General features: G+C 44.9%; 1 protein-coding gene across 2 annotated transcripts; it reads right to left on the bottom strand.

Moving 5' to 3' along the window:
• Nucleotides 1-23,391: 23,391 nt before the first annotated feature.
• LOC110497825 (protein jagged-2) lies at nucleotides 23,392-49,506 on the bottom strand. 2 transcript variants are annotated; one of them, XM_021574244.3, is made up of 25 exons: nucleotides 49,078-49,506; nucleotides 48,179-48,499; nucleotides 41,981-42,041; nucleotides 37,089-37,343; nucleotides 36,890-36,950; nucleotides 34,929-35,059; nucleotides 34,183-34,302; nucleotides 33,897-34,010; nucleotides 33,687-33,800; nucleotides 32,302-32,415; nucleotides 31,879-31,925; nucleotides 31,575-31,748; nucleotides 31,302-31,452; nucleotides 30,915-31,079; nucleotides 30,649-30,762; nucleotides 30,305-30,532; nucleotides 30,064-30,180; nucleotides 29,947-29,974; nucleotides 29,101-29,186; nucleotides 28,624-28,737; nucleotides 28,111-28,226; nucleotides 27,776-28,033; nucleotides 27,235-27,366; nucleotides 25,898-26,057; nucleotides 23,392-25,780 (listed from the first exon to the last, which is right to left on the bottom strand). In XM_021574244.3, the coding sequence occupies exons 1-25, from the start codon at nucleotides 49,144-49,146 to the stop codon at nucleotides 25,275-25,277; spliced, it is 3,756 nt and encodes a 1,251-aa protein (XP_021429919.1). In that variant the 5' UTR covers nucleotides 49,147-49,506; the 3' UTR covers nucleotides 23,392-25,274. The 2 variants fall into 2 exon arrangements, with proteins under 2 accessions (XP_021429919.1, XP_021429920.1); XM_021574245.3 differs by lacking the exon at nucleotides 32,302-32,415 and having other exon boundaries at nucleotides 49,078-49,475.
• Between the last annotated feature and the right edge of the window lie 22,583 nt (nucleotides 49,507-72,089).

Genomic DNA, 72,089 nt, shown 5'->3' with positions numbered 1-72,089 from the left:
AGGATTTTTTTTTTTTTTTTTTTTTTTTTTTTTTTTTTTTTTTACACATATTTAGCCCCTTTTTGGGGTAGGCACAAAACTACCTCCATACTTCCATACATTTGTTAAAACCGATACTGGTTACCGTCAGACACCTGTGAGGGTTGAATAGACAAACGGAGAACACCATCGTGTTCGTGAGAATCTCCCTTTTCCACAGTGGGTGACATCAAACCAAGATGGCGGTGCAGTAGGATGTGTATATCTGTCTTTGTCTTATCCCGTGTATTATCTCTTGTAAATAGCCAGTCTTTTTTGTATATATCTTAATATCACTTCTATCTACGAACTAAATATACTTTCCTGCAACCTGCCTCACCCAATGTGGTGCCGATCTGTTATTTTATTCCTTATAACTGGAACTTTCATCAGGAGCTAGCCAGCTAACTAGCTAATAGTCTTTGTTAGCCACGGCTAGCTGGCCTCGCCTTTTTTCCCCCGGAATCAGCCAGCCTTAGCTCGGACAATCACCTGCCAGTCTGCACAGCGTGATATCAACCCAGGACATATCGGACTGTGTCTCTCTACCATATCACGTTATTCCTGACGCTCTCGATCATTACACTGGATCATTACTCCTAGCTAGCGAGTGGCTACTGTTAGCTAACGCCTCTGTCCTGAAGCAAGCACCAGCTAGCCTCGAGCGAGGCCCATATACAAACTAATTCTAGGGCTACAATTACCTCCTTTGCCAATTGGCCTGGACCCTTTATTGTCGACACTGAGCCCCGCCGATCCATCACGACTGGACTGCCGACGTGATCGCCCAATGTGGTCCCAACAGGCTATTCTGCTACGATATCGCCGCAGAACCATCTACTAGCCCTGGCCCATTAGCTTTTCTGAATGCTGTGTCCCCTGCTCGCTCAGTGTAGCAGTGAATACTGTACAGCACCCTGTCTCACCTATTGCCATACTTTTGACCCTATGATCACTCGGCTACACAGCTGATGGCCCCTGGACTGTTTCAATAACACAATGCCTCATTTTGTTTACCTGTCGGCCCCAGTCTCGAACTCAGGTCCTGTATGTATCTAACTGACCCGCTCTGCCCTTTCTTTGCCATTTACCCGTTGTTGTCTTAGCTCTCCTGATCAACACCTGTGATTGCTTTATGCCTCTCTCTAATGTCAATATGCCATGTCTACTGCTGTCTTGGCTAGTTTTTTTGCTTTATTTCACTGTAGAGCCCTCAGTCCCACTCAAATTGCCTTAGATAGCTCTTTTGTTCCACCCCACACACATGCGGAGACCTCACTTATGTTATTGATAACTCCAGAGATGAAACCTCTCTCCTCATCATGCAATGCATAGGTTTACCTCCACTGTACTCACATCTTACCATACCCTTGTCTGTACATTATGTCTTGAATCTATTCTATCACACCCAGAAATCTGCTCCTTTTATTCTCTGTCCCCAACGCACTAGACAACTAGTTCTTATAGCCTTTAGCCGTACCCTTATCCTACTCTTCCTCTGTTCCTCTGGTGATGTAGAGGTTAACCCAGGCCCTGTAGTCCCCAGTTCCACTCCTATTCCCCAGGTGCTATCATTTGTTGACTTCTGTAACTGTAAAAGCCTTGGTTTCATGCATGTTAACATCAGAAGCCTCCTCCCTAAGTTTGTTTTTTCACTGCTTTAGCACACTCCGCCAACCCTGATGTCCTAGCCGTGTCTGAATCCTGGCTTTTAGGAAGGCCACCAAAAATTCTGAAATTTCCATCCCCAACTATAACATTTTCCGCAAAGATAGAACTACCAAATGGGGTGGAGTTGAAATCTACTGCAGAGCTAGTCTGCAGAGTTCTGTCATGCTATCCCGGTCTGTGCCCAAACAGTCTCTCACTGTTGCCACTTGTTACAGACCACCCTCAGCCCACAGCTGTTCCCTGGACACCATATGTGAATTAATTGCCCCCCATTTATCTTCAGAGTTTGTACAGTTAGGTGACCTTAACTGGGATATGCTTAACACCCCGACCATCCGACAATCTAAACTAGATGCCCTCAATCTCTCCCAAATTATCATGGAACCTACCAGGTAAAACCTCAAATCCGTAAACTTGGGCACCCTCATATATATCATCCTGACCAACCTGACCTCTACATACACCTCTGCTGTCTTCAACCAGGATCTCAGCGATCACTGCCTCATTGCCTGCGTCCATAATGGGTCCGCGGTCAAATGACCACCTCTCATCATTGTCAAACGCTCCCTAAAACACTTCAGCGAGCAGGCCTTTCTAATTGACCTGGCCCGGGTATCCTGGAAGGATATTGACCTCATTCCATCAGTAGAGGATGCCTGGTTATTCTTTAAAAATGCTTTCCTCACCATCTTAAATAAGCATGCCCCGTTCAAAAAATGTAGAACCAGGAACAGATATAGCCCTTGATTCACTCCAGACCTGACTGCCCTTGACCAGCACAAAAACATCCGGTGGTGTACTGCATTCGCATCGAATAGCCTCCGTGATATGCAACTTTTCAGGGAAGTTAGGAACCAATATACACAGTTAGGAAAGCAAAGGCTAGCTTTTTCAATCAGAAATTTTCATCCTGTAGCACAAACTCCAAAACGTTCTGGGACAATGTAAAGTCCATTGAGAATAAGAGCACCTCCTCACAGGCAAGGAAACACTGTCACCACCGATAAATCTATGATTATCGAGAATTTCAATAAGCATTTTTCTACAGCTGGCCTTGCTTTCCACCTGGCTACCCCTACCCCGGTCAACAGTTCTGCACCCCCCCACAGAAACTTGCCCAAGCCTCCCCATTTCTGCTTCACCCAAATCCAGATAGCTGATGTTCTGAAAGAGCTGCAAAATCTGGACCCCTACAAATCAGCTGGACTAGACAATCTGGACCCTCTCTTTCTAAAATTATCAGGCGCAAGTGTTGCAACCCCTATTACTAGCCTGTTCAACCTCTCTTTCGTATCGTATGAGATCCCAAAGATTGGAAAGCTGCCGCAGTCATCCCCCTCTTCAAAGGGGGAGACACTCTTGACACAAACTTTTACAGACCTATATTTATCCTACCCTGCATTTCTAAGGTCTTTGCCAAGCCAAGTTAATAAACAGATCACCGACCATTTCGAGTCCCACTGTCTCCTCTATGCAATCTGGTTTCCGAGCTGGTCTTGGCTGCCCCTCAGCCACGCTCAAGGTCCTAAACGATATCATAATCGCCATCGACTAAAGACAATACTGTGCAGTCTTATTCATCAACCTAGGCTTTCGACTCTGTCAGTCACCGCATTCTTATCGGCAGACTCAACAGCCTTGGTTTCTCAAATGACTGCCTCGCCTGGTTCACCAACTACTTCTCAGATAGAGTTAAGTGTGTCAAATCGGAGGGCCTGTTGTCCAGACCTCTGGCAGTCTCTATGGGGGTGCCACAGGGTTCAATTCTCGGGAATGCTCTTTTCTCTGTATACTTCAATGATGTCGTTCTTGCAGCTGGTGATTCTCTGATCCACCTCTACGCAGACGACACCATTCTGTATACTTCTGGCCCTTCTTTGGACTCTGTGTTAACTAACCTCCAGATGATCTTCAATGCCATGCAACTCTCCTTCCGTGGCCTCCAACAAGTAAAACTACATGCATGCTCTTCCACCCGATCGCTGCCCGCACCGGCCCACACGCCTAGCATCACTACTCTGGACGGTTCTGACATTGAATATGTGGGCAACTTCAAATACCTAGGTGTCTGGTTAGACTGTATACTCTCCTTCCAGACTCATATTAAGCATCTCCAATCCAAAATTAAATCTAGAATCACCTTCCTATTTCGCAACAAAGCATCCTTCACTCATGCTGCCAAACATACCCTCATAAAACTGACTATCCTATCGATCCTTGACTTCGGGGATGTCATTTACAAAATAGCCTCCAACACTCAACTCAATGCTCTCGTTGGCTGGCCCTCACCTCATATTCGTCGCCAAACCCACTGGCTCCAGGTCATCTATAAGTCCTTGCTAGGTAAGGCCCCGACTTATCTCAGCTCACTGGTCACCATAGCAGCACCCACCCGTAGCACGCGGTATATTTCACTGGTCACCCCCAAAGGCAATTCCTCTTTGGCCGCCTTTCCTTCCAGTTCTCTGCTGCCAATGACTGGAAAGAATTACAAAAATCACTGAAGCTGGAGACTCATATCTCCCTCACTAACTTTAAGCATCAGCTATCAGAGCAGCTTACAGATCATTGCACCTGTACATATCCCATCTGTAAATAGTCCATCCAACTACCTCATCCCCATATTGTTATTTATTTATTTTCTCCTTTGCACCCCAGTATCTCTACCCGCACATTAATCTTCTGCACATCTATCATTCCAGTGTTTATTTGTGAAATTGTAATTAATTTGCCACTACGGCCTATTTATTGCCTTACCTCCCTAATCTTACCTCATTTGCACACACTGTATATAGACTTTTCTATTGTGTTATTGACTGTGCGTTTGTTTATTCCATGTGTAACTCTGTGTTGTTGTTTGTGTCACACTGCTTTTCTTTATCTTGGCCAGGTCGCGGTTGTAAATGAGAACTTGTTCTCAACTGGATTACCTGGTTAAATAAAGGTGAAATAAAAGTAAATAAAATAAAATTAGTTTGTAGCTCAAACGGTTTGGATGCTACAAACAGAAGTTGGCACATCGATGGTACCGACTTCAGACGAGTCCCCTGATGCTTGTCGGGGTTGTAGAGCAAAACGGAGACCATCATCGTGCTCATGAGATGTTTCTAGGTCATACCGCTCAGACGCTACAGACGTTTTCATGAGAAGACCAATTTTTGTGATGTCTCATGGTCAAATCAAATAAAACACTGCTCTACCACCTTTCTCCACAGATGTGAGACATTGGCGGATGTGATGGATTAAGACACATTCAATGCAAAAAGAACCTGATATCTTTAGCTTAAACTGACAGATTTTTTTATTTTATTATATTACTTAGATTGAGGCACCTGTGCGTCAATCGATTCTAGGGTTTTTAATCATGGGGTGGTGCTTATATTTGTCCTGTACAGACTTGCACAATAGTGTAATGGAAATGTGTTTCCCAACTCCCCCAGAGACACCCACAGGGAGTGGGGTCACGATTGTCCAGTGCCCCTGGAGTAATTAGGGTTAAGTGCCTTGCTCAAAGACACATCAACAGATTTTTCACCCTGTCGGCTCCAGGATTCAAACCATCAGCCTTTCGGTTACCCACCATCAAATCAAGGCTACCCACCATCTAGTGGATCTCAAGCTGTACAGTGCCTTGCGAAAGTATTCGGCCCCCTTGAACTTTGCAACCTTTTGCCACATTTCAGGCTTCAAACATAAAGATATAAAACTGTATTTTTTTGTGAAGAATCAACAACAAGTGGGACACAATCATGAAGTGGAACGACATTTATTGGATATTTCAAACTTTTTTAACAAATCAAAAACTGAAAAATTGGGCGGGCAAAATTATTCAGCCCCTTTACTTTCAGTGCAGCAAACTCTCTCCAGAAGTTCAGTGAGGATCTCTGAATGATCCAATGTTGACCTAAATGACTAATGATGATAAATACAATCCACCTGTGTGTAATCAAGTCTCCGTATAAATGCACCTGCACTGTGATAGTCTCAGAGGTCCGTCAAAAGCGCAGAGAGCATCATGAAGAACAAGGAACACACCAGGCAGGTCCGAGATACTGTTGTGAAGAAGTTTAAAGCCGGATTTGGATACAAAAAGATTTCCCAAGCTTTAAACATCCCAAGGAGCACTGTGCAAGCGATAATATTGAAATGGAAGGAGTATCAGACCACTGCAAATCTACCAAGACCTGGCCTACCCTCTAAACTTTCAGCTCATACAAGGAGAAGACTGATCAGAGATGCAACCAAGAGGCCCATGATCACTCTGGATGAACTGCAGAGATCTACAGCTGAGGTGGGAGACTCTGTCCATAGGACAACAATCAGTCGTATATTGCACAAATCTGGCCTTTATGGAAGAGTGGCAAGAAGAAAGCCATTTCTTAAAGATATCCATAAAAAGTGTTGTTTAAAGTTTGCCACAAGCCACCTGGGAGACACACCAAACATGTGGAAGAAGGTGCTCTGGTCAGATGAAACCAAAATTGAACTTTTTGGCAACAATGCAAAACGTTATGTTTGGCGTAAAAGCAACACAGCTCATCACCCTGAACACACCATCCCCACTGTCAAACATGGTGGTGGCAGCATCATGGTTTGGGCCTGCTTTTCTTCAGCAGGGATAGGGAAGATGGTTAAAATTGATGGGAAGATGGATGGAGCCAAATACAGGACCATTCTGGAAGAAAACCTGATGGAGTCTGCAAAAGACCTGAGACTGGGACGGAGATTTGTCTTCCAACAAGACAATGATCCAAAACATAAAGCAAAATCTACAATGGAATGGTTCAAAAATAAACATATCCAGGTGTTAGAATGGCCAAGTCAAAGTCCAGACCTGAATCCAATCGAGAATCTGTGGAAAGAACTGAAAACTGCTGTTCACAAATGCTCTCCATCCAACCTCACTGAGCTCGAGCTGTTTTGCAAGGAGGAATGGGAAAAAATGTCAGTCTCTCGATGTGCAAAACTGATAGAGACATACCCCAAGTGACTTACAGCTGTAATCGCAGCAAAAGGTGGCGCTACAAAGTATTAACTTAAGGGGGCTGAATAATTTTGCACGCCCAATTTTTCAGTTTTTGATTTGTTAAAAAAGTTTGAAATATCCAATAAATGTCGTTCCACTTCATGATTGTGTCCCACTTGTTGTTGATTCTTCACAAAAAAATACAGTTTTATATCTTTATGTTTGAAGCCTGAAATGTGGCAAAAGGTTGCAAAGTTCAAGGGGGCCGAATACTTTCGCAAGGCACTGCATGTGCAAACTCTAGTATAATTGATGCCCTGTGCCAGAAACATGCACACACACTCCTGAGGGCAGCAGCTGCTGTGGACCCCATGCCTGACCAGTTCCCTAACAACCTTAACGAACACTGACACACATACACTGACACATGACACACACACCAAAATACACCGACACAAGCAATGTCCCCGGCATCAACACCAACACACTCCTGTTACCATACCCAGGTCACAGTGTTTTTCATATGTATTCACTCAGCTGCTAGGGCCAACCACTGCAGGAACATGAAGGGGAATCTGTGAGCTGGGGTTGTCTGTGGTGTCTCAGATTCCCTTTCAGGTCAAAGGTATGTGCATCACAACAGACTGCAGATCTCAGCTGTGACTTTCTGAAGGTTTGTTTTTCTGATAATATCAGCACAGGCCAAGCCGATTTTGGAAGCATCCCTCTCTGTCTGAGTTTCTATTGGAGTGATGAGCGAGCCTGTTACCGATCACACCATCCATGTGTCAGGAGCCTGGGTCTGAATCCGAACCATGTGCTGGAAATTCCTGGAGTGAGTGGAGCATAGCCCCATCTAACCTGTCTGTCCAGGGCTGCTGCAGGATCTCAAGGAAGGGGAGGTGGTGGAGGAGGAGCTGGCCGGGAGACCTGGTGAGGCTCCACGGTCTTGGATGCTGTCAGCTAAAGCCCAGCATGGAACACTTTGACTGGGGCTGATCAACAACTGGAGGAATGGGGGATAGGGAAAGGACTGAGGACAGGGGTACCTGGCTAAACGCCCACAAGGTTTGAGATTAGGATCACCACAAACTCTACTGACCTGTAACATTGTACAAGATGTTTAACCCCTACACCAGAGGATAATATGTACCTTGTCCTGGTGTGTCTGGCTCCTCTTAAAGCTTTCATCCCTAATATTTGAATATGGGGGAAAAATTCTGAGGTAAACCTGTTTTCTCCTTGTGACTGTCACTTTATGATTTCTCTTAATGTTCTGGCCTGGATATGACGTTATGACTGAAATGACAAAAAAGTACAGCACATGCAGGGAAAACATGGTAAATGAATAATGCTGAAGCTAAACCTGTCTGCAGATGGTTAAGGGGGAGACAGAGAGTGAGGCTGTAGCTGGCCTGGAGCCCATGGCTGTATAAGGTTGTGCAGCCTGTCAAAGGGTAGTTTTGTCTATCATTCTGCTGCTGAACCTGTGGAACAGCTGGGATTCAAACTTTCCCCAAACAGACAGACACATCATCTTCATAGGTGAATATCTTTAGAGTGGGGCTACCTTTGAATAGTGTCCAACTCACTAGCCTGTTCTGTCTAGCCAGTAGGCCTAGGAGTTCGACTAGAGCACAGGGTGTGGAGCTATGGTCAGTGGCGTACCACACACACCCACAGCCCTCGCAATGCGGGGGTGCCCACAAGCTCAGGGGGCCCCCTGGAAATTAGCTTTATAAAAACAGCAACATATTCTCTCATCCTCAAGGAAAAATGTGTAGATTAGCTATAAAACTGATTTTAAGGCAGTTCAGCCTGCCGTCTTTCCTGACTGTGATCTGTGCCAATGATCTGGGCAAAAATAAAGTGTGTAGAGAGTGACTTCTACAAAAAAGTATCGTCAGGTAAAGTCATTAAGGCCTGGGTGGGTTCAGGCCTGTGTATCTGGGTCATTGTAGTTAAAAGCAGCAGCAGCAGGTCAGGGAATACCTTGGGTACTCCAGTGCTGTATGGGATGCCCTGGCACTGCGATGGCCCTCACTACGCTACCCTGGGTTAGTCTATTACTGACCCAGTCCCATATATTTTCCTGATGTGGGCACTACATTACCCTGGATCATTCTTTTCATAGAGACTCAACCCTGGTCCACTGACCCAACACCACCACCACCATCTCTACATCTACCACCACCACCATCACCACCTCTACCACCACCATCACCACCTCTACAACCACCACCACCATCACCACCTCTACCACCACCATCACCACCTCTACCACCACCACCACCATCATCACCTCTACCACCACCATCACAACCTCTACCACCACCACCATCAACCCCATCTACCACAACCATTACCACCACCACTACATCCACCACCAGCCCTACCACTACTACCACCACCTCCAACACCACCACCTCTACCACCACCACCATTACCACTACCACTACAGTACCAACACCACTACTGTGTTAACCTCATGTGGATATGCCTCACTCGTGGGATCCTAGGAGGTCCTGAAATGGGCTGTCCATTTTCTACCAGATGTATTTTCCTCTCCAGCAGATTATCTGGTAGAGTGACACAGGGATTTTTTTAGTTTTTAGTTTATTTGATTTCGTTCATTCGTGATTGCAGTCGACAAGACTGAATTATCCAGAATGCACAGATACATAGACAATCCTTAAAAAACACAAGATACTACATTCAATAAAAAATGTCCTAGCTAACAAGAAATTACAATTTAAAAGTCTAATTTGGTTATTAAACAGTCTGATGACAGTCTATTTATCTTTGCATTGATGCTGGACAGTTGTCTCTGGTTGCGGAGGACTCTACAAGTGCTGTTTCCCCTTCTGTGTAGTAGGATGTCATATAGAGAGAGGGTGGTCAGGTTGGTGCATCATGCCAGTGACCAATCTTACTGCTGCTTGTTCTCTCTGTGACCGTAGTGGTGGAAGGTTCAGTGGAATGCTAGCCTTAAAGCACTGGACAGCCCAATGTCGTTGATGAAGCCAGTTTCCAGTGTATCCTCAAAGATGACTCTCTGAGTGGACTTGTGCAGCAGGAAGAGACAAGATGACCCCACCCTGTGGGACCCCAGATGTTACCGCTGTCCATGAGCTGTACATTCCATTTGTAGTCACCCTCTGTGTTCCCCCTGTTGTGGAGTTGTGAAGCCAGGTTAATAGCCTTGGACACAGACACAGACTGGCCAGATGCTGGAGGAGTTAAACATGGTCAACACGTCTGCCAACAGAATCTGGATCGTTGTGGGTTTCTTTGAGTCTGTTTCTATAAGCCAGGTGTGTTAGGCTATGACCAGCGCATTTGTTGTGTTGTGTTTAGGCAAGTATGCATACTGTTTTTTGCATTCTTCAAGAGCAACTGGTATGTGCTTCTTGACAATGAGCCTTTCCTGACTTTGCCCAGACAGGATGTTATAGAGATTGGTAAATCACCAATCACTTTTCTCTCCAGGAATGGGGACCTTAGGAAAATGGCAGATGTTAGTGAGTGACCACTGGAGCTAGATCCTCTGCAAATTCCTTCAGTAACCTCTGTGAAGTTCTTCAGGTTAGATGGCTGGTTAAACGTTGAACAGACCAGATGATTCATCCCATTATGGCTACAGCTCTGTGTTAATCATTGAACTAACTGACACCAGAACATAATCACAGGCCAGTCATCTGATGGGCTGCGAAACTGTGGTATGCCACTGGCTATGATGACATGTCTCCTCCTTAAAGGCATGATGCTATCTGAGAGAGAGGTGACATGACGGGGAAGGGTGAAGAGGGCCGTGACCTGTCTCAAAGTGTTCCTCTGTAGCCTGCTCCACTCTACGCAGGGGTGAGTTCACAGGAGTCACTTAAACATGTTTCCTTTGTCTCAGCTTGCCATTCTGAAGAGAAGGTCCACCCTTTCAGAGGAAGTTAGCAATCCAGTGCCAAGCTGGGGAATATTGGAGAAAGGCCTATGGAGAGAGAAAGAGGTGTTTGGTTCAAAGACCTAAGAGTCAGACGTCAGCAGAAAGTTGACTCCCAAATTGGTTATTTGGTTTCACACGGTGGAATAACACAGGTCCTTTCTTGTTTCGGACATCAAAGGAAACCTCTTTTTAATGCTGGTCATGTTCATGTGTCAGGTTGATCCGTGTTTCTACATGAACCTGTCTAGAGCTAGACTGCTACTGTGATCAAACCAGTAATGTCATGTCCTGATACCGCAGTAGCCATATACTGTGTTTGATGTAATAATCATAATGCATTGTTCCTTCTAAAAAAGGCCCACTCCTTTATAAAATTATTGAAAATGCATGTAAATGTCATAGAATGGCCCTTTAATGGAAACCCCCCCAAATGCCTATCATCTAGATGGAACTACATGAGCATAAGTCTCCTTCTGAGCCATCTAAAACAGGTCATAATGGCTGTGAATATACTGTACTGTCATTTTTCAGTTAAGCTCTTCCTATATGCATCTTATGACTACGTCTACTCTTTGATTTAGTCCATTTTTGGGCTGTCATGTTGTGGGTTTTCCTCATGCAGGAAATCTCTGTAGAAATGTGCAGATGAGAACACGTTTGATAAAAACACCAACCCAGAAGCTCAACATGTGGGTGGATTCTAATGAATGACTGAATTTTTTTAATGATTTGTATCATCCTTTCTAATATCGTCTTCCTTTGAGGGTGTACATTTTCACATTTGAGCTGCTGCCTGTGGTTGTTGGTTTTGATTTCATTTAATTTCTTCTGTAACCACATGTACAAAAATGCACCTCAGTACACTGACAGCAGCCATATGGATTTCATACCTTTACTGCAGAGTGAAAGTAATGTTTTGAATCAGAGGGAGACAGACTAGTGAGACAAAGAGAGACACAGAGAGAGAAGCCCAGAGAGACAGACACAGAATGAGCAACAGAGCACAGTGCAGGTTTTTGACACTGACAGGATTTTGTGAAAGAGCCACACCACTCTCACGCTTGACATGCTGTCCCATTATGACAGGCGATTTGGGACTTAATCACGCATTAAGCCTTATTGTTGCACCTCCGGCCAACTGTTGACACAGAGCTCGGTCAATCCGGTGATCGCACCACGGTCACCATGTCCTGGGCCAACCCCTCAGGCACTGTCCACTGGGCCACCGTGAGTGGAAATGGCATGACGTAAGGCCGTTCAGTCTCTGTGTGTGTGAGAGAGAGAGAGAGAGAGATAGAGAGAGAGAGAGAGAGAGAGAGATAGAGAGAGAGAGAGAGAGAGAGAGAGAGAGAGAGAGAGAGAGAGAGAGAGAGAGAGAGAGAGAGAGAGAGAAAGGGGTCAGAGAGTCAACACTTTCGTGTGACCGGGTGTCTGTCTGTGCAGCATCCACTGAACTGGCGCTGACTAGAAGCTTGCTATGATGTCTGGACTAGAGCAGTTTAAGGGCCATCACACATTGCTGGGCCTTTTAGCGAATGGATACAATAGTGTTACCCGAATGTTTACTAAAATTCTAACGGATAAATGTATTCTACCATTGTACTGACAAAACACTGTAAAGCATCTACACGTATATAATTTACAAATGAATGTGCATACACTTGTATCACTTTGCATCTGTCACACCCTGATCTGTTTCACCTGTCTTGTGCTTGTCTCCACCCCCCACCAGGGGTCTCCCATTTTCCCCCATTATCCCCTGTGTACTCATATCTGTTGGTCTGTTGCCAGTTCGTCTTGTCTTGTCAAGTCTTACCAGCGTGTTTTCCCATTTTCCAGTATCTCTAGTTTCTGTTTTCTCGTCCTCCCGGGTTCTAACCATTCTGCCTTCCCTGACCCTGAGCCTGCCTGCCATTCTGTCCCTTATTGACGCTGTTTTGGATTACCGACCTCGGCCTGCCCTGACCCTGAACTTGCCTGCCATCCTTTACCTGTCAGATGCTGACCTGGTTACGAACCTCTGCCTGTCCTCGGCCTGCCCTTTGCCCTTTCCCCCATGTTATAATACATTATCTGAGAACTGAACCATCCGCCTCCTGTGTCTGCATCTGGGTCATATCCTGAGTCGTGATAGTACGAACTGGCACCGACTGGACCAGCAGACTCGGACCAGCTACGCATAGCTGTCGTCGTCCAAGGATTCGCCATTGGTAGACACGAGGAAGTACCTCAAGATCTTATGGAAAGACTCCAGTCCTTGGCGGAATGCCATGATCCTGCTTTCACTTCCGTTGCTGGAGCAGTTCCACGGGTTATCTACTAAGCAGCAAGCCACAACAGTAACCACCCAGACTGTCAGTTACCCCGCTACCAGCGGAGCTTCTCCCCAATCTACCCCGGCTTCCCAAGAACCCTGCTTACCTCCTCCGGAGCGCTACGCTGGAGATCCAGGATCCTTCTGGCCGTTTCTCTCCCAGTGTTCTTTCACATTTGAGCTGCAGCCCTCTGTTTTCCTTAGATCGCGCAAGGACAGCGTACTTGATAACTCTGATATCTGGAAGGGCTCTCGCCTGGGCTACGGCGGTGTGGGAGCAACAATCCACCGTATGTCTCAGTCTGCAGGAGTTTTTGGCGGAGGTTAGAAAAGTGTTAGATTCTCTGTTGTCCGGGTTGAGAGGCTGCTCGTAAGCTACTGCAACTGCATCATGGACGCTACCCTTGTGTTGGAGCTAACCTGGTGCCGGAGCTGGGAATCCCCACACAACCTGTCTCTATTCCCATGGACGTCAGAGCACTGGATGGGCGCTCTTTTGGCAGAGTCACCCACAATATGTTTCCCATTAACCTGAGAGTGTCAGGTAATCACAATGCGTATATGCAGTTCCTGCTCATTGAATCCCCTCATGCACCCGTGGTTTTGGGGTTTTCATGGCTCCAGAGGCACAATCCTCTGATTGACTGGGCTACTGGTTCTATCATGGGTTGGAGCCCGTTCTGCCAAGCTTATTGTCTGAAGTTGGCGCAGCCTGCCCCGGGATGTCTTCATGCGGGCTTGAGAGAAGCCTCGGATCTCTCCGCCATTCTCGGGGAGAACCAGGATCTCTGGGAGGTTTTCAACAAGGTGCTACATCTCTCCCTCCGCATCAACCCCACGACTGCGCTATCAAACTTCTCCCAGGAACTACACCGCATTTAGGTCCAGAGACCAAGACCATGGAAAGTACATTGAGGACTCTCTTGCTGCAGGGAGTATTTGTCTTTCTGCCTCCCACGCCGGCGCAGGGTTCTTCTTTGCGGAGAAGGACAAAACCCTGTGCCCGTGTATTGACTACCGGGGCCTTAATGACATCACGGTTAAGGAGTTTCCCTCTACCACTCATCTCCTGCTTTCGAGCCTCTCCAAGGTGCGACAATCTTCTCAAAGTTGGACCTTCAGAACTCCTACCATCTGGTTCGGAAACGGGAAGGAAACAAATGGAAAACAGCTTTTAACACGGCTAGAGGGCACTACGAGTACCTTGTTATGATATTTGGACTGACCAACGCTCCCGCAGTGTTCCAGGCCCTGGTCAACGATGTGCTCCATGACATGTTGAATCCGTTTGTGTTTGTCTACCTTGACGACATCCTTGTTTTTTCCCGGTCAGCTCAAGAACACATACTTCACATCCGACAGCTCCTTCGACATCTCCTGGAGAACCAGCTTTTTGTTAAAACAGAAAAGTGTGAATTCCATCACTTCACCATCTCCTTCCTAGGGTACGTCATTGCTGCTGGAAAAATTCAGATGGACTCTGACAAGGTGAGAGCGAGGGTGGACTGGCCTCAACCCACATCCAGAGTGCAGATGGAACGTTTCCTGGAGTTTGCTCATTTCTACCACCCCTTTATCCGGCAGCTAACCATTTCTTTGACTCTGACCATTCCCTGGTCCTGGATTGGGCTCATTCGTCCAGACTGGCCTGCCTTCCTGACTCCTGTCGAACCCTTTGAAGGACAACACTGTTGGTGGCCCACCATGGTTCCTGACGTCTCCACGTTTGTCAGCTGGCCTCCTTCAACCACTCCCTGTTTCTCACCGACCCAGGTCCCATATATCCCTGGACTTCGCCACTGGTCTCCTTCCATCATATGGCAATACCACTATCCTTATGGTGGTAGATAGGTTTTCCAAAGCCGCCCATTTCATTCCCCTTCCCAAGTTACCCTCAGTCAAGGAGATGGCCCAGCTCATGGTACATCACGTCTTCCGGATCCATGGACTTCCGGTGGACATGGTCTCCGATTGCGGTCCTCAGATTGCGGTTTCCTCTTCTCAAGACCACCTCTAGGCCAGGTATCGGCGAAAGGCGGACCGCCACCGGACCCCTGCTCCCTGCTATCGTCTCGGGCAGAGGACATGGCTGTCCACTCAGGATCCCGTAAACTTTACCCCCGTTTCATCGGCCCTCCGTATACATCCCACTTTTCATACCTCTATCTCACAGCCCTTTGTCTCCTGTTTCCAGGGGTTGGGGATTAAGGGATTGCAAAAAAACGGTAACTGTAATTCCTTACGTTACCAGCAAAAATATTGTAATCAGATTACAGATACGTTTGAAAAACTAGATTATTACTTAGAGGATTACTTTTAAATTCAGAACGAATGTTTGCGAAAAAAAACTTTTACACTTCTGTTTTATCAATGACATTCAAATCAGCATTGAAAAAAGGTGTCTGAGCAAGTCTGACCACAAGTCAGAGACTACTACGATGACACACCAAATGGGTTTGATGGATCGCGGGATAAGAGCAGGAATAGGCTTTTGTAGGCTACAGTCCAAGCTATGTCTTCCAATGGTGCGACAGCTGTCGGCATCCAAAGATTATAAACAAAAGCTTGGAGGTAAGGATGATAGCAGTGGTGTAGTCTACGGCTATACGGATATCACTTATTATTTATATCTACATAACGCAATGATGTGAATCACACTGCTGCTCTCTCATTGAGCTATTTGCGCCTTACAGATTGTGGTTGTTGTGGATGGCTGTTCACAAATCTAAATGTGTTCTTGCAACAGCTGCATATTGCAGATCCCAGCCTATGGAAAAAAAGTGGGGCTTTTATTGCTCAATCTAATTAATGCTGAATTACATTGTTAATGTTGTAAATGTTGTAATGTTGTAAATGACTATTGTAGCTGGAAATGGCTGGATTTTATGGAATATCTACATAGGCGTACAGAGGCCCATTATCAGCAACCATCACTCCTGTGTTCCAATGGCAAATGAAGGCTATTCCATGTGAAAACTTGCCAAGAAACTGAAGATCTCGTACAACACTGTGTACTAATCCCTTCACAGAACAGAGCAAACAGGCTCTAACCAGAATAGAAAGAGGAGTGGGAGGCCCCAGTGCACAACTGAGCAAGAGGACAAGTACATTAGAGTGTCTTGTTTGAGAAACAGACACCTCACAAGTCCTCAACTGGCAGCTTCATTAAATAGTACCTGCAAAACACCAGTCTCAACGTCAACAGTGAAGAGGCGACTCCGGGATGCTGGCCTTCTAGGTAGAGTTGCAAAGAAAAAGCCATTTCAGACTGGCCAATAAAAATAAAAGATTAAGATAGGTAAAAGAACACAGACACTGGACAGAGGAACTCTGCAAATGTTTCTCTCAACCCCATAGCAAAATTAGTAGAATTGCATGAAATTAGTTATACAATTGCTAAATATTCTCTCAACCCCATTGCAAAATGTGTAGAATTGCATCACACTTGCTTTAAAACTGTAAAATGTGTAGAATTGCAGGAGATTCACTCATAATGTTTTTTTCTCTTCACTGTCAAGATGGGGGCGCCTACAATATTTTGCTCTTAACGTAGGGGCCTCCAAAAGGCTAGGGCTGGCTGCATGTGTGGGTATGGATATGGGTATGCAGACCCAGGACCCACTGCAGCCATTCATAATGAGTTCAGAACGGCTGCTGTTGCACATCCCTCCCTCTATTGGTTTGGGCTTGTCTGTAATTATGTAGCCTTGGGGATAATGTGCATGTAAGAGAGGCAGGCTGTGTCATAAACAAATAGATTATGATTTTATAAGGTGCTGAGCTCTTGTTACTATCTGCTGAACCAAAACCAGGTGGATTTTTACCTGATAGGGCTTTGTAAAGGTTTTACAAAAAATTACTTTTTTGATTGAACTTTCAAACTGTTTATACCTACATAAGTAAACTTAAATAGTTGATGACTTACAGTAGTCAGTGAGAGGTGCCTGTTTTCCAATGCAGAGACTCTAAACCCTAGAACTGCTCTCAGACTGGGCTTTGTTAGACAGGAGCGACTGACTGCTCCATAAGGCAGATGTTGTGTTGTTAATACAGATGTTTTTGTAATAGGAGGGGGGACTGACTGACGGACATCCCCTGACATAGATAATGAAGTTATTAGGAAGGGGATCGCCTTACCGTAAAGAATGTCTTGGCTCACGTTACTTTTCCTTCTGCCTAAAAATGCATACTCACAGGAAATAGGAATCAACGTCAGCTATTCCTATGTACGACCCTACCCTCTTATTGTACTAAATCACATATACATTTTTTTTCTCAGCATGAACAGCCTGGAGCTGCAGGAGGACTGTAAATGCTCATTGTTTTAGTCCTCCTCCCCAGACTTTGATGTGAAGGGTCGGGCAGAAGCCCCCTCTGCATTTCACAGGAGAATATTCAGTGTCAGGAACATCTGGGATTGCACTAAGTAAGGCTTACTTGGCAGGCGGTTGTATTGGCATTGACACCATCCTAACAACGCCTTTCATCTCTGTTTGAACATGTGGATTCAGCTCTAACCCTCTCTGGGCCATCACGGGAGGAGTTGTGGGCCTGCCGCCAGCACAGACCAAGGTGTGGCAGCAGCTCCCTCGGAGACGAGGAGGAATCTCATTGAACCCAGCCTCTTTCCCTTTCCCACTATCCTCGGGACTTAAATATTTCTCTCTCTCCACACACGCTATCCAGGACACTCCCTCCCCTTTGAATTCATACCATTATTACTCTATGCTACTTGATGCTGAATCTGGTGACGCCATTGAGAAATCCCTTCAATAAAAACGTTCTTATCTGTTCATTAAGGGATTTCTATGAGGAGTATCAGCGGGTAAAGTCATTAAGGCCTGGGTGGGTTCAGGCCTGTGTATCTGGGTCATTGTGTTTAAAAACAGCAGCAGGTCAGGGAATACCTTGGGTACTCCAGTGCTGTATGGGATGCCCTGGCACTGTGATAGCCCTCACTACGCTACCCTGGGTCAGTCTATTACTGACCCAGTCCCATGTATTTACCTGATGTGGACACTACATTACCCTGGATCATTCTATTACTGACCGGGGTTTGTGTATGAAATGGTACCCTATTCATAGGGACAGGGATGCCATTTTGGACACAACCCTGGTCCACTGACCCACCACCACCACCACTACTGTGTTTACTTCATGTGGATACCCCTCACTTGTGGGATCATAGGAGATCCTGGAATGGGCTACCCATTTTCCACCAGATGCATCTTCCTCCCCAGCAGATTAAATGTTCATTTCTCTACCATTTTAGGTAAACACAACGTCCTTTTAGAGAATTTGGCAGTACGTCCATCCGGCCTCACAACCGCAGACCACTTGTCTGGATCAAGCCCAGGATCTCCACATCTGGCTTCTTCACCTGCGGGATCGTCTGAGACCAGACAACTGGACAGCTGGTAACACTGTGGGTTTGCACAACTGAAGAATTTCTGCTCAAACTTTCAGAACACGTCCCAGGGAAGCTCGTCTGCGTGCTCGTCATCCTCACCAGGGTATTGACCTGACAGAAGTTCGGCGTCGTAAATGACTTCAGTGGGCAAATGCTCACCTTCGATGGCCACTGGCACACTAAAGAAATGTACTCTTCACGGATGAATGCCTGTTTCAACTGTACCGGGCAGATGGCAGACAGCGTGTATGGCGTTGTGTGGGCGAGCAGTTTGCTGATGTCAACGTTGTGAACAGAGTGCCCCATGGTGGCGATGGGGTTATGGTCTTGGCAGGCATAAGCTACGGACAATGAACACAATTGTATTTTATCTATGGCAATTTGAATGCACAGAGATACCGTGATGAGATCCTGAGGCTCATTGTCGCGCCATTCATCCGCCATCACCTTATGTTTCAGCATGATAATGCACGGCCCCATGTCACACTTATCTGTACACAATTCCTGGAAGCTGAAAATGTCCCAGTTCATCCATGGCCTGCATACTCCAGACATGTCAACCATTGAGCTTGTTTGGGATGCTCTGGATCGACGTGTACAACAGCATATTCCAGTTCCCACCAATTCTTGAATAGAAGTGGAACAACATTCCACAGGTCACGAGCAACAGCCTGATCAACTCTATGTGAAGGAGACGTGTCGCACTGCATGAGGCAAATGGTGGTCACACCAGATACTGACTGGTTTTCTGATCACGCCCTTACCCTTTTTAAGGTGTCTGTGACCAACAGATGCATATCTGTATTCCCAGTCATGTGAAATCCATACATTAGGGCCAAATTCATGTATTACATTAGGGCATAAAAAAATGGTTGCATTTTTATTTTTGTTCAGTGTATGTAGTATCACACCCTGCTCCTAGTAACAGACAGCATTGTTGTAATCACAGCTAAAACAGTGTGATACTAGATATATGTGGAGTGGAGGTGGCTAACCTGTCTTTGACTGTAGCCAGTGACTCGTGGAATCTGGTGTTGGCTTACATAGCACATACTGAACGGTCGGAACACATACTGTACAGTGCGAGGTACTGGGTGCCATGAAGTCCTCCTCTCCTCTCCTCCCCCCTCTCCTCGCTCTCTCTTTTATTGTACAACCAAGTAGGTCAGTGATCCTGTACTGTACACACGTGACTTAACTGATATCTGATCCTGGATTCCAGACATTTCAAACCATGGAGCGTTACGGAGTCTATGCAGCTACATTACTGCCATCATAGTGAATGATTCTAACGCCAATCATTACATTTAAGATCCAATGCAGACGTTTTTATCTCAATATCAAACCATTTTTAGGTACTTTAATGTAAAGTAATTAAGTACTTTACTGGGATTTTTTTCAATCAAAAATTGTTAAAAATAAACTAAAATAGCTTAGGAAAATAGGAAAATTTCTCAAGCAAGAATTTGCTAGAACTGCCTGGGAGTTGTCCGAGTGGGGAGGGGAAAACTGAAAAGTAGCTGGTGTGAGGTTTGGAACTCTTGCTTATTGGTCTATCAACTCATTTACGGCATGGTGTTGTCACCATGGAATGCCAAAACTCCATCCCACTAAAACAGGCTGAAACTTCAGGCGGTCTTTTCAAACAGGTCTTATACTAAAAGGGCATTGTCATCATTTTCACAATTTCACAGTATTATTCCAACCTCAGTGTGTGAAAATGGATCTACAGTGGCAAGATAAAGTATGTGAACCCTTTGGAATTACCTGGAATTGTGCATAAATTGGTCATCAAATTTGATCTGATCTTCATGTAAGTGATAAGAGACAAACATAGTGTGCTTAAACTAATAACACACAAATTATTGTATTTTTCTTGTCTATATTGAATACATAATTTCAACATTCACAGTGTAGGTTGGAAAAAGTCTACTGTGTTTATTTTCAGCAAACTTAACGTGTAAATATTTGTATGAACATAACAAGAATCAACAACTGAGACATAAAATGAACAAGTTCCACACACATGTGACTAACAGAAATGGAATAATGTGTCCCTGAACCAAGGGGGGTCAAAATCAAAAGTAACAGTCAGTATCTGGTGTGGCCACCAGCTGCATTAAGTACTGCAGTGCATCTCCTCCTCATGGACTGTACCAGATTTGCCAGTTCTTGCTGTACCCCACTCTTCCACCAAGGCACCTGCAAGTTCCCGGACATTTCTGGGGGGAATGGCCCTAGCCCTCACCCTCCGATCCAACAGGTCCCAGACGTGCTCAATGGGACTGAGATCCGGGCTCTTCGCTGGCCATGGCAGAACACTGACATACCTGTCTTGCAGGAAATCACACACAGAACGCGCAGTATGGCTGGTGGCATTGTCATGCTGGAGGGTCATGTCAGGATGAGCCTGCAGGAAGGGTACCACATGAGGGAGGAGATTGTCTTCCCTGTAACATACAGCTCTGAGATTGCCTGCAATGACAACAAGCTCAGTCCGATGATGCTGTGACACACCGCCCAGACCATTTCAGACCCTCCACCTCCAAATCAATCCCGCTCCAGAGTACAGGCCTCGGTGTAACACTCATTCCTTCGACAATAAACGCTAATCCGACCATCACCCCTGGTGAGGCAAAACCGCGACTCGTCAGTGAAGAGCACTTTTTGCCCGTCCTGTCTGGTCCAGCGATGATGGGTTTGTGCCCATAGTTGACGTTGTTGCCGGTGATGTCTGGTGAGGACCTGTCTTACAACAGGCCTACAAGCCCTCAGTCCAGCCTCTCTCAGCCTATTGCGGACAGTCTGAGCACTAATGGAGGGATTGTGCGTTCCTGGTGTAACTCTGGCAGTTGTTGTTACCATCCTGTACCTGTCCCGCAGGTGTGATGTTCAGATGTACCGATCCTGTGCAGGTGTTGTTACACATGGTCTGCCACTGCAAGGATGATCAGCTGTCCGTCCCTTCTCCCTGTAGCGCTGTCTTAGGCATCTCACAGTACGGACATTGCAATTTATTTCCCTGGCCACATCTGCAGTCCTCATGCCTCCTTGCAGCATGCCCAAGGCACGTTTACGCAGATGAGCAGGGACCCTGGGCATATTTCTTTTGGTGTTTTTCAGAGTCAGTAGAAAGGCCTCTTTAATGTCCTAAGTTTCCATAACTGTGACCTTAATTGCCTACCGTCTGTAAGCTGTTAGTGTCTTAACGACCGTTCCACAGGTGCATGTTCATTAATTGTTTATGGTTCATTGAACAAGCATGGGAACAGTGTTTAAACACTTTATAATGAAGATCTGTGAAGTTATTTGATTTTTACAAATTATCTTTGAAAGACAGGGTCCTGAAAAAGGGATGTTACTTTTTTTGCTGAGTTTATGTGAACCTCTAGGTTTAATGACTTCTCCAAAAGCTAATTGGAGTCAGGAGTTAGCTAACCTGGAGACCAATCAATGAGACAAGATTGGAGATGTTGGTTAGAGCTGCCTTGCTCTTTAAAAAAACACTCACAAAATTTGAGTTTGTATTCACAAGCAGCATTGCGAACCATGCCTCGAACACAAGTGATCTCAGAAGACCTAAGATGAGGAATTCTTGACTTGCATAAAGCTGGAAAGGGTTACAAAAGCATCTCTAAAAGCCTTGATGTTCATCAATCCACGGTAAGACAAATTAAATAAATTGTCTATAAAAGTTCAGCACTGTTGCTACTCTCCCTAGCAGTGCCAGTCCTGCAAAGATGACTGTAAGAGCACAGCACAGAACGCTCAATGAGGTTAAGAAGAATCCTAGTGTCAGCTAAAGACTTACAGAAATCTCTGGAACATGCTAACATCTCTGTTGACGAGTCTACGATACGTAAAACACTAAACAAGAATGGTGTTCATGGGAGGACACCACGGAAGAAGCCACTGCTGTCCAAAGAAAACATTGCTACATGTCTGAAGTTTGCAAAAGTGCACCTGGATGTTCCACAGTGCTACTGGCAAAAAATTCTGTGGACAGATGAAACTGCAGTTCAGTTGTTTGGAAGGAACACACAAAACTATGTGTGGAGGAAAAAAGGCACAGCACACCAACGTCATAAACCTCATCCCAACTGTAAAGTATGGTATAGGGAGCATCATGGTTTGAGGCTGATTTGCTGCCTCAGGGCCTGGACAGCTTGCTATCATTGACGGGAAAATGAATTCCCAAGTTTATCAAGACATTGTGCAGGAGAATGTTAGGCTATCTGTCCGCCAATTGAAGCTCAACAGAAGTTGGGTGCTGCAACAGGACAACGACCCAAAACACAAAAGTAAATCAACAGAATGGCTTCAACACAAGAAAATACACCTTCTGGAGTCCTGACCTCAACCCGATTGAGATGCTGTGGCATGACCTCAAGAGAGAAGTTCACACCAGACATCCCCAGAATATTGCTGAACTGAGACATTTTTGTAAAGAGGAATGGTCCAAAATTCCTCCTGACCGTTGTGCAGGTCTGATCCACAACTACAGAAAATGTTTGGTTGAGGTTATTGCTGCCAACCAGGTCAACCAGTTATTAAAGGGTTCATCAACTTTTTCCACCCTGCACTGTGAATGTTTACACGGTGTGTTCAATAAAGACATGACAACGTATAATTGTTTGCGTGTTATTAGTTTAAGCAGACTGTGTTTGTCTATTGTTGTGACCTAGATGAAGATCAGACCAAATGTTATGACAGATTTATCCAGAAATCCAGGTATTTCCAAAGGGTTCACATCCTTGTTCTTGCCACTGTAAAACACAGGAAAATCTAGTTTTTGATTGCACTTGGCCTATAAGGGCAAATGTATGCATGCAAGGGACTTACCTTATTAGTGGTTCTGAATTGGTGTATGTCTGTAGATAGACAACCAATCAGCTAAAGAAAGATTAATCTTATAGGAACAGCAGATTCAGCGCCATCGATAAAGTGTAAACACATCAAATCAAATTCAACACATTTTATTTGATTTCCAGAGCTACGGTTAATGGGAATGAGTGGGAATACTGAAACGTAAGGTCATATTCCAATGCTATAAAGAGGACAAAACAAAGATATTGGTATAAAATACTTTAATAAATAAATGGATTGTTCTAAGAACAAACACAAATTCCACTAACAAACCAAGATGCAACTGCTCTTTTGTACAAAATAATTACAATGTTCTGCACATTCAGCCCATGCTCTGGGGCTAGTGGGATTATGCTGACTGGATATTGGTAATGATTTGAATTCCTTTATCATCAAAACATTTGAAAGACAGTTCTTGTCAGAGAATAACAATATTAAACTGTAAAGAACAATAAAAATCATTTTCACTACCGCCACTGAGGTAATGCTCAATGGGTTCTCTTCCTGTCTTAGTGCAGAAACAGGATATAGTACAAACACTGGACAACAACCACAACATCAACAACAACAATAAAACTTGTTCCCTTCATTAGACCAGTATTGAAAGCAGAAATCCAATGCACCACTGCAGGGCTGGGTAACTGAGTACTGCTGAAAAGCAGCAGTGTATCCATCAGGCTCCATCCCAGACAACAATTAAACCACAGGATTGATCTGATAATGGCCTTGAATTGAATTGTAGTTACTCCTGATTCCGACCTAAATCACGATGACGAAAGCCTGCTAGCACTGTTTCTGTATCAGATCAACTTAACCCCTCCATGCACTGGTACACCCCTGCAATATAATAGGACATTCTAATGTTCACATACAGTAGCATAGTGAATGGGACATGGTGAGCCGGCATTCATTAGGGAAACTCCCAACAGATAGCTCCTCCTAAAGCAGCGGACGAGGACAAGCCTAGAACTAGAACTAACAGCTCTGCTTACTCACAATTTTAAGTGTTGTAACAAAATAAAATCATAAAGCAAAACAAACAAGCACTTATAATAATTTGTTTCTGTCAATGGGACCCTTGATATCGTCCATAATATCTGTATAAAACCAGCCCTGTGTCAACGGACACTAACAAAACGGAATGACATCATAAAAAAACAAACAAAACAATCTTATTCTTTAGAATAACTATAATAAAAAGGGTCACTTAAGTTACTAAATTCAAATATACACAGCCATTTTTATATTTACATATATACATTGTTCAAAGAAATACCTTTATGGTGATATGAAGAGGTGTGAAAGGACATATTTTCCCTTTATATGAATTAAGTTCTGGATAAATGTTTTGAATGAGATGAAATGATAAAAGAGCTGAAGGCACTTTCTACCAAGCAAATAATAAAGCATCTCGGCTTGCAGGAAGTGGTAGAGTAAAATGCATGTTAAAGGGATATACATAAAATCTTTAGAAGCATTGACATGTCATGGAAAATATGTTTATGCTTATAAACTAATGCTGACGTCAGGTGTTATATACTGCTTATAGCTTTCAAAGGGTCTTATATATAACATTGTACATCATTTTACATATACAAATGACATTATTATACCAAGAGAACAAAGAAAAGGCCCACGGTGCGGGTTAAGGCAGATATGGACTAAATGCACTAGTAGTAATGTAGTAGTACAACAACAGCTGCCATTCAACGGCCCTCCATAGTCCTCCAATGGCAGTGCTCACGCCAAAGTCACATAATACACAAACTGCTCAGTGACATGCGGTGAAAAGAAGAGCTCTCCTTTAAAGGGAGCGACAGTTTGTAAACAAAAAAAAATAAAAAATAAAAAAAAAGCTTTCCTTTTTCCTATTTTGAACAGTGTGATTTAAACTGAAATTCGGGTCTTTTTTTGTTGCTGAAATGTTCATTTGCAATGCTTTTAGTAGATAAGGAGCCTCCATGTTGCAGACAAAGAATGTAAAAATTAAATGTAAAACGTGTCTGAAATCTTCACTATTGGTGTTTGTGTTTTTCTATTAGAAGGAGACATTGTCTTTAGTTTGAGAGGTCCCACCTCTAGGCTGTGCTCATACATAATGGTCTTTGACGTCTTCACTGACGTTGGCAGCGTTGAGGTTTTTACACCTGTTGTCTTTCGGGCTGTACGCTGTCCGGTGGGGGGGTTTGACAGGGGCACTATGCGTCGTACAGATCACTCCCCCTTTGCCCATCACTTTGTCCTGCGCTCCTGCCAAGGAGCACTTTTGGGTGGAGAACTTGTCTAGCTCCATCCCTCCCCTCCTCAGCTCCTCCTCCTCTCCGTCCTCCTCCTCGTCTCCCTCAGCCCCGTCACACGTTCGGTCTGGAGGGTTCATGAGTTTCTTACATTCGTGCTGAATGTCTTTGCCTCGGTTGTCTTTGTGCTGTGGCAGGCTGACCCTCAGTGGCTCCAGCTGGTTGTTGACAGTGCTGTCCTCTAATGCAGACTCTCTCTCACGCTCTTTCTTCCTCTTACGGGTCCACCACACACACACCACGATACAGAAGATCCACAGCACACTGAACACCACGCACAGCACTGGCACCAGGTGGTCTAGAGACAGAAAGTCCATAAAATTATACTTTACTATCATGTATTGTAATGCTACCTAATCAAAGCACAGTATAAGAACATGCAGACAGTGAAACCAAATCTAGTCCGGTCACTTACCCACAGACTGGGGCATGACCTGCGTCTCCACTTTGACCTCCACCACGGCCAGCATGACAGTGCTGTTGTGGCGTTTGGACAGGGCACCGACGATGGCACTGGCAGCCTCCTGGATCTGACCACGGTCTCCATTCTGCTCCTGACCATCCTGATCATATGACTGGAGAGGGAGAAAGGAGGAGCGATGGTAAGTCAACACAGTAGAGCGCACCCCTCCCCCCTCACACTCACACCCAGCGGGTCTAGTTAATTGCCTAATAAGTGGACCAGAGAGTCCAGGGGGAGCAGAGGGAGATTAGCTGGATGCTGTGCACTTCAATTAGGAGGAACAATGGAGAACAAGCAGAGATGTGTCTCCCTGGTGATCCCTGGCTAGCTAGTCAGTCAGTAGCCAGTCAGTCAGCAATACTCCTCTTTCTGTGTAAGCAGAAGCTCATTCATTCACACACACACACACACAAACACACACACACACACACACACACACACACACACACACAACTTTCTGATATTTAACAGCCTATGGGCTTCAGGGTGGACTACAGGCCTCTTACTGAGAACTCACAGAACCCACTGGATGGGACTAATCTGCCAAACCCAGATCCACAATACATTAGGTTGAAATGATGTGACTTCGTGTTGAGTTCACTTCGAGATCAAGACTATTTCATAATGGTCTAAGAAAGCACAACTAACATTTGACTGTAAGCCTGACAGGGTCTAAGGAGTTTCATTATTGAACTCAGTACAAAGCTACCAGGACGTCAGACGCACCACTCCTTTTCCTGTACGTCCCCAAACATGACTACATCACAAGAAAAGGCCTAATCCCCTCCATTAAGGGCTTAGTGCCCTGTAGCGTCTGATTTCCCCTGTGTCTGACTGGAGAGCAGAGCCTGGGTGGCCACGCCAGTCCCAGAGAGAGGGAGAAAGTGAGAGAGGGAGGGAGAGAGAGGTATTTCATATGCACGGCCTTTGAGAACCGAGAGAGGAGCGACTGCACAGTAACAGTAAGGTGGACCAAAGTAAAGCTAAATGGCATCCAGATGTTCAGGCAAAGGACGATGCGCTTCAAAAGGCACCACTTTTACAAGTCTACCCTGGATCCCATTTACAATGACCAATTAGGTGTGTGATTTAATAAAGTGAAAGAAAGAACCTAAAGGGGTGTGGTCCTCGGGGATAACTGAAAGAGATGGGAGAGAGACTATTCTTGCAGGCGACCGTGGGAGGTGAGGAGGAGGTAAGAGGGGATCATTGGCAGATGGCAACAGCTCAGAGACTGAAGGTGGGGGGCTGAGGTGGGATAGGGGTGGTGGGGGATGTCAGGCACTCACCATGGCAACCTCCACGGCGTCACTGTTGGAGTAGGACAGGTCACAGAGAATGAGGAGTGTGCAATCTTTAGCCAGGGTCTGGGCGATGGGAAGGTACCTCAGCTCCGAGCAGATGTTCTCCACAGTGGTGCCCTTTGATTAGCAAACACACACACAAAGAATGATAAGAGATAACCATTAGCATTTTCGGCTGAAGTGACTGCCAGCTCCTAGCTAATTCCAGGGGCGGCAGGGTAGCCTAGTGGTTAGAGCGTTGGACTAGTAACCGGAAGGTTGCGAGTTCAAACCCCCGAGCTGCCCCTGAACAGGCAGTTAACCCACTGTTCCCAGGCCGTCATTGAAAATAAGAATTTGTTCTTAACTGACTTGCCTGGTTAAATAAAGGTAAAAAAAAAATTCACTTGAATTCTCGGGTAAAAGTTTGGGGAAGGTGTTGTCGAAGATTCAAGTCTAGTAAAAAAACATCTGTAACTGATTTCTTGTCTTTTTTAAATGAAATCTCTCATCAAATGTCAGTCAGGGGATGATGACCTGTACCCACCTGTGGAACTTTGTCTCTGTTAAAGATGAGTGTGATGCGGGCACAGCTGTTGTCCAGGTAACCACTGTTGGGTTCACACTGGGTGTGGAGGGGCGGAGGGGGGTCGGGGGTGGAACACACGCCCCACTGGTGGCAGGGCTTGGCGAAGCAGGTGAGGAATTGGTGTTCCACACATTCCTGTCCTCTAGGACACGGGGCACTACTGTCTGGACCGGCACCACCTCTCTGGAGCAGGCAGGGCCGTCGGCCACACCGTACCTGTACACACAGACAGAGTTCATGGAGGCAGCTCACACACACACACCGTCACTATGTGTAATAAAAGCAAGTCTCACCTTAGAACAGCGCACAATGCCATTGACACACTGGCAGGTATTACACTCCTCCTCCCATCGACTGCCGTGAGGGAACTGCAGGCCGGAGTAACGACAGGCCTTCCCGATCCCTATCACTGCAGAGAGGAGAGAGAGGAGCAGGTTTAGGACTAAGGCAACATCAGGCTCAGTCCTTAGAAACTCTTCCTACCACGCGTGAGGTCAAAGGAAGAAGGTTCCCCCACTACATGGATACAGTAATAAAGGTGTTCTCTTTACACGCTTAGAAAAAAGGGATCCAAAAGGGTTCATCGGCTATCACCATAGGAGAACCCTTTTTGGTTCCAGGTAAAACCCTTTTTGGTTCCAGGTAGAACCCTCTGTGGAAAGCGTTCTACATGGAACACAAAAGAGTTCTACATGGAATCAAAAAGGGTTCTTCAAAGGGTTCTCCTACGGGGACAGCCGAAGAACCCTTTTCGGTTCAAGACAGCACGTTTTTTTTCTAAGAGTGTATAGCTGCAGTGTACTCACACTCTTGGCAGTGAGGCCCAGCCCGGCCCAAGGGACACACACAGAGGAAGCTGTTTATCTCATCCACACAGGTAGAACCATAGGCACAGGGCGATGACTGGCACTCATCTATGTCTGATGGGGAAACAAGAGGACATTACTATACACATATCTCTAGTCTACTGCAAGGCACCTAGCTAGAATATCATCACAACAGGGCTTATTGGTTCTCATGTCTGGCATCCCCACGTGAAAAATAGACCTTCTCTGAAAAGGGGGAAAGGAAAGAGGATTGTCCCTGAGAATGTAAGACTGAACTGACCTGTTTGCAGAATACAGCTGACCTCTCCTCACAAGAGAGGTCGGAGGTTAAGACAGGCTTCCTAAAGGCTTCCTAATCTGTCCCTCACAAACAATCAGCTCAAACTCCCCCGTCCCCTTTCACCCCTGACCCCTCCAATCTGACCCCCCACACCCCTCTGGTTCCCAGGGACTCACTGATCCGGCAGTCTGGTCCGGCGAATCCCGGGGCACACTCACAGCGGAACCAGTTCACGCCATCCACACAGACACCACCGTTATAGCTGCAGGGAGGAAACAGAGCCACACATCAATACGTCAGCCTATCCCATAGGAAACACTGGCACAGGTGCAGCAGCATACACAAGCCTGAAGGCTCAGACTACAAAGAGAATACATTCACATTCTCAGGTCTAGATCCCAACAGCAGAATCCCAAGGCAAGGGACTAGAGACTGTGGTCTCTAAAGCTGATCCCTTATCAATGTTCAGACTTCATATGTAAATCCCAAACTGACCCCATACCGTGCTCGCCCTATACCCCCTGCTACCCAGCCCCCCCTCTCCTGCCTACACTGCCCCATGCTCAGGGGTCAGCGGTGAAGAATAGGGAGAGGGGCGTCTCTTTCCACCCCACTGCCCCCCTGTGCTAATCCCCCTGTCAGTCATTGTGGTGGCGGGAGCCTTTGTCCACTCAGCCCCTCTGATCCACGGGACCATGGAATACCCAGCTGTCAGGCCCTGCAGTGTTCTGTAGAGGAGTCAGGGATACACACACTTCCCCTTTCACACACACACCTTCACAGAACAAACTTTAAAGGGTAATCTCTGAGCATTAAATTAGATTTGTGAGATGAGCGGTGTGTGGGAGTCATGTGTTCCTGTTTTAAAACCAGAACATTGAGGGAATATGATCTTATATGGGTGTGTGTGTGTCTACTGGACAGGGAATGGGGTAAGAAGGCTGGGTCTCATCACTTGTAATAGAACCAGTACAGGAGCCAAGCGGTTTAAAGACTTTTACAGGTATTTCAATTCAATTTACCAGGGTTGAGGATTGCAGTCATTTGCATCTGTGAAAAAAAGGGGATAACACATAATTAAAATCAGTGTGTTAGTTTATGATTATAACCTGGATATAGTTCAGTATATGGTGCCTTACTGTGAGCACATGTGGGCCCCTCCCAGCCATCCTTGCAGATGCAGGTGTAGGCATCACCCCCTCCGACACAGGTCCCTCCATTCTCACATGGGTTAGAGTCACACGTACTGTTCTTGGCTGACAAAATAAGATTCACAAAATGTATAAGCAATAGGAATCCTATGGAGCATATGGACCAGAGCAGTCTATTGAACTTTTCCTTGTACGACATAGGCAGAACCGTGCAATAATGGTTTCTCACCTGTGTTACAGGTGCTGCCCACCCACCCTGAGAGACAGGTACAGCGGAAGGTGTCCCCGTGGTCGAAGCATGTCCCCCCATTACTGCAGGTACTGGAATCACACTGGCTCTCACGTGAGTGGCAGGTCTTGCCTTTCCAGTTGTCCTGGCACTGACAGTAGAAGTGGTTGAGCAGGTTCACACAGCGACCTCCGTTCTTACAGGGGTTCCTACTGCACTCATTCACATCTGAAACACCACCACCAGGAATCAGTTAGAGAAACACACACCATGGAGAGGTACATTAAAACCACCCAGGGACACATACACACATGTACACAAAACACACACACACTCAAACGTACCCATGTCACACAGCGTGCCCTCCCAGCCGTCAGGGCAAAAGCACTTGAAAGAGCTGATCCCGTCAATGCAGGTTCCTCCATTCTTACAGGGAGGCGGCACACAGTCGTTTATGTCTGTGGGGGAGGAGAGACATATGAAAGAGAATGTGGAGGATGAGGAAGACGATGATGATACTCATACAGTAAGGACCAGGATGTTCAGTGTTATGGTATGATGACGGTGATGATGATGAAGTGTGATGATGATGGTGTGTGTGTCTACTCACTCTCGTGACAGTATGTTCCAGTGAAGCCCGGTTCACAGGAACAGGTGAAGTTCCCAGCAGGCTGGCTGATGCAGCGTCCGTGTGGGCCGCACACATTGGACGAGATGTGCCACACCCCTTCCTGTGTGCCATTGGTGGCCACGGCGACAGTACAACTGTCAATCACTGGGATCAAAACAGAAGGAACGACAAGAGACTGTTGGTGAGATGGGCCTGAGAGGATTGGGTTGAAATGAGTGTTGGTCTAGAGGTCAACCGGAGGACTGAGCAGCTTAAGAGCAGGTTTCAGTTTAAGCTAGACAAGAGAACTGCCTGGTTAGCACTTTTACAAGGGGTTGAGTTATTGGAATTGAGATGACAACAATAGGTTTATAGATTGGTTTGTACCTTCACAGGGATTTGTCTTACAGTGGTCCTTGAGCTCAGAGCAGGTCTTGCCCTCAAAGTCGTCAGAGCAGGCACAGTAGAAGTCATCCATCAGACTGTGACACTGGGCCTGGTTCTGGCACGGGTTAGGGCTGCACGGGTTGCTCTGCACCTATGGATGGGTCGCCGGAAGAAAGGGTGGATGAATGGATAGACAGATGTATAAATAAATAATGGTGGTGTATAAAAGAGAAGATCTAACCTGTCAAAGGTCTGGGAAGTACTGTAGCTCACCTCACAGGTGGTGCCAGTGTACCCATGTGGGCACTCACACATGAAGCTGTCCAGCAGGGTGTGACACCTGCCCCCGTTCCTACATGGGCCGCTGGCACAGCTGTTCCTCTGGATGTCACAATGCCGGCCCACAAACCCCGGTGAGCAGGCACACACGTAGCCTCTCTGCCCCTCCTGTACGAAGCGTGAGAAAAACACATGTCACTCAGTGGCTTTCATACCCATGATGTCAACCATAGATATACTATGAATGGAGGGCATCAAACACGGTGGCTAGATTGCCTTATTAAATACAGTTTCCTACCTTGCAAGTCGCTCCATTCTGACACTGTCCATGGCAGCTGTTGACATCTGCAGAGGTGAAAAGAGAGAAGTTACAAATACAGTACAACAGATAGGACAGGGGAACATGCAGGGGTAGCATGCATGTGACACACAAACAAAACATAGAATGTGCAACTTGGTTAATGCTTCAAAGACGCAGGAAGACATGATGCTGTTGGTTAAAGTGCATGCAGTGAGGTTGACAAAAACCTTCAAAGATATCTACAGGATGTGCTTCTCATAGCCATGTAAAAACACAATCCATGGATCTAGATAAGCATTGTAGGCCATAATAAAGCAGAAAGCCTGAGATAGGAACAGGACAGTAGGCCAGTGGCCCAAGTAGGTGACAGAGCTAACTGCAGGCAAAGGGGACAGAGGCACATGATTGATTGATACTGACTGATGTCACAGTTCTGGCCGGCCCATCCTCGAAAGCAGGCACAGTGATATCCACCAATCAAGTTTTTGCAAGAGTAAGCATTGAGGCAAGGCTTCCCCATACACTCATTAACGTCTGCGGAGTGAAGAGAGATGAGAGAGAGAGAGAGAGAGAGAGAGAGAGAGAGACAGAGAGAGAGTGAGTGAGAAAGAGAGACAGAGTGAGAGAGAGAGACAGAGAGAGAGTGAGTGAGAAAGAGAGACAGAGTGAGAGAGAGTGAAAGAGACAGAGAGAGAGTGAGAGAGAGAGACAGAGACAGGAAAGAGATAGACCTAAGAGCCAGCATCCAAGCCCCACCACCCAGCAGATCTCTATAGTACAAGCCCCACCACCCAGCAGATCTCTATAGTACAAGGCTACACCACCCAGCAGATCTCTATAGTACAAGGCTACACCACCCAGCAGATCTCTATAGTACAAGGCTACACCTGCCTTTAGAGAACTTTCTCAACTTGGTTACATTTGATTGCATTTTTTGCCATCCATTTTGCTGTCTCTGCCTCCTACTCTGACCATTTATTTTAGTTCCCTACACTATTTCTGAATGGACCTATTCTCTGACATCCAGAGCTCTCCCAGTGGTCAGTTCACAAAGGCAATGGTCACTAACACCCTGGACTGACCAGAACACAACTGCTTTCCCTCAGAAGTGAGGAGCACCTGTTGGGCTGCGGACACCTGACACCCCTCTCTCAGGTACCACTTGCTCACTGAAAGGGGAACCGCCTGCGCACTGAAAATAATGGACCGCGTAACACAAGACCCGGAGCTTGTGTTCCTCCCTCAGCGTGTTTACAGGTTCTAAAGTGTTTCCTCTCCACGTAGCTAAACAGTGGTGGGGTGAGGCTCTGCTCTTGGTGGAGACTAGAGTACATACCCCTTTTACCCCAGTCTGTAGCCAAAGATAACCCCCTGTCAGGCTATATCCGTCCCCAAGGCTAGCTGTTGCCAGGCTAGGTGTTATTTCTAGCTTTACTCAAGTCACCTGGCTCGGGTTACACATAATGTCCAGCTTTCTACATGGACATGCATACACCAATTTCAAATTAGTATCCACGCCATAGTACTAGTACAGGCTCAACAGGGTGAGAGACACAAACAACCAGATACTAGACGAGCACAGATTCCTGGCTTACGATGGAACAAGGCATTATCGCTAACATTTCAAGTCAAGATTCAAAAACACATCACAACATATCACAATCACATCAAATCAAACATGTCATTGAATTTAGCATGCAAACTGTCTCAAATGATGCTCCCCAGGACATAATCTTCTCCACATTTGGACATGCTTTGCCCCCCCCCCCCCCCCACCCACCATCACCTCTCCATTCCAGGCTTACCTATCTGGCAGGTCTTCCCAGCCCACTGTGGGAGGCAGAGGCACTCAAATCCGTTCTCCATGTCGATGCAGGTCCCACCCTGAGCACAGGGGTTGGATGCACACTCGTCCGTGTCTGGAACACACACACAATGATGTTAAGGCTCAGCTTTGTAAAAACATGGGGGCACACACACACACTTTGGGAGGGGCAAGATCGTGACTCACTCACCTTTAGCGCAGGTGGGCCCTGCCCAGCCTGCAGGACAGTGACACTCAAACCCAGACGGTACCTCGTGGCAGGTGCCCCCGTTGGCACAGGGGTTAGACACACAGGCGTGTTCCGCTGGACATAAGTGGACAGACAGGTGAAGAGAGATGTGTCAAAGTGACAGATGACATGGATAGCACAAATACAACAAAATATACAAGCAAACTATCAACCCTAGGACATTGGCACTGACATAATTGGATTTGTCATCTTTGGCCAGTTGTTTGAGGAGTAATGACTGACTCACCTATCTCACAGTTCTTGCCTGAGTAGCCGTCAGGACAGGCACAGTTGTACTCATCTGGCTCCGTGTTCATACACGTTCCCCCGTTCTTACACGGCTTGTTCGTCCCACAGTAGTTCAGATCTGGAGAGAATCATACAGGAAGGATTACATGTACACTGTAATGGTCTCATAGGAACACATCCAAAGGGTTAAGATGGTAAAGGATATGCTTCAGACTGAATACATTGTTATAACAAGACTTCAAAGGGCCGGACATGGAGGCATACAGATGCCGTATCTTAATTTGTTCATCCTGTTGTTGCAGGAAACTGTTGTGTATTCAAGTTTTTAAAGGGCTTCTAAAGTTTGTAATTTCCACTTTAAAATGTCAGACTTGATTTGCGCTAATGAAAAACGTATCAAACCCTCCAAAAAATGTCCAATAATTATAATCAATAAAACAATGAACATTTCCTGCTGCTGTGGGATTATTTTCCTGCTGTAGCAAACTGGCTCAAATTAAGATCCTACCTCTGTACTGTTACACATTGCTAAATGTTGTCTCTCCATCCCCCTCTCCATCCTCCTCTCCATATTGTAACTCTGTAAGTGATATCCTGTTTCTAGCAGTCAATCTAAACTGACCTCTGTTGACCACCTGCTGCTGAGGGGCTCTCAGAGGTAACCTTGTGCTCTGTGACACTACAGTGAGGTCAGGGGTCTCTGTAGAGGATGTGTTAAAAGTACGGTGGGACAGGTCTTCTTACCTTTTTCACACAGCAGGCCTCCCCAGTTCTTCTCACAGGTGCACTGCCAGGGCTTGACGCAGGTCCCGTGGACACAGCCTGGGTATGGCAGGCAGTTGTCACAGAATGGACCCTGCCACCCGTACGTACACCTGCAAGACAGATTAGAGACACCATTAGACATTAGGAACGGACGACCGATTGTCTGGTCTTAATATGATGTGCATATTTTGTGCAAAACATGGAAGGAGTCAAAGACGCACGGATGTCATCAGGACAGGCACTGTGACACTGGGCCTTGCTACATCTTGAAAAATTCATCAGTCCCATTAATAGATGGTTCATAATTGAACCAAGACTCATAGGACAAGGCCTTCTGCAATACATCAACCACATGACAAACCTGTTCATGTAAATCTCAAGGTAATCCCCATCAGGAGCCAGACATAGTGTCTTCATCTAGGTGACCAGTGACACCCCTTCCCTTCTGAGGCTCCTAATCTTAGACAGAGGGCCAGGGACGGGGACGGAGCCTCCTGAGACAGACAGCATTGCAAGCTAGCGGTGGCGGACGGTGAAGGGTTAGCTAATCTGTTGGTTTATGGCAGCACTCTGTTATTCCAAGGCCAGCGGTAACCTTGCCCCACCTGTCCTGTCACTTCTCTCCCTGGGCTATTTTAAGACCACTCTCCTGCAAATGGACACCAACCAAACCCTACACTACTAGTTGAAATGCTGTACTGGAGGGAGTGAATGTACTGCTGGGTGCTGTGTGCTAAAATGTTCTGTAGTATACGGCACTGCAGTCACACAAGAAGTGGTGCAGTACTACTTTGTGTTGTAGTCTGCTACTGTACATGTGTAAAAGTACTGAAGTGTGCAGTGGTGTGCTACTGTATGTTAGTGTGCTGAGGTTAGTGTATACAGTAGCTATATAACAGGGGTGGGTAACCACTTCGGCTCGAGGGCCATATTGGGATTTCAAAATTCAGTGGAGGGCCGCACATCATTTTTCTGGACCGATTTGTTTGTCAAAAGCAATTTGGGGGACAGAAAAAGGGCAGTTATTGAAAACGTACAGGACCATTATCATTTCTGCATAGTTTTAGACGTTCAAGAGTGGCCTGGAGTTTTTTTCTCTCCCAAAATAAGCAGCAGTAGTAGTAGCAGCATTGAGAGGCCATGGTCACAGTGGGAGCAGGGAGAGACCATGGTGGCCACAAGGCTAGGGTGGCATTACCATTACCAAACAACCACCTTACCACAGACCCATCAATGAAGGGCTCTTAGCTCAGCCACAGTTAAAATCTTTGTTCCACTCCTCCTGCCATTTTCAATGAGAAATGCTTTCTTTTATGAGAACTAAATCAAACCGGTCTCTTACTCACAGCTATCCCCACTGAACAGATCTATAGGTGTGGTACAGTACTCACATCAGAGAGATACACAAGAAGGTGGTCATACAAGAGGATTTGAAATGGAATACTTGGTTGGTCCAGCCGTGCAGACTAACATGTACGTGACTAAGGCTGCTGGATTGAGTCCACACTCCCATGTGGGGTGTGCCAGCCAAAACACGCCCAGGATAGGAAGAGGGGATTGGGGCTGCAGACATGGGCAGAGGGGCCCTGACACACCGATGGAGGAGGGGAGGAAATGCTGTGTGAAAAACAGGCTGCCACTAGAGCTACAGACCAGGTCTGGGACAGGAAGGAGAACAATAGCTCCTGGATCAGACTGAGGGGGGGGGGGGGGGGGGGGGGGGGTAACACACTGTATGTTCCATAGCGAGGTGGGACAGGGAGGGGAGGGGGGAATGTGGGGGTCAAGCTCTGGTATGCGATCAATCCTGTGTCATCATTATCATCCTCATTGAACTCAAAAAGAGATCCTGCCCATTATCCAGCCAATACATCCAAATCTCTGTCAAAGGGATGTCAATGGACACAGTGGTACAGAGAATGAAGCTACCCCAGACTCACGTGCATTCTCCTGGGGCACTGCAGACTCCTTGCAGCAGGTTGCAGCCCTGCTTGCAGATAGCTGTGAAACATTGACAAAAGGATTCACACATTTACTCCTAATATCATTAGAGGGATATCTAAGCATTAGTTTCACTGTGTGTATTTTGACTCAGAAAAGTATTGCACATGGATTGTATCAGGCTGCTCCCCTACTCACCAGTTGTACAGTAAGTCCCCATCCAGCCCTCCATACATCCTCTATTCCCAAACTGGTCACACACGTAGTGGCCATGCCAGTCATTACGTGGCCGGCACAGCTTGTTGCACTTGCTGCCATAGTAGTTCTCGTCACAGCGCACGCGGATGCTGTACTCAAAGCTGGCTGTAAGACCGTTGTATTGGATAGTCTGTCTGTCATCTCCAGGGTTGATCCTTTCTTTACGGACACTTCGCTCAATCAACAGATCCTCACCTGCATGAACAAACAAAAACCAAGAGATTTGATCATCATTCTTTAATGGACGCTTGACAACATGCATGCAACTTAATAGTCAAAAAAGGGAATTCCAGCTAGCCCCTTATTCAATGTTAGGACCTGTATGCCTCAGTACAAGTCCTAGTAGTGTCTAGAAGCAGGAGAGAAACTAATCTGAGAGAACACTGTTGTTTATCTGCTGCTGAAGATCAGAGGGTGACCCGAGGTCAAACACCACTGTTTCCAAGAGCATGAAAGAAAAAAGAAGGAAAATAAACACAAATAGAGGGTGTAGGGCCAGAGCTGCGGGAGCTTGATAACCAAATGCTTTTAAAAGTTTTCCTGCTTGTGAAATGCGTTTTGTCCGTCTCCCTCCCTCTCTCAGGAAATCCAGCTCTGACTCCTCCGGAGCCAGGACGGAAATAATACGAGACGGGAACAGACGAGGAAGGGCGACATAGGAAAGGGCCTTTCGTTTCTTTCTCAAGAAACAGAAACACTATGACCCAACTGGCTTGGCTTCTACAGCCACATCCACAGCCCAGGACTGGGCACTGAAGAGGGGGCAAACAACAGGTACTCACCCCTAGATGGATAGTGTGCTGATATTGGACAGGTAGTCAGGACTCTAAGGAATTATAGTCCTCTTCATTAGATGGATTATGTATGTCTTCAGTTATGCAGATATTAGTATTTTATTATCTCTTTCTATCTTACTTACTACACAGTCCAGGCTAGCCATGCGTACTTCCAAAGTTAACTCATGATAAAGAAGTTAAAAAACACTGACAATTATTTAAATTGTCACTTGCGGTCCTGATTTTCTCAATTTTACTGAGAGTTAACACACTGGCACAGATTATCAGTCACTCTCCCACCTGAAAACTCAAGCACTCACTCTGCTCATTTCCAGCAATTAGATATAAAAATACAGACCAATCATGGGCTCTGTCAGCGGAGAAGGAGACACTCAGAGAGAGGCCGCTGTTACTAGGGAGAGCAGGCAGAAGGGGTGTGTGTGTGGTGACTACAACACGGGCTTACACAAACAATGAGGGGGCTTCAACACAGTTGACCAAGTCAAGAGCGACATAATTGTCTGTTTTCAAACAGCCAAGATCATTTAGTCGTGCGTGACTAGTGGCATGGTCGTCTTAAGCCGATGTCTGTTGTCAGGCTGTTTTCAGCATGCTAAACTTAGATATGGACACATCATTAGTAGTCAAGTAACATTAGCTCACTCATTAACTGATTAACAAGATACTCCTCAAGACAACCTTTTCTAAACTTCATTTACCAGTAGTCCTGATAGCAGCCCACTGATCATCTTCGATTTATCCATCCCCTCTATCGTTCTCTGATGGTCTTAAACTGTGTGTTAAGAAACACTAACACTAATAGCCATGCCACCACCTAATAAAGAAACAACGGGCAGCCTGTCTGTTTAGTGTTTAAACACAGAGCCAGTTGCTGGGGCTCCCTGGAGGATAAACAGCACTAACCTAGACTATTTTTCCTGAGCCCTATCCAACTCACTGCCCTATTCAGCCCACTGCCCTATCCAGCCCACTGCCCCCAATGCCCTATCCAACCCACTGCCCTATCCAGCCCACTGCCCCCAATGCCCTATCCAACCCACTGCCCTATTCAGCCCACTGCCCTATCGACTAGCCCCAATTTGACCCGTCCTCTGTTAATTTAATGTATGAGGTGGTGAGAACGTTGTGATCTTGTTATCTGTGTCAGCCAATTGCAACTCAATAAAATGTATAGCTGAAACTGGTTCCAGCCATTCACCTCACGTGCGCCTGCTGCTGAGGAGAGAGCGAGCGAGTGAAAGGAACCTTGGCCTTTGGCTACTGTTGATTGCAAAGATGGAGGCCTTTTTCATTGAAGTAAAATGAAATTTAGAGGAGAAAGTGTACAGTGAAGAGAAGCAGACAAGTGGAATGTCCTCCGTGGGTGGACAAAGACGAGAAGAATGTTGGTGGCCAAATGGACTTGTGTGTAACTCACTATTCAGGTTTGATGCAATTTTCTAACTTTATTTATTTAACGTAATTTAATGCAGCAATCTTTTAACCTTTTATTTAACTAGGCAAGTCAGTTATTCTTATTTACAATGACTGCCTACCCCGGCCAAACCCGGACGACGCTGGGCCAAATGTGAGCCGCCCAATGGGACTCCCGATCACAGTGCCTTAGAACGCTGCGCCACTCGGGAGCAATACAACAACCTGTTCGTATTTTCACCATAAACAATGACTTGACTTACTTTTCATATTACCCTAGCAAAGCTAAGAAACGTTTGTGAAGGTTTGGTGTGGCATGTCTATTATTAGGCTTCGCTCCTGCAGCCCTATGAAGGCAGTGTGCGCCGGCGCTCCAACCATCTCCGACAGTTTAACTTGGTGAGGAAGAATGTTTTAGGTGTACCAGAGTTACTCCTTTAATCTACCTGTATAATAGTAGGCTATCTGAAAAGGATGAAGAAATGCATGTTGGTGTCAGGAACGTAGCTCCATTATAGCTCCATCTTCCTCTCGGTCTCTCTCGGGCTTCTCTTCCCTTAGATGTATTTTTTAACTGTTCATTTCATACGCCTAGGCCTGATGCATTTAGTGTTCAAATCTCTGACAGCTGATCCGTGAGGTGGACAATTCTTTTTTTAGGAAATTAAAAAACAATAGGCTATACCGTTTTTAATATGCTATTTATTGAAGCACAATGAAACGTTTGTTTTAACATTTGTTAAAGGCATTTTTTTAAGGACACCTCAGTAATTGTGGATCATCTGGCCAATACCACTTGTTTATTGATGTCGCTGGCAGAGCCCCAGTTGGGGGTTTCTTTCTCTCGCTCACCTCTCAGATCTGAATGGGTCTCTGGGATCAGAAGCAGCATGGGTCTGTTTGGGTCTGTTTTTCCACAGGGCTTTTCAGAACAGGTCGACTGTCCTGGTTCTATTGGCAACGGGTCTCCGTTTATTTATTCATATCGGGGCAGTGAGGAAAGCTTTTTGGACCCTTGAAGACCTCTAGTCCAGAGGCGCCCTATAACAGGCTGCCTATCATTGTGTCCAGGCTAATTTAGCAGCAGTAGGGCTGTCAGAGTGTCAAGGCTGCCTGTCAGTGTCCAGGCTGCGATAATGAAGTGGTGTGCAGTAGCACAGCAGCTGCTGGGACGGTAATTAGCAGACAGACATCAGTGGAAAGAAAAAAAGAGCTGTGGTCCATAATTAATGGCTTAACGAGGTGATGTGCTCACAGGTTTTATATAGAGACATGGAGCACAAACAGTCCCTCAAGCCAGCTGGGTGGGAACTAGCCTGGCAATATGAACGGCCAGCCTGCAGCATAGGAATGCACCACATCCCAGACAATGGCAGTGTAGATCAACAGATTAAACATGTGTTATAAATCCTTGTGACTTATAGAGACAAAGGTTTGATACGCTCTCTTACCACCACTAAAAGTGAGTGGAGTTGAAAGTGGAGGGATTACAGCTGACAGACTGACCTGACATAGTGCACATGCATGTTGAAGGGTCAAACACTTAGACAGAGAGGTGAGCTGGTTGTTGTGTTGGTCTGTTTGCTGTGGTTGGTCTATGGCGGCTCAAATTGACAGTCCATTTCAATCTAGAGCTTGGGCTTTGCATTGGGGACTTTTCTTCCTCTGGTGCTGCTATGAAGCTGCTTTGTGTGAAGATGCATTGTTCCTGTGAATATCTAGAGCTGACTCTCAAGGCTAAGTTAAGCAGCACTGAAAACAAGAAGTGTGTTGTAGAATCTTGGATTGTTGTGTATCGCATGTTTACTGGCTGGAAAAACACAAAGGCCTTGTCAGGTTACGTAAGCCATTGATCTCACCTCTACGCTCTTTGGTCCTTGAAAAGTCATGGAAGTTATGGTTTAGAAATTCTACTGCTTCTGTGATTTCATTTCTGATCCGTTTTTATGAGAGATTTAAGAGCTTTCATTTGTTTCACACCGTTTCAATTGAAGGGTTTTGCGCTAGTTTGTTGGTTGCGCTAGTTTGTTGGTTGCGCTAGTTTGTTGGTTGCGCTAGTTTGTTGGTTGCGCTTATTTTGGTAAAACCATGTGCGGTTACTATGAGCAAGACAACATTGAATGTTTGTTCAACTTGGTTTTCCATACAAAGTGTTCCATTACAAAGTGAACCCGCTTTTTGGTCGCTTTCTCGTTCTAAAACATGATACATTAACCCCTCAATAACTCTTCAACATCGGAAATGGCGAGACTAACTTAGCTACCAAATGGACAGACTTCATCAGTGTACTAGTTTAAAAGATGGTTATTCATTATTAGCCTGGTTCTGTTTGAAATGCAGGCACATTATGGAACACATGCCAGGTCATTATTAATTATTATGTCAAAAAAAACCATATATAAATAATTGGTGCCACCAAATCATGTGCTGGTGCCGCCAACTGAAAAAGTATGTAGCCCCAGTGCCACCAGTGGAAAAAGTTAGTGTGGAACCCTTATCACTTCTAAATACGTCCCTCACCCCTAACCTAATGACTTATTTTCATGGGAGACACTGAGGCCTGGCCGGCTCTCCTTACATGTGGTAGTAAATACCTGGAAAGCTGAAGCCTACTGTACTTACCACTGCTGCTGTGTGTACCATTGTCCCAGTCCCACGCTTCCACGATCAGAGTGTAGGAAACCTGGAAGGGAAACACACAGGGGACAATCAAGGGGTTATTAGAGTTCATACTCCCCACACACTGACACAAACAGACGCACAGACAGACACGGACACATGCAAATTCCTACAGAATGTGGACTGCATTGCATAAGGAACACATGATGATGATGATGATGATAACGCACACACACAGTTTGTGAGTAAATGTGGATACTGCTGGTGGGAAAATAACTCTGGTTCCCACACTGATGTCACTGATTAGCTGGATATCAGCCTAAGGTTAGTTAACAAGTGCAACTACTGTGGGGATAAACATCTACTTTGAACCACCGACTGGCACCGAACATATTACAAATTAACACAGGTGATTAGGCTGTTGGCTCAAGACTCGCTGCTGTACTTATTGTACAGTGATATCATTTCCTTGAAAGGTACACACATACTAACACAATACAAAATCTAACAGCAGCAGGCTTACTCCAACTGAAACTCCTGGGGAATTATTTGGGTATCAGTACAGCAGAGCCAGAAAGGAGTTGGCTTTCTGTCAAGTGACTGGGGCCAGTCCAGCAGATGTGAGTTCCCATGCCCCAGGTCCAGGTTGGAGAGGTAAATTATACACATGTCAGATTAGACAGAAGGGGGGAGGGGAGCTGTAGACTGTGGTCTGTAATTTTCCAGAGAAACCTTTAATGACGTCAACCTCAAAAACACCTCGCACAGCCACAACTAGCGAAAACAAAGCTGACCTAAGCTCACCAAAAATCTCCTCGGACTTAAAATGAGAACATTCAAACAGGTGAAAAAGGAGCCAAACATTTCTGTCATTTGGATTCTTGGGATGCTCAAAGCTGTTGGAGGAAACCTTCCACAAATATGACTTCTAAGAATGCTAAACTGCTGAGTATGTGGCAGAGGAGTCTCGTTCCAGTCCTTCATCTCCCGCCCCCCCAGGAGTGACTTATGACACAGTCCCCCTTCATCACTTCTAGTCTCTTTACCCTGTCTGTCACTGTCATCTGCAGTCATCTAACTAGTATGGCCCATTGCTCAAGATTCAGTCAGTCACAGGGATAGAGAGAGGATGAGGAGGCACATTCTGACCACAGGCATGTGTCTTTCACACTGCCACAGAGTACACAAAGGTCAAGACCTGAGCCACCGAGAACTGCTCATCACCAGAGTCGGTGATGTAATACTCAGTCTACAATACATTGTTATACTCCATCTACCGCCATCAGAGCTAAATGAAATCACACAATGAGTGTTCTTCATGAAAAGCACAGTGGAGGGTGTGACACAAAGAGAGGCTGCCTCCGTGCCCCTCTGCTGTCCTCCCCTGCCTCCCTAGTCTCCCCACTTCCACTGGCCCAGCCAGGCTCCAATAACTCTCGCAGGGAAACAAGGCTTGGCTGTGAATGACAAAATCAAACTACCGCCTCCCATCCCCTTCCCTGTCAGTCAAATATGACTGGCCATGATTTATGAGACTGGAGAACCCAAAGGTGTCATCTTTGATAATAAGTCATAATAATAACAGTGTAATATCTTAATCAATCTTTCTTTAATCAATCTGAAATGTCACAATGACTGACTTCCAGATAGAATCCTCTCTGGGCTCTGACTCACTGATGGGCTCCCTGTGTGCATATGTCCTTGAGGAGAGGCTGTAGGCTGGGAGAGACTGGAGCAGAGGGTGGGGCTGTGGGGTGTCTGTCTGACTGTAGTGTAACCTGATGGACCAGGCAGGGGCAGCAGACGTAGCTCTAGATACTTGACACCTCCCAGCCAATTTATAGGAGTCAGAGGGATACGAGTTTTCATTAGCCCACTCCTCACTGCCTTCACTTGTTCAATGAATAAATGACTGTCCCCCTTCCAATCGCCTGTGTCCTAACACACTGCAAATACATAGGCACTGCTTTAACTAGGGGTCACCTACACAAAAAGGACTCAACATTCTATTTTAACACTAATCGCTATAGGGTTTCACAGAATGTTGTCCGACACCATTGTAACACCCAATTTACAACTTCAGTAGAATTGAGATGAGAGGGGGAAAAACAGCAACACCTGTCATCTCACACCTGTTAGGAGGATATTGAAATGAATAAAACATGTAGAACTCAGTAGGGTACAGTGAGGCTGGCTAATTTAGCACGTTAATTAACAGAGAAGCCGCGCTCTAAGGAAGGCCTCTCCTAACCAACACCCTCCAACTGATACTCATACACAGGCTACTCATGCCGCAATCAAATCAAAACTAATCTAATCAAGCCTTTTATAGCATGGGCGTCCATTAAAGACCAAAATGACCCAGTTAGTTTCAACAGCTTGGCTGAGAAAAATTATTTCTCAGGGTCTCCTTCAGTCACATTAGAAAATAGCTTTCCACATTGTACAGTAAGACTTAGGTTATCTTTCACAATTTATTAACAGGAAAACATATATTTTTGAATGTAACTTATTTTTGTTATCCTCAAGTGATTAACACAGATATCTTTTAAATTTAACATGTCAGATTATTCTGACACCAAGATAACAAACATTGAGAACTTTTGGAGAATGGCACCATGCTCAAACTCCACATACAGTATGTGAACCAAGTAGCGAGTGGCCATGATGATATCCTGATGAAGACTAAGCCTGACATACCCTCTTTCTCTGTGACACACACTACCTGTATTAGAACTGCCGCCCATCTCCACAGAGCAGTATTGTTGTTTGTTTCCCCAGGACCTTGTAATGGTCACCAATGAAGCCATAAGTCAGCGTCCTCTGCCGACAGCCTCTCACTTCAAACAGGATACCCAACACCAGAGTGAGGCGTTGAACACGAGATATGTCACAGGCCTACTTCGGAGCGCAACACAAGAGAGGCCTTATGTAAACGCTCTCCAATCCACTCCTGACATTTTGCCCGATGCGGCTGCCATCTTCTCTCTCTCCATCACTCCACTTGTTTTTTTATAAATAACACAATACATGCAGACAAAAGTGGAGGTATAAACTCATTGTTTGGCCTGAAAGACTCTGTGACAAAGGGGAAGCCTGCTTTTCTCACAAGGGCTTGGAAAACTGATATTTCATGTTGGGAAAACCCAACTTATTCAGCACAGCAGTGGAAACTCAGCTAGGGCATTAGTTTTAGACCCAAATCACTGGGAATCACTGCATGTAGGCCTATGCTCGCATGTCAATCATAAGACTGAACATTTATTAATGTACGCTGGACTGGCAAACTGAGGCTCTCACGCAATTAGCACACACACGCACACAAAACGGCCTGAGGACGACTGTTGGATGATAAATTGGAAATAAATCCAGAATGTACCGGGGTTCCCTCACTTCCCTAAAACAACAAGGATTGAGTAACAAGGCTACTAACTGAGACAGAGGCTCCTGATGTTGTAATCGTTGAGAAACCCTAATGTGGATGAACCCTCACCCCCTTCACCCCAGAGGAGGGAGCAGTGTTACAACACCCTTCCTGAGTTCCTAACCATTTCACTATCAAAAATACAACCTGAAAACAAATTGCCATAATATTTGACCACCAAGGTATGAGACAAAGATGCATACAAAAGCCATACAATGACATTACAGTGGGCAGCTGCTGATGTCAAGTATTGGGAGAGAGAGCTGCGGTGTGTAGAGTGAGGTCTCAGTTAATGATATACATAAAGCCTAGGATTTAATTAGCCCTGAACACAAAGCAGTGGAGGGAGGGAGGGAGGGAGGGAGGGAGGGAGGGAGGGAGGGAGGGAGGGAGGGAGGGAGGGAGGGAGGGAGGGAGGGAGGGAGGGAGGGAGGGAGGGAGGGAGGGAGGGAGGGATGGGGGCTTTGCTGTAGTCCTCCTGGCCTGGTGGGCTGGCTGGCTCCAGCTGAGCTCCACTAACCATGTGAACGGGTACTGGAGGCAAGTGGAAATGAAAGTAACTGGCTGTGTAATAACATGCTAAGCATCAGCACCAGTACCAAGAAACCAGAGACGTTATGCTTATGCACCGGAGTTATGCACCACTGTACAACATGGTAGTTAACCAGACAGAAGGGAAAAGGTAATCCTTGTGTCTAAGCCAAAGTTCTACCTCTGTGTAGCACCCAAGCACAGCCTGATGAAAGGTGACAGAGTTTTTACAGTGAAAGACGAAATATGGCCAGGGAGAGAGGGGTAGAGAAACAGCCCCTCATCCATTTGATTTACTCCCATAGGGGTGATGGGAGGACAGATTGCCTCTCAATATACCACACATCGAAGAATAAGGAGGAGCAAATTAAGTGACTGAAGAGCCGGGTGGGTCCTAAAAATACCTCTCCCTTGTGACAGAATCCTCACAGAGGGAAGGAAGAGAAGAGGCAGCTTCTCTCTTTACAAGCATCCATCCCTCCCTCACTCCATTTCATGAGAAAGATGTCACTAAAGACCCAAACAGCCTGAGGGGTTAACCATGAAGAAGAAATTATCATTGAGTGACAGAACAAAAGCTTTTTCTCTTTAATTCATGTCAGGAGCTAGTGGCCCAGATATTCTGACCAACCGGTGATGCCATTATAGTCTACAAGGCATGCCTTGATAACTCTATTAGGGTTATCAGTCAACAGAATAGGCCTGGCAGTATGCTGTACATGCTGTTTACTACAAATGTCTGTCATTTGCTTTGAAAGTAAACTGGGAAGCTATTATTTTTCATGTAAAAATACGTGTGGAAAGAGGGGGGACACTCAAACTATTAGGGGTCTCCTAGCATCTGACAGAAAGCCTCAAACCAAATGCAGCTGTCATGTAGTGTTGGGAGTATGAGGTTGCTGCTGTGCCCTACTGGTGGTCTCAAAACACCCCCACTGCAGTAACCAAAGTCACCTCCTCAGCAACACAGGAAATAGTACCTGGCAAGCTCAGCACACTCTGGTGGTTTTAGGACCAACAATAAAAGTGCACAACACTTGAATGGTTATGACATGCTACTACAGTTACAGTAGTTAATGGGAGAGAACATTACCTTCTTCTGGACTTTTTAAAACTATTTCGAGGCCAATGTCAGAACATTGATGAGCACATCCACTAATATGCCCTTGACTAGCCAATCACAACAATAGAAAACCTAAAAGGGTTCTCTCAGCTCCACAATCTTCTCTTTTGTCCTGTGTACATAGAGGATAATACTGACCCGCTGAGTAGAGAGACAATGACCAAATAATGGCAGACCAGTGAACCTGAGAGGCCAGAAGTAAAGGCATCCCCAAGCCTAGATGGATAGGGATCTTCTGGGATTTTCGCTTGTTTGAGTAGTGGTGACACCGATATCCACTCCCTATGTCACACAGAACTTAGTGGTAATTGTATCTGCCAAGGGCCCCAGGTTACTACTTCCATCTTTCCCTCCCGCTGACAGCTGACCATGAGGACTGATGAATGGATAGGTCACACAGCCAACCAAACATACAACAATCCTCACATTTCCAAAATGAGCAAAGACATTTTGTTTATGAGGAGAGGAATTTGTTCAACATCACTTTGATGCATTGCGAGTGTCCCTGTCTGTGCTGGACTGTAGGCCCATCTCTGTTGTGTAGAACCAACCAAAGATATGATTGGCAGATTACTACTAGGTTACTGTGATGATGCACCAATGAATGACTGAAACCACCATGAGCGCAATTGTACTGTGTCGAGCAATTTCGATGTTCAGGCCTTAGGAGAAAGGCACGTGTAGCCATTGACTTACAGAACCAAAGCTAAACCAAATGTAATACATGTAATTTGCTACGAGTTAAAAGTGTATGTGTTCATGGCATTCGTGCTGCGTAAAATAAACACAGGTTTATGCACATCATGTGCGCTTTTCTGGAATGCACTAGGCCGAATACCAACTGAGCTCTAACAATGACATTAGACATGATGTAAAGGCCATTCTACCATTACTTTGTACATGATAAAAACATTTAGCACCTTATTACGCACAGACAAGTCTTACACATAGAGGTGGTCTCCAAAGTCGCCAAGTGGACACTGGCAATAAAGATGCCTCGCTCACAGACTCATCCGGTTAGGACTCGGCTAGTGACTATATTTGACTACTAATGAGTAAACGAATAATAGCACGCCTTATGCAGTGGATCAACAGCTGTAATAATGAAGTGTCGTCAACTTACCGGCCAAGCGAACTGGAATGGGATGACGATCTTTCCACCATCGTTGTTTCGGTTTTGGTTGTTTTTGGCGCTCTTAAATTGAAAACTATTTCCACCGATAACGTTAGTAGATCCAGTTCCATAGATGCACAAGCCCGTGGTCGTGACATCCGTTTGGTATTCCTTTAGACACACTCTGAAGTACGTATCACACTCATCGCTGCTACAGCGGAGATCCTGCGTGTTCCTTTCTCCGTCGCAGCAGTCCCCGTCCGACAACTCACCATTTGCGTTCTGTACCGCAATCAGCTGCAGCTCAAAATAGCCCGAGGACTGGGACACCTATAAATAACATTTGAATAGAAAATAAATACATGAAGCGTGTAAAGTATTTAAGTAATCTACAGTAGGTTAAGCATGTTGCACACTTGAACATTACATTTTTTCTAAATGTAATGTTGTTTCAGGCTGAGTAGGCTATGAACAAAGTGGTTTTAGATCCATTTCTAGTAAGTGAAGAGGTTTTGGGAGATTTGTGTTTTTAATGTATAATTATTTGATATTATTAATGTTGCTTTATGTATGTTTTTTTTTAAATATCACATTTTTACCCATGAAAACTGATTGATAATACCTAGATTATAAATTATAACCCAGGTATGAACACTGTCGATACTTTACGCTGATTGCAATGACTCAGGGCAAAAAGAATGCAAAACGAATTCATCCATAAGGACGCTCCAAACTAGAAATTCCAAGATCACATGATTTAACTGTCGAAAACGTAATTTAATTAGGAAGGGAATTCTAAAAATTGAATTTACAAAATGAATAAGACCTCGTTGTCTGCATGAGCCACTCGCCCAACTGCCGATCAATTAATTTGATCTGACAATATTAAAATTTTAAAAAGTTCTCACCTCAGTCCACACGGTCAGAAGAACACACACTATTGACAGGCAATTCGAAATCCCCATACAATTCCACATGTCTCTGTTTGATTAGTGTAGGCTAACATTAGGAAAAATGTACTTATTTCATAGAAACTGCCGTTGACCGCCGATGTATCGTCTTCTCCTAGCATGCACGATGTGAAAGCGTGATCTATTCCCTACTATATCTCCGAATGAAGAGTAACATAAGATGGGTACTAGGGACACCCGAGGCAGTGTTCTGCTGGTCCAGACACACGACTTTCCCCCACCGTTCGAATCACTCAACAGCAAGGCAAGCGATCGGTTTGAACGCTGAAGCAAAGCCCAGTGATGACTCTTTGATTGACAGTTTAACAAACCATTCACAAAGTCTTGGTTCAAACAGTTGTTGAGGAACCGCCACGAGACAGCCATAGAGGCGGGAGGCGGAGTGTCATACACATTATGCCTGAGTTTGATACATTTAAATCAGAAAACATAGTTTGTCTTCACATATATTTGTTTATTTTTCTTTTTCAAGGTTAGGCTACAGTTTTTATACCTGACTATTTATTTTTACAAACAATGCTTGCCTTATGTTGCTACAGAATAAAGTCAAAGTTACAGTGCTTGGTGGTTGATTGTTGCAAAAATAGTCTGACATTATATAAGTGGCTTGAATCAATTATCAATATTTTCAATTACAAGACATTGCTGTCCAGAGTATGTGGAGAGTGCTCCAAGATGCAGATACAGGACACCTGAGTAGCCAGCTTATTTTACACATAAATAGAGAAACACGTGTCTATCAGCACCCTCTACTGTTTATGTTGCAGGACCCCTGAGTTCAGCTATATACATAGCCGCGGGAAGTAGGGGTGCTGAAGGAGCTGCAGCACCCCCTGAAAAATAGGAAAAATATTAATATTAATATGAAATACATAAATAGAAAAATGAAACAATTATTTTTTCACAAAAAAAACATTCTCCCCCCGCACAACATCTATTTCTATCAGGACAAGCACTATTCATGACACAAACTGTTCACACCGCTCTTGTTGTTGGAGAGAATGTTGCAGGTTTAAAGCTTAGTTCCTGCAATTCTACACATTTTGTCATAGGGTGCAAAGAACATTTTGCCATTTTAAAGCTAATTTTCTTGCAATTCTATATATTTTGACATGTCTAATGTGTATTAATGTGATATTTGAGTGACAGAAAACTTACAACAATGTCTATGGCCTAAAAGACCTAAATATAAAAACTTTAGCTGACATGGGCAAGTTGATCTGGACAAATGCAATAACTAACATGACAACAGGAACTGATGATGCACTAACCAATTTCGAAATTACACCACGTTCACTTTACTATGAGAACTTTCAAGAGTAAGTTTAAAGCCGGACTGAGTTCGTTTTTTTCAGCCCCCCCCCCCTTTCCCCATCCCCATTTTGTTAGGTTACAGCCTAATTCTAAAATGTATTCAATTGTATTTTTTCCTCATCAATATACACACAATAGCCCATAATGACAAATTAAAAATAGTTTTTTAGACATATTTGCTAAAAAACTGAAATATCACATAAGTATTCAGACACTTTACTCAGTACTTTGTTGATAATCTTTTGACAGCGATTACAACCTTAAGTCTTCTTGGGTATGACTCTACAAGCTTGGCACACCTGTATTTGGGGAGTTTCTCCCATTATTTTCTACAGATCCTCTCAAACTCTGTCAGGTTGGTCTGGGAGTCTTTAGGTGCCTTTTGGCAAACACCAAGCGGGCTGCCTTTTACTGAGGAGTGGATTCCATCTGGTCACATGACCAAAAAAGGCCTGATTGGTGGAGTGCTGCAGAGATGGTTGTCCAAACTTCTTCCATTTAAGAATGATGGAGGTCACTGTGTTCTTGGGGACCTTCAATGCTGCAGACATTTTTTGGTACCCTTCCACAGATCTGTGCCTCGGAGCTCTGCAGGCAATTCCTTCAAACTCATGGCTTGGTTTTTGCTCTGACATGCACTGTCAACTGTGGGACCTTATATAGACAGGTGTGTGCCTTTCCAAATAATGTCCAATCAATTGAATTTACCACAGGTGGACTCCAATAAAGTTGTAGAAACATCTCAAGGATGATCAATGGAAACAGTCTCATAGTAAAGAGTCTGAAAACTTACAGTACCAGTCAAAGGTTTGGACACACAAACTCATTCAAGGGTTTATTTCGAATATTTTCTACATTGTTTCAAAATTATGAAATAACACATATGTAGTAAACAAAAAAGCGTTAAACAAATCAAAATATATTTTGTATTTGAGATTCTTCAAAGTAGCCACCCTTTGCCTTGATGACAGCTTTGCACACTCTTGGCATTCTCTCAACCAGCTTCACCTGGAATGATTTTCCAACAGTCTTGAAGGAGTTCCCACATATGCTGAGCACTTGTTGGCTGCTTTTCCTTCACTCTGCGGTCCAACTCATCCCAAACCATCTCAATTGCGTTGAGGTCGTGTGATTGTGGAGGCCAGGTCATCTGATGCAGCATTAAATTACTCTCCTTCGTGGTCAAATAGCCCTTCCACGGCCTGGAGGTGTGTTGGGTTATTGTCCTGTTGAAAAACAAATGATAGCCTCACTAAGCGCAAACCAGATGGGATAGCGTATCGCTGCAGAATGCTGTGGTAGCGATAATGGTTAAGTGTACCTTGAATTCTAAATAAATCACAGACAGTGTCACTGGCAAAGCACCCCCACACCATCACACCTCCTCCTCCATGCTTCACGGTGAGAAGCACACATGTAGAGATCATCTATTCACGTACTCTGCGTCTCAGAAAGACACGGCTGTTAGAACAAAAAATCTAACATTTGGACTCATCAGACCAATGGACAGATGTCCACCGGTTTAATGTCCATTGCTTGTGTTATCTGGCCCAAGCAAGTCTCTACTTCTTATTGGTGTCCTTTAGTAGTGGTTTCTTTGCAGCAATTTGACCATGAAGGCTTGATTCACGCAGTCTCCTCTGAACAGTTGATGTTGAGATGTGTCTGTTACTTAAACTCTGTGAAGCATTTATTTGGGCTGCAATCTGAGGCGCAGTTAACTCTAATGAACTTATTCTCTGCAGCAGAGGTAACTCTGGGTCTTCCATTGCTGAGGCGGTCCTCATGAGAGCTAGTTTCATCATAGCGCTTGATGGTTTTTGAGACTGCACTTGAAGAAATTTTCAAAGATCTTGAAATGTTCCACATTGACTGACCTTCATGTCATTTCTCTTTGCTTATTTGAGCTGTTCTTGCCATAATATGGACTTGGTATTTTACCAAATAGGGCTATCTTCTGTATACCAACAGCACCTTGTCACAACACAACTGATTGGCTCAAACAAATTAAGAAGGAAAGAAATTCCACAAATTAACTTTTAACAAGGCACACCTGTTAATTGAAATGCATTCCAGGTGACTACCTCATGAAGCTGGTTGAGAGAATGCCAAGAGTGTGCAAAGCTGTCATGTAGGCAAATGGTTGCTACTTTGACGAATCTCAAATCTCAAATATATTTTAATTTGTGTAACACTTTTTTTGTTACTACATGATTCCATATGTGTTATTTCATAGATTTGAAATCTTCACTATTATTATGCAATGTAGAAAATAGGTTAAAAAAAAGTAATAACCTGGAATGAGTAGGTGTCCAAACTTTTGACTGGTACTGAATGTAAACAACGTATGTATGTTTCTATTTTTAATACATTTGCAAAAATGTATATAAAACTGTTTTCGCTTTGTAATTATTGGGTATTGAGTGTAGATTGGTGAGGAATTGTATTTATTTAATCCATTTTAGAATAAGGCTGTAACGTGTGGTCTGAATACTTTCCCTTAAGTACTGTATATGGTACGCAGCATCCCCGCCCCCAAACAACTTCCCGCGGCTGTGGCTCTATACCCACAATTACTTAATATTCCTTATTGTTAAGACAGACTAATTAGCCTGTATGTAAATTAAGAGGAAAAGCCCCAATGCCCGCAAGCACACACACACACACACACACACACACACACACACACACACACACACACACACACACACACACACACACACACACACACACACACACACACACACACACACACACACACACACGCACACACACATTCAATTGTCATCAAGTACCCATGAGCTCTGTTGTGTGCCTTAGGGACATTTCTCAGTTATCTCTTAATGAAATCTTTCAAGCTTGCCAAAGAATAACCAGGAAGAGCATTGGTGTCATGTTTTTACCCACCTTCACACATACTCTGCATGCATTCTTGATGTGCAGTGACTTGAATAAAACGTGTCAAAGTAAGATGATTTAGCTTCCTCCCTCTTTCTCTCTCACTTCTGGGAAGTCATATTCTCTTTGTATGATTGTTCTCTGCTGTACTTTGTCCATTCATTCTAGAACCAAAGATATGTGTTTGAGGCGAAAATACTGTATAATAACTATGTTACTGACATGTTGTCAAGAGAAAATACATAAAAATAGCTCCAAGAAACCAGGTAGGATGTGTGGGAGGCAACACAATGGATATGTTTACAAGAACACAAGGAGAGGGTAGCCCTTTGACCTTTTATTTAGTTGGTCTTTTGTAGGCTTCAAATATCACAGCTGACAGGTGATAAAATATAGTTTTGTTGATGGTTTTACTAAAGGTAACAGAAACAATGTCAATAACAGGAATGAGTACATGGCGAAAGGGGAATCTACTTAATTAAACTGAAAGGATATACATGCTATACAATTAGCAGTCAATTAAACGCTTACAGAACCAGCCAAACGTTTGGACACACATACTCATTCAAGGGTTTTTCTTTATTTTTAATATTTTCTACATTGTAGAATTATAGTTATCACATCAAAACTATGAAATTACACATACATATGGAATCATGTAGTGACCATTTGAGATTCTCCACCCTTTGCCTTCATGACAGCTTTGCACACCCTTGGTATTCTCTCAACCAGCTTCACCTGGAATGCTTTTCCAACAGTCTTGAAAGAGTTCCCACGTATGCTGAGGACTTGTTGGCTGCTTTTCCTTCACTCTGCGGTCCAACTCATCCCAAAACCATCTCAATTGGGTTGAGGTTGGGTGATTGTGGAGGCCAGGGCCCAGATTCATGAAACACTTCTTATGCAAAAATGTAAGAAGTTCACAAGATAGTTCGTAAATGCAATTCCTCAACAATATCTTAAGATTTAATGATTTCCTTACGAACTTCTCATAAATCTTCTTAAGATGTTTGTTGTTAGGCAACTGCTTTAGATAGCAATGACAATCATGATAGCATATTTCTTTTAACCCAATTTCATGGTATTGAATTGGTAGTTACAGTCTTGTCTCATTGCTGCAACTCCAAGAATGGACTCAGGTCAAGAGCTGTGTGTCCTCCTAAACACAACCCAGAGCTGTGCATCCACCTTAACACAACCCAACCAGCCACACCAATGTGTCAGAGGAAACACTGTGTGTGATGGGACAAGGACATCCGTGTCGGACAAACCCTCCCCTATCCCGGATGACGCTGGGCCAATTGTGTGCCGCCCCATGGGTCTCCCGGTTGCAGCTGGCTGCAACAGAGCCTGGACTCGAACCCAGAATCTCTAGTGGCACAGCTAGCACTGCAGTGCCTTAGACCACTGCACCACTCGGGAGGCCCCTGTTAGCATATTTCTTACTGAGATGACTATTCTAAAACATGTTCTTGGGTTTAAATGAATCACTACTAAACCTTTCAGATGAAGTTTGTGAGTTAATTAAACATGATCAATTGCTTTTAAGATTGTTTTCTCTCACTGCCCTGAGGTTAAGGGTTAAGGGTTTAGCTGTGTTGGAATTAAGAACATTTCCAATAATGTTAATTTCAAGAATCTCATTTCTTCTTAACTTTTTGTTGACGAGAAACAATAAATAACGCAAGAACATTTCCAATAACCTTTTTGAGCAATAGCAACTTTGCTTAACATTCTTCTTGTGATGGTGAGGGTGATGGTGTGGGAGTGCTTTGCTAGTGACACTGTTACTGATTTATTTAGAATTAAAGGCACACGTAACCAGCATGGCTACCACAGCATTCTGCAGCGATACGCCATCCCATCTGTTTTGTGCTTAGTGGGACTATCATTTGTTTTTCAACAGGACAATGACCCAACACACCTCCAGGCTGTGGAAGGGCTATTTGATCAAGAAGAAGAGGGATGGAGTGCTGCATCAGATGACATGGCCTCCACAATTACCCGACCTCAACCCAACGTCCCCGAGAGGATCCGAGCTTACCCGAGTTCCTCCAAGAGCCTCTGAAGACTGCCGATTTGCCCCTTCCCGAGCTGATGCAGCTCGGCAGGGCTAGGCTGTTTCCAGCCAAATGCGTACGTGGACTTAACACCCAGAATTGTCTGTATTGCGGTACTGCTGGTCATTATGTGTCTACCTGTCCCTTTAAGAGACCTAACTCATTGGTTGGAATGAGTACTCTGGTGGGTCTTAAAGATAATGTTGCTTCTCCCCCTACTCGCCCCCCTCTCCATACCACCCTGCTGTGGGGCGACCAGTCCAAGTCTCTCCAGATACTCATCGACTCGGGGACCATATGAATCTTATGGACGTTACCCTGGCCTCCGAGCTAGGCATCCCCACTCAACCCCTCTCCATTCCCATGGATATTAGAACACTGGACGGGCGCTCTATAGGCGCTGGACGCGCGCTCACCCACCAGACCACCCCCATCAACCTACGAGTGTCGGGGAACCACAGCGAGACGATCCAAATCCTGCTAATTGTGTCTATGCAAGTTCCTGTGGTATTGGGATTATCTTGGCTCCAGCAACACAATCCCTCAATTGACTGGTCTACTGGTGCCATCATGGGCTGGAGCCCGTTATGCCACGCCCATTGCCTGAAATCAGCTCTGCCTGCCTCGGGACGTCTTCCTGGGGGCTTGGAAATTGCCCCGAAGGAGAGGTGCTGGGTCTCCTCTAGGGACATCCTGGACCCAGGTCTCATCTCTGAATTCCAACGCCCAACGTTTTCTGTCTGTCTCTGCCAGTTAGTCTTGTTTGTTCAAGTCTACCAGCGTTTTGCCTCAGCTCCTGCTTTTCCTCAGTCTCTATTTTTCTCATCCTCCTGGTTTTGACCCTTGCCTGTCCTGACTCTGAGCCTACCTGCCGTCCTGTACCTTGGTCCCACTATCCGGATTATCGACCCTTGCCTGCCTTGACCTGTCATTTGCCTGCCCCTGTTGTTGCAATAAACATTGTTACTTCAACACAGTCTGCACTTGGGTCTTACCTGAAACCTGATAGACAGAGGCCTTTCAAGGGTTACATAGACAAAGATACATGGTCTCTGTATGGATCTCCTTAATATTCAACAGCTCTCCTTAGACCTCACATCTGAGAGGAGCAGAGGAATGAGGCAGGCTGAGTGACAACTGTGTTTTTGATGGTTCAGCCGTAACTGGCCAGGGCCAGGACCAGGCTTACAGTAACAGTAAGAAGCGCTGTCCTACTCCGTTCCTCAACCTGGGCTTGGGGCAGTTAGCCAAACAGCCAGCCAGCCTACAGCAGTGTGGACTGGAGAGCTCCAGTGTTTACCCGGGTCAAGACCAGGACACAGTCCAACAGGTGGCTTCTGACACACTCCAGCAGATGTTTCCTCCCTCCCTCCCTCCCAGGGAAGCAGGTGCCGACGGCTGCCCTGTGTCTCCTCTCCCCACACCCTCTCCTCTGCTCTCCCCCAGCCCTCTATTATCCTCTTCCCACACCCCTCTCCTCTCATCTGCTGTCCCCTGTTCATCCCTTTATGATGGCTCTTATCACACATGATAAAGAACCATGGGAAACTCTAGTGGTCTTGATAAACTGGGGGAAGTAGTGAGGTATATTTATTTGAAAAGTAACGCAACTTGATTGCTTGTGTAGGATGTGTGGGTTATGATAAATTACAGCTGTATCCCTTTACACTTGTTCGTGTATACGGGTTAACAGAGCTCTTCACAGCTCTGTATGGGTTTGACCTTGAACACAGCACGCAACAAGAAGTTGCCCCCATCCCTCCTGCTAATTGGGCATCTTTTGCAAAAATGTTGTTGTCTAATTGAGGGAAATGCTGTAAATTAAGAGGACTCAATGTATTTTGAAAGATGAGATGTTGAGGATTTTAACTAATACTGCTTTGATGTCTTACAAGCAAGCGAAACAACAAATGTGGACTTAACATTTCCATATTATAAAACTCATGTCATATACAGCGTCCATTTATAGTGGGACGTTTTTGGATTGCGTAAACAACAACAATAATTGTGTGATGGTGGGGATGCAGAGTTGTGTTCCAAGCAAACAACTAGAAGTGTGCTTGCTCTAGTTCCTCAAAGGCACAGCTAGGAGACAGTTGATGACTATTCTTTGGGTCATAAAGTGCATCGGAATTACTTAGCAACTGTGCACACTCTGGAAAGGTGTGTGGCGACTTGGAGACACCAGTTAGTCCTCTCACTCAAATCCTTGTAATTTTTTGTCTTATGTTGCACCTACCTCACATTTTCCAGGAATATTCTTATCATGTTACAGAATGTATCCAAAGAATCTCCAGATTTTGTTATCAACAAATGCGTCGGAAAAAGTACAGTAAATGTAAAATGCACTTAAAATCACCAGTGCAGTGTTCGGATTCAGTCTTGTGTCAAGTGAACTGTTCTAATAATTTTCCCATAATCTCCAAACTGTTCCCTTTCAATTGCTACCATGCCTATGCATTTCATATTTCTTCTGTAAGAAACATTTCAATGTAGCCCTATCCATATAGGCCAATTCTCACAAGTGTAAAGAGTTAAGTAACACTTTATGGTATGCACAACCACCTTCATCCTGAAAATCCACATACAGTGCTGTTGGTTTATTACAGAAACAAGTCTCCACCTGTTCATTGTGGTCAACACCATTTCACAAGGTCAAATTCCTAGTAATGTAGATAAACTTGGCGAATAAATGGGATTCTAATTCTAAACTGCTAAAGAGACCTGGGAGAGAGTGTTGTCTAAACCAACCCTTCTTACAGAGATGTTGAAAACATGTTTTGTAGAGCTGAACGTCTGAGGGATTAACCCTGCAAACAAAAATCGGTCGTTAGGATGTCCCCGGAACATCATGAAATGGTCACCTAAAGTGGTCAGGACGTTGTGTCATGGTCCCCTGGAGGTTTTGTCTAGTTCTCAGTTTGTCCCCTGGGTTCATGGGACCTTGTTTAATGGACCCTAGAGGTTACCGGTTTGTCCTGGGGACAAACAAAGAAAAAGACACGCAAAGAAACGCTTTCATTACATCTCAGACCTTGTTACTATTGCCAAGCCCATCAAGGAAGACACACGCAGAGCTTTTAACTTACATATTTGACACTCTTTGACGTATATTATTCGATTGTGTAGGTTTATTTATACAGTAATTATTAATAAACATGGACACCTGGGATGTCCTCACAAACTTTTGGTCCACCACATTCCGATCTTCCTGTTACGCACCATGTACTGGATGTGCGATTGACTGATTTCACCTGTATTCCTAAACTTTAAAGTGAATCTCAGCTCTGTTATAAAATACACTCCAGAAAAAACAAGTATATTTATCAAAGTGATGTGTATTTGTATTTAATATGGATCCCCGTTAGCTGCTGCCAAAGCAGCAGTTACTCTTCCTGGGGTCCAGCCAAATGAAGGCAGTTTATACAATTTAAAAAACATTACAATACATTCACAGATTTCACAACACACACACTTTGTGATTGTCACGTTCTGACCTTAGTTCCTTTGTTTTGTCTTTTGTTTTAGTATGGTCAGGGCGTGAGTTGGGTGGGTTGTCTATGTTAGTTTTTCTTTGATTTTCTATTTCTGTGTTTGGCCTGGTATGGTTCTCAATCAGAGGCAGCTGTCAATCGTTGTCCCTGATTGAGAACCATATTTAGGTAGCCTGTTTTCCATTGTGTTTTGTGGGTGGTTGTTTTCAGTCTTTGTGTGTCTGCACCAGACAGAACTGTTCCGCTTGTTTCTTTGTTGTTTTGTTATTCAGTGTTCAGTTTTCATTAAATAAGATGAACACGTACCACGCTGCACTTTGGTCCTCACCTTCTTCCCACGACCGCCGTTACAGAACCACCCACCAAGAAAGGACCAAGCAGCGTGGTAATGGGCAGGAGCGGCCGGAATCGCAAGACTCCTGGACATGGGAGGAGATTTTGGACGGCAAGGGACCCTGGGCACAGGCTGGGGAATATCGCCGCCCCAAGGCAGAGCTGGAGGCAGCTAAAGCTGAGCTGTGGTGGTATGAGGAGGCAGCACGGCAGAGCGGTTGGAAGCCCGAGAGGCAGCCCCAAAAATGTATTGGGGGCACACGGGGAGTGTGGCTAAGTCAGGTAGGAGACCTGAGCCAACTCCCTGTGCTTACCGTGGAGAGAGATGGACGGGGCAGGCACCGTGTTATGCCGCAAGGGGCACGGTGTCCCCAGTGCGCGTGCATAGCCCGGCGCGGTACATTGCAGCACCTCATATCGGCCGGGCTAGAGTGGGCATCGAGCCAGGTGCCATGAAGCCGGCTCAGCGCATCTGGTCTACAGTGCGTCTCCTTGGCCCAGGGTACATGGCACCAGCCTTACGCATGGTGTCCCCGGTTCGCCAGCACAGCCCAGTGGGAGACTGGGCAGTTTTCATTAAATCAGTTTTCATTAAATAAGATGAACACTTACCACGCCGCGCTTTGGTCCTCACCTTCTTCCCACGACAGCCGTTACAGTGGCACAGCAGAAAGATCAGCATACCCTAAAGGTTGAGAGTTCAAATCCCAGGTGGGGATCATATTGAAAAGTAAGTACTAAGTGATTATGTCGAATTTAATCATATTGTCATTCATTAAAGATTTTTATACTATTTTAGCCAAACAGCAAACCACTTACCAAAAAAACATTTAATTTCTTCACCTACTGTATAATGGTTTGGTACACCTCAGACCATCACATGACAAAAACCTCTAGGGGACCATAACACAACGTCCCAAAAACGTCCTCGGGGATGTCCCCAGAACAAACAGGGAAGTAGACAAAAACTCCAGGGGACCATGACACAACATCATGACTTCATTAGGCATCTTTTTTGTGACGTTATGGGGACGTCCTTATGGCAAATTTTTGTTTGCAGAGACGTTGCCTTAGGACCATCACACAACATCCTAATGACTAGTAAAATGAAAGTCCTGGGAATGTCCTGACGTAGTCCTCGGTGACGTCCTGGGAACTTGCAAGGAACAAGACAAAGGTCCGTCCCCCAGAGAACGTTCCCTTTGGCCATCATGCAATGTCCCGAGGACTAGTAAAATTAAATTCCTGAGAATGTCCGAAAAAGGTCCTGACACTTTCCTTGGTGACGTCCTGGGAACTTACAGGGAACTACACAAAGTTACCCAAGAGAACATTCTGCAGGGACCATTATTTATATCCCCTTGACCATTATGGAACGCCCCCTTGTGGTCATTGAATGTTCCATGGACAACGTCACGCCGAAACCCTTCAAGGGACCTAATAGGAATGTTGCTGAATGTCCTTAGGACTTCCCCTGTTTGCTGGGAAGAAATACAGAGTGAGATAAATTCCCCTCTTGCATTTCTGGCCTGCTCTAATGCAGAACAAAGACAAAACAACATATCTGTCTGCTGAAGCCTGCACAGATAGACCCAGTAATGCTCAGTGTTAAAGATCTGGGATGGTGTGCAATGCAGACATAACTATCTGTTTGTTCAAGCAAATGTAACAGTGAAATAGTACTCGTGCTGTCACTGTGAAACATGTTTTTATTGCATTGCCCAAGGATTTGGCCATCTCCACTCTCTTCTTGGTCAGCGTTGGAAATCCCTAATTCAGATATCTGAGTATATGCTGCTACACCCGCCTGGCGTGTATGTACCTGCACAGGAGGAGTCACCCTTCTCTTTCTCTCCCTTACTCTTTTCCTTTTTCATTGCCATGTTGATTTGTTCATGCATCTGATCCTTAACAAGTTAACTTGCCTGTGTCACACCTATTCTCTTATGATCTACCTTTCTTGGTGCAACAGGAACGTTTACAAGTCCTATCCTGAAGAATGCAAACAGAGGTCTCTTATCTTCAAAAAATAGTAAACTTTAGTCAGTCTTGTTGTGGCTTGCCAACCTCGTCTCTCCTATAAGGTGGTGGACAGATAATAGCCATCCATAAAAACAGTGAAGCCTGACAGTGACAGACCATTCCCCCCACAGGTCAGAGAGAGGAGAGGAGAAGAGAGGAGAGAGGGAGCATGTTTCTATTTCTCTCCCTGGGATCTTTATCTCACCTATGCTAAAGAGTGCTAATGCCTTTGGAGGACCTGCGTGTTTGATCACCTGACAGCCTGTTGACAGAGCTGAGCCCACCCCAATACTGCACACACCTACAGCACCCCACACCACCCCATCCGCACACCAACAACCACACCACTTCAACAAGAGACTAGACTGTGAATCACAAACTCCTTAAACAGAGGAAGTGAAGTAAATACAGTCATGCAGTTAATGCAGTTTGCATCTCTGTGCTAGAACGTCTCCTAATCCACGCCAACTAAACTAACTGACCTCAACTCCACCCCACACGTCTGATAAGTAGGAGGCTATCACAACCCTGTACACACACACACACACACACACACACACACAGCAGGTGTTCAGTGGCGGGCAGACCACCGGCAGTCTCACAGGGTCAGTATGTGAACAGCAGCAGGTGCACCTGCACAAAGGTGTGTGAGATAGCCCCTTATGGCTTTATAGCATTTATTGCCCTGCAACATAGTTTGAGACTGATAAGAACAGTGTATACACCTGTCTCTCTGGCTCCATCTGCCTTCTCTAGTCTACTTGAATCTGGGCTAAGCCTAGTGGGTATACTGGGGATGATTATTGATATGGAGATTGCTGTATTAATGTTTGTCTAGACTGGAACGTGGTGGGACGTTTACAGTACAAAGAGTTCCAGGACTCCAATATGCACTGCTCTTAATCAAACTCGTCATGTAATACATTTTTATATTTTTTATTTTATTTAACTAGGCAAGTCAGTTAAGAACAAATTCTTATTTACAATGACGGCCTAGCCTGGCCAAACCCTAACCCGGACGACGCAGGGCCAATTGTGCGCCGCCCTACGGGATTCCCATCACGGTCAGTTGTGATACAGCCTGGAATCAAACCAGGGTCTGAAGTGACGCCTCTAGCACTGAGACGCAGTGCTTTAGACTGCTGCGCCACTCGGGAGAAGGGGTGATATTTGGGGAACTGGAGTGAAACAGAGTTCCACCAACTTAGGATGGAAAAGACTGAGTGAATTGGGGGAAAAAATGACATAGAAATCAAAGGCAAGCAAAAGGGACAGTTCCACCAGCTACAAAATCCCAATTTAACTTGCGGAGACATACAATGAGATCTAAAAGCATTTTTAGACCACAATAAGTCTACATGAAACAATTACCTAAATTAGGCTCGGCTAAACCCAAAATAAATGAAACCCCAACAAAGTTCAACACCATTGTTTTATATAAAATAAAAATGGCTTTTCAAAATGTATTGTTGTCTAGAAAACAATTACACTGAATATAAGCCCTTAGTCCAATGATGTACAGTACTTTAGCAAGGTTATGATGAAAGTTAGGTGAGTATAGAAAAGGTGACTTTCTGACCAGCTCTAAAGAGAGTCACCAGTACAGACAGAAGGCTTTGATTTTACTCCTCAAACCCCTTAACACAAAGCCAGGCCCTGTCATCTAACACTGGAGCATATGGGCCCTGTTCCCACACCCTACTCCATGTAAACATCTCATTAAGCACTGAGGAGAGGCTACGCGGCCATAAAACGCAGCCAGGAACAATACAGCAGCATCCCCCCACAGACAGACAGTGTCAATTAGGCCCCAGTCTTTGATTACCCAGGAGCTGCTGCTCCACTACAGAGGCCCTCTGAAGGTAAAGGTAAGGTAATCATCCCCTCAAATTAAAACCCAGGCAGCACACACAGGCTCAGGGGCTTTCCTGTACTCTGTGAAAAGGTTTTAAAGATACGACTGAAGTTCTTGCTACGTCTCCAGCACATACGTGCGCACACACACACACTGGCATGCACACATCACCATACACAACCTAGACCCTTTGAAATACAGGTTTGCGGTGCAGCACTATTGATAATTGGTGGTTGGGAGGGGTCACGGGGCAAAAGAGGGGGTTACCAGATTAGCTTCTCCAGCCTTTGTGACTGTGCTCCAAAGAGTCTCACTATGATGGGATTTCAGTGGGGAGAGGACAATACTGGGCACAAAGACCAAGAGGGCAGTGAAAGATGCATGAGGTTAGAGCTGCTTTAACCGCTTCCTAGCATTATGCTAAAAAACAATTAAGTGGTTCCAAGGTATTGGAGGTGATGGCCACTCAGCTCAACAACCCCTTCCACCTGGTTCAATCCCTTGAAGAAACATCACTCCTAAACTATACCACCAGCACCACCACAACAAATTAATTCAGGACCCTACCTATAAAAGCCCAGCTTCACTGGACTGCTGCCCTCAGCCCTACACTGCCCTGCACATGGACACTTCAATTTAAAGGGAACACTCCAAATGGTGTTGGGAGGATCCAAAGGTCTGGAGCCACAAAGAGAAGCAACCATGTGATCCAAACAGATTAAAGTCTAAAGGATCCAGGAGCCTCCTGGTGTACTGTGTTAACATGGAGATGAGGGGGTGGAAGATAACAGGATCAGTAAGACACAGCCCTGGTCTGGGTAATGACATCTCATAATAATGTCTGGAATGGAGTGAATGAAATGGTATCAAACACATGAATGTTTGATGTGTTCGATACCGTTCCAGCCATTACTATGAACATTCCTCCCCAATTAGGTTGCCCAGAGTAGGCACTGGCCTGATATTTGGCCCTAATTGCCTAATCCATTCCCAAGGATTTGGATGGTGGTTTGGTGTCATACCCACTCTATAAGTATTGCAATGCTATTCACACTGTAATGTGTGGAGGTTAACAAATTCATTCTACTCTAAATGATAAATCAATCGTCAAAACAAAGAATGAATCAATTTTATGATCTCAATTACATTTAATTGAGACCATAAAATAATCATGACCATTTTACCCGCTCCCCTTGTTACTTACATAGGGGCTTTTGAGATAAACATCTGATAATTTTCCATGTGTTAAGAGATGGTGGGAGGACAGCCAGCACTATCTCTCTGTTTTGCCCATTCCAATGGTTTTTAGTGTGGGTGGGAAATACATAACATTCTGTTTAAGAGGGGGACTGGGGCTGGGGGTGGTGGGGGGGCACTGCAAGAGCAACAAGTGTGTGCTTGATTCCATAGTTGTGGAGGTGGGCATCCCAGCAAACAGGGGACATCCTGAGGACATTCGGCGATGTTTTCATTCGTTTTCTTAAGGGATTCAGCGCAACATTATCTCACTGCGTCCTGAGAAGGTTATATGAATGTTGCGTGATGGTCCCAAGGGAACGTTCTCTGGGGACCTTTGTCTAGTACCCTGTACATACACAGGACGTCACTGCGGACTATGTCAGGACCTCTTTAGGACTTTCTCAGGACATCACTGATGACCATATCAGGACCTTTTTAAGGACGTTCTAAGGACTTTCATTTCACTAGTCTTTAGGACATTGTGTGAAGGTCCCAAGGGAGTATTCTCTGTAGTTCCTTGTAAGTTCCCAGGACATCACCCAGGACCATTTTAGGATATTCTCAGGATTTTTATTTTACTAGTCCTTAGGACATCGCGTGATGGTCCCAAGGGAACGTTCTCCTGAATCACTATGATGAATATCATCTTTTTTCAACAGTGTATTTTCAACAGAGCTGAGATTTACTTTGAAGTGCAAAGTTTAGGAATGAGCCTACAGGTGAAATCAGTAATTGATACAGACATGGTGGCGTAGCAGGAAAATCTGTGTGCTGTGACCCAAGAGGTTTGAGTTCAAATCCCAGGTGGGAAAATGTTAAATAATAATTACTGTGTGAATAAACATATGCAATCAAATGTGTCAAATATGGAAGTTGGCAACACTATGTTAAAGTGTTCTTTCTGTGTGTCCCTAGCATTGCCAAAAGATAAAAAGCTATCAGTGGTTCACAAATCAGTTCCTTGACGGGCTTGACAAAAGGAGCGGTCTAATAAAATGTATTTTTTTTGGGGGGGGGGGGCGACATTCCTATGCGACCATCAGGTGATGTCCCCGGGACAAATCAGGAACTAGACAAAAAACCTCCAGAGGACCACGACGCAACATCCCAATAACATCCCATAAATGTCATCAGGGACATCCCCGGGAACAACCAAGAACAAGACAAAACCTCCAGGGGACCACGACTCAACGTCCTGCCGACTTTAGGCAACCATTTTGTAACGTCCTTACAACTTATTATTGTTTGCAGAGATGTTTGTGTTGGCAGGAGGGAGCAGGTAGTGTAGCCTAGTGTAAATAGGTGCTGCTTCAGAGGGTTGGGTTTTCTACAGACAAGACCATTTATGACTATGACACTGTTATCAGAGAACAGAAGAGATAAAAACAGGATGACAATTGGCAGAATGACAATCTGATGTTGGGGAATTATATTTGGCGAAACTTGATATTTTTTCCACACATATTTTTTGGAGATGAAAAACTTGGCAGACTGAGCTAAGATGGCTGCAATCAAAGACTTGAACACATGTCTTAATCGATTATATCTCAATGTAAGTTATTGCAAATGATGACTGTTAGTTTGTTGGGTTACATCAAAATCTATATAAACATCTATTAAATACCATATAAATGATGATTCATGATGATGATTGTTGTATTCAAATGATAACAGTGGGAAAAGTACTTTTTGTCTTTGAGTGACTGTATACTTCAGGTTTACAGCATAGTGAGTGATATAAGTGTCCTTTCAAGGCGAAACACACCATTGTTCCCCTATACAATCCACAATCTCACTAAGGAAGTGATACACAGGACACAAATACAATGCACAACGAGGCTGCCTAACCCAGACAACAGAACTGTGGCTCCAAAAGCAGTGGGAAAATGTTCCTATGTGTTCTGAAACACCCAGCCTCCTCCCACCGCCATCCCCATGACCACACACACACACCTCACCCATGCACACACACACTCACTACTACTACTACCATTACTGTGGTGGAAATAGCTACTGCTGCTGATAAGTAACACAGGCCCAATTAGAGATGTAAAAACCCATAACCACCATCTGATGACATTACTTAAAGGGAAGATGATCTCATGCTCCACAGACAATGGGTAAAACCAGGCACCTGAAGGATCTAAAGCATCTAGGCCAAATCAAGCAGCACCAAGGTAAACAGAGACACTCACTTAAGCATCATTCCATCATCAAGACTCAACTCATTCTAACACCACTTAGGCTGGAGCTCCCTGTTCACTTCTGCTCTCTCTCAGTTCTCTGTAACTAGAAACACCGAGCCCACATTTGTTTATTTGTCTTTTTTGGGGATTTTCTTCCTTTGTCGATAAGATCTGGAGGAGCACTTTTTGGCACTTTGTCTCAGATTCTCCTCAAACGTGCTGAAACCCAATCAAGCAGGTCCACTCGCTCGTCATCTTGACTTTTTTTCAGGAGAGGGAAGAAGGGAAAGGGTTAATTGTTAAGCGTGAAAGAATGTGAAAATGAAGTGCAGGACTATTTTTACAAGTTGCCTCATTATTGGAGGCTCACAAAGAGGATCCTAGGCTCTGAAAATGTGTTTCTCTGGGGACTCTTCCTATAGAACATCAGTTTTTCCCCTGAAAAGTGAACATATACAGTTGAAGTCGGAAGTTTACATACACTTAGGTTGAAATTTTTTTTGTAGACCTCCACAAGTCTCGTTCATCCTTGGGAGCAATTTCCAAACGCCTGAAGGTACCACGGCCGCTCAGGAAGGAAGAAGCCTCTGCTCCAAAACCACAATAAAAAAGCCAGACTACAGTTTGCAACTGCACATGGGGACAAAGATGGTACTTTTTGGAGAAATGTTCTCTGGTCTGATGAAACTAAAATAGAACAGTTTGGCATTAATGACCATCATTATGTTTGGAGGAAAAAGGGGAGGCTTGCAAGTGAAAGAACACCATCCCAACCGTGAAGCACGGGGGTCATAGCATCATGCTGTGGGGGTGCTTTGCTGCAGGAGGGACTGGTGGACTTCACAAAATAGATGGCATTAAGAGGGAGGAAAATGATGTGGATATATTGAAGCAACATCTCAAGACATCAGTCAGGAAGTTAAAGCTTGGTAGCAAATGGGTCTTCCAAATGGACAATGACCCCTAGCATACTTCCAGAGTTGTGACAAAATGGCTTAAGGACAACAAAGTCAAGGCATTTAAGTGGTCATCACAAAGCCCTGACCTCAATCCCATAGAAAATGTGTAGGCAGAACTGAAAAAGCGTGTGCGAGCAAGGATGCCTACAAACCTGACTCAGTTACACCAGCTCTGTCAGGAGGAATGGGCCAACATTCACAAAACTTATTGTGGGAAGCTTGTGGAAGGCTACCCAAAACGTTAGACCCAAGTTAAACAATTTAATTTAATTTAAATGCAATGCTACCAAATACTAATTGAGTGTATGTCAACTTCTGACCCACTGGGAATGTGATGAAAGAAATAAAAGCTGAAGTAAATCATTCTCTCTACTATTATTCTGACATTTCACATTCTTAAAATGAAGTGGTGATCCTAACTGACCTAAAACAGGGAATTTCTACTCAGATTAAATGTCAGGAATTGTGAAAAACTGAGTTTAAATGTATTTGGCTAAGGTGTATGTAAACTTCCGACTTCAACTGTAGAGGCATTGAGGCATTGACTGGTAATGTAAACATGGCGGTGTGGAGTACAATCACTGGAGATGTGAAATGCCCTTGACTCCATGGCACTGAGCTGTTCCTACACTGATTGCTAATGGTAAAACTGGGAAGACAATCGGAATGCCACAGGAATTCCCCAGAATCCCCCTCCTTCTGTCCAGGCCTCTCTCTTATAATTCCGTGTGGAGCTAACATGGAGCACAATGGACAGGCAGCTATTCACCCTATCAATGCAAGGAAACGTTACCTCAGCACAAAAATGTCAAGACCATAGGCACAGGCCCTGGAAACAATCGCTACGGAAACTAAAGCAGGTGCCCACCTCCTGAGAAAATATCCTAGTGCACATGCAGCGGGGGAAGAGGTGGGTGTGTTGTCGTTGACAGCAGGGTTGCGCAAAACAGTAACAGTCAGAGTAATAAAGCAATAAAATAATAACGACACAAACTACAGTATACGGAATAGTAGGCATCTGTAATCCAATGAAAAAGTCCACTTACAGTTACATTGTAAAATGTGTCAGACGTTGAACTTGATTGATCTGTGGCATGAAGTTTAATGATTGTTAGCATTTCATGACTAGGCCTGATGATAAACTGTAAGAGCCAGGTGAACTACATCCACAGAACTAGAATGAATAACTCTATTTTTAGGACTACAGAGCACTAATACCATACTTTCTCTTCCATTCAAGTTTTTGGTTTCACTTTCCCTCTAACCTGCATTATTGGAGATGTTCTGATCCTTATCTGCATCGCTGAATCCAGAGGACCTAAGGGACAGATGAACAACAGAGGACTATGTTAATATCAGTTTAGACGACATGACACAACACACCAGCTTCCATACGCCAGTCAGTCAGGTTCTAGAGCAGCAGTTTGGTATAGAAGGCATAATAACTGTAGGTCCCACGGGGGGCAGTGGGGATCAGAAAATCCTGCTCTCCTAAAGCATGTCTTTAATGTCTTTGTGTGAGGGGATTTGATACCCCTCAGGTGTTTAAATTAGGCTAAATTACATCCGTTAGTCACATGAACCAGGAGTTTCTCTACACTGGGAGAGGGTTTCTAGGTTCAGGTCAATTCGACTGATAACATATGAACCCACTTCGACCTTGTAACCCCAACAAATGTGCACATACAGTACATCATTCATTCTTAATAACATATGGGAACATATTCTGAAACCACAAGGTCAAAAAGGCAAGGCCCAATGTTATCATGTGCTATCAATAGCATTGTTAATACAGGGACATTTGTGTTGCATTGAGTGATGGGGTAGAAACGTACTCTGTGGACTAGGAGGAGGCGGTAGAGGCTGAAGTGTGTTAAGGAAATTCCACTTTCTACTGCAGATCTCAATCTAACAGAACACAGCCGGACATAACAATGTGGTGTTTAAACAGACCGGTGCCGGGGCAGGGTTGGTTCTCCTCCCAGGGCTGGTTCTGAGTAAAAGAGTGGTCCAGAGGGCTGGAGGCTCTGATAAGCACCTGCCATGCTGCAGCACAGGAGGGACTGCCACAGAACCATTGTTCTGGGTAACACCCAACCTCCTACCCTGCATGATGTCACTGAAGCCTATATACTCCAGGGAGTCAGGGGTTTTACTGAAGGTGCTGAAACATTCATTGGAATAATCTAAAACAGATTATGAGTCACCCTGGGCGGTGGACCACTCTCCTAAAGGTCACTCTAAGACCTGGCTGCCGTACCCACCTATGATGCAGATATGAGAGGTGGGGCTCAGGGGCAGAGGGGAGTTGCTACCAATGACCTATATAGGGGTCCAGCACCATGGCCATTAACCCTACAGATACACATTACAGAGGCTGTCTGCGGGACACCACACACAGACAGAGATGGGACAGCAACATGACTGGACAGGACACTAGTATAAGACAGGGGAGATTATCCCCCCCTCCTCCATTGTCCTTCACACACACACTCACACCAATTTTAAACCCAATTTTGTAGCTTGAAAGAAAACAAGGAGAAAACAATTTTGTTCTTGTACTGCATATTTGCCTAAAGAATAGGTGAGTGAGTGTGTTTGTTTCATGCAGCATACTGCAGGTATGGGTCAAACAGCCAGGACACACACATGAGTGGCTTCTGACTGGCACTTCAAACCCCTCCTGCTCTCTCTACCGTGTGGCCTGCGAATAATGGGAACCCGATCGGAGAGGGGGGGGGACGTGGCCGTCTTTTGTGAGCACTCTTCAAAGCTCTGGCCCTCGTATTTGTCCAAAGGAGCTCTTTGTAATGGAATACTCCACTGTCATTTTGCCCCTTTATTTTTAAGCAGGGCTATTATTGCTCTCATACCCCTCACATACCCCTAGGCTTTGTGTGTGTGGACAGGGTCATTCTGAAACCTCCTGTCCCCCTCCTCCACATGCTGTGGTATAGAGTGATGTATCACACACAGACTCATGGCTAAATTCAGGTCTCACAGGAGGGACAGGATCTGACCACTGCCTGGGCTCCCTTTACTTCAGATGAATTCCTAACTTCCACTACATGTTGTTAATCCAATACAATGACCACGGTAGCTCTTGAGATGCCTGTGAGATGCAACAGGGAGGCACAGACGGATATGTTTAAGAAGTATTTCACGATGTTGTTGCATTGAAGGCAGGTTAGACTATATTCTTGATCAAGATGGTGAAAAAGCAGTGATGACTGCACCGCAATGGGTAAAGTCACATCTTATGCTGCCCTTTTGTGTGTGTGTGTGTGTGTGTGTATGTGCCTGTTTGCATGTTTGTGCATGTGTGCGAACACAGGTGTGCGTGTGTGTCTTGAGTGAACACTTATTGACCCCAGTGCAGTCGTGCATATGGTCCCCCCACCCCATCCTGTTTCTCTGTTATATCTGACATGAGTAGATGAATTATAGATCAGACGCTTTAAGCAAGCCTGTAACTCAATCTGTGGCACAGGAGGCAGAGCCAGAGGTGCAGGCCAGAGGATCACGTGACCAGAGGGGAGAATAGCCATTGACACAGCAGGATCCCTGTATAAAGACTGTATAACATAAATTATACAAATACTGAGCTATATTGTATGCTACAAAAATTGGGAAATTATATTATTTTATACTAATACAATTGCTAACAAGTAATTCAAAAAGATAGGGGTGAAAATTATTGGCACCCGTTTTCAATACCTTCCCCTTGCGAGGATAACGGCACTGAGCCTTAGACCTTTCCTCATTACAGAATCTTTTCAGATTCTTGATTTCCTATGTTCATGTCATCCAACAAATGTAAATGCATGGAGTTTGCTTAACTGCATTGGCACTTGGATTGTATCCTGTGTTATGGTCAGATGACATGAAAATACAGCCCTTTGGCAAGGGCCAGTTCCAGGCATGAGCGACATATGCGGTCGCTTAGGGCCCCCGGCCGGTAGGGCCCGCTCAAAAATAAAAATGTCAATGTTTTTAGGGGGGAACTTAGTCAGGGTTTGAACCTACTTTGGAGAGCTAGAATAGTAGAACTTACAAAGTGCAGTTTCGACATTTGGATGGGCATCGGCAGTTTTTCACTTGTTGTCAGTCACTGACAGTCACTCAATTAGCCCATGTCAGCTACACATTTGTAGATTGGTAAATTAGCCTAGCCAGCTAACGTTGCTACATTTCAGAAATGGCAAATAAAATGTGTAATCTTCTTGACACATTAAGGTTGCTAACAGATCATGAAGTCAGCAAATGTCCACTCCATTCATATGCAAATCCATTTGATTCATACACTGGCTTGTCATGTTTTAATTTCAACCTGCCCGTCCCTTATTTACACAGATATAATATAATTTCAGTAGTCCTCTATTATGATTTAAAAAAAATAAGATCTCGCATAGCTCATCAGTACCCCCTTGTGGTTGAATATATATGTATCTATAGCAGGTCTGAGGAAACAACAATGAATAATGTGGACCAAATAAATACCATCAAAGGAACACCTTACGACTTACAATAATGAACACCTTGTGAAACAGCTGTGAAAACCAAGATTTTAATACATAAACTGATATTTT

The sequence above is a fragment of the Oncorhynchus mykiss genome, chromosome 19 (assembly GCF_057628025.1).
Source record: "Oncorhynchus mykiss isolate SJ-2025 chromosome 19, ASM5762802v1, whole genome shotgun sequence".
NCBI lineage: Eukaryota > Metazoa > Chordata > Actinopteri > Salmoniformes > Salmonidae > Oncorhynchus > Oncorhynchus mykiss.
This window is presented reverse-complemented; position numbering and strand designations above follow the sequence as displayed.

Bases quoted from the DNA above. Each gene is read 5' to 3' on its own strand.
- LOC110497825 (XM_021574244.3), bottom strand. From the start codon at position 49,146: ATGTGGAATTGTATGGGGATTTCGAATTGCCTGTCAATAGTGTGTGTT. The intron at 29,187-29,946 runs GTAAATTGAATT...TCCTCCCTGCAG, and splicing joins GACTGCAATCCTCAACCCTG to CTATAACGGTGGTGTCTGTG. The intron at 27,367-27,775 runs GTGGGTACAGGT...TGCTAATCAAAG, and splicing joins ACAGAGACAAAGTTCCACAG to GGCACCACTGTGGAGAACAT.